We start from the raw sequence: 72089 nt of genomic DNA, 5'->3' as shown, positions 1-72089 counted from the left end.
GGGGAAGGAGACTTAAAATAAAATTTAACATAAGTCCAAATTTAATGGAATTTGTACTTCTGACCTTTAAAATATGAATCTAAAATTTGACTTATCAGACTAAGTTATTATTTCTTATTCTCCATAGGCCTGTCTACACAGTGGAGTCGGCTTTCTGACTGCTCTTTTAAAGGGTTCTCCAAGGTCAACAAAACCTGAGATTACAAATAAAAAATTAATTTAAGAAATCAAATAACATGAAGCACTGGGTCAGAAGAGTCTGCATCTCCCTGTAGTGGTCAGGTCTCTATGCAGGACAAATGGTATGCAGAGCGACTATCTCCCTTTAATATTAATTCAGGGGCATCTGTGAGTGTGTGCACTTCCAGACATGTGCACATGCACCCGTGAATGAGCCTGCAGACACGTGTACATGCACACATGCATGAGGCTGCAGACATGTACACATGCACACATACATGAAACTGTATTGAGAAAGAGATTTCAATTTAGTGGAAAATTGTACTACACACACAAGGCACTCCATAAAATAAGACAGCATTCACAAATGGGTAAGAGTAAAAGAGGATTGTCATTCAGTAGAGGAGAATGGCGAAAACAGACTGCTACTGACTCTCTTTGCCAGTTTATCAGCATAAATGTGAAGCTAGCAGGGGTAGGGGCTGGGATCCCTCACCTCCATCACCAACTTTCCATCAAAACTTTATCGTCACTGGTCCACAAACTGCTTCTATCAGAAAAAAAAAAAAGTTTCAAAAGAAAACCTCACTGGAGACTTGATCCAGAACGACGGAAACCACTGCTGGGGTGTGACAGTCTTTCTCTGGAATGGAAGATCTGCTCCACCATCCTTTCTCACAGCATGGCCACCTGCTGGCACTTGTTTTCAGTTCAGCAGATGTCCAGATTCCTATTATGTGTCATTAGCAATGACAGCTAGGACGACAAGAGAATCCTGCCCCCTTTGAATCCGCTCAGGGCTTCCCTTGGCAGCATGTGAAGTAGGCGCAAGAACCCATGACGATCACATTTTGGTTTTCTCTAATGAGTGCATTGTTTAATGATCCTCACGTCAGTACATAATTGGAACCCAAATGAAAAATTATTCTTCTGAGAATTTTTCATCACTGTGAGTCACATCTAAGAAAACAGATTGAAAAGAGGTGTGAGTGAAGGATGGGGGAGAGTCAGCGACTGATGTCTTTGGGCCTCCCCAACACCTGAGGTCATCACAGCAACAGAAGACTGATAGGTCCTTGCAGGTCTCTAGCTGCCCTCAGCCCACACTGGGGCAAGCATTATCTAACACGGCACAGCTTTGGCCTCAGGTGCTATGCCAGGAGGCTTTCAGCGTCCTGACTCATAGACCAACCGTCATCTGTGGAACATTGAGTCAGCGACCGATTCTCGGCAAGCCTGGCTCAGAAGTGCCTAACATGACCTCAACAGTTCTGATCTTGTCCTTGCCTCTGTATTCAGATTTTCCTTGAATTCAACATTAGTGTTCTTTGTTGGTGTTGGTCTTGTTAAAGATTTAGGGCAGAGCTGAAAGAATGGCACACTGAGGGAAGTGTGTGCCTTGAAAGCATGGGGAACTTGGTTTGATTCCCAGAATCCACATAAATAAAGTCAAGAGAGAGGTGACAGGAAGCTGGGTGGGTGGTGCCAGGAGATTCCCAGTGCCCCTTGGCCAACCAGATGGGCCTGTCTGGGGATATCCGAGCTACATGAGAGACACTGTCTCAAGAAAAATAAATAAAATAAAAACACAAGGTGGACAGAGCCTGAATGACCATAGCTGAGGTTGGATCTGGCCTCTCTATGCACCCAGAGTCACATGATGAACATACAAAGATTCACGGGCAAGTTGGAGTGGCGGCTTCCCCCAAACACTGACTAAAATAATTGCTGTTCTAAGCTTTTGGTTACTTATCTGAATGGAAGGATAATAAAATAGTTTTCTAGTAATAAAATCCCAAATATAAGGTTCATATATGAGACAAAGCAGAAGGGGTTTTCCATGGCCTTTTCTTAGGCAATGGTGCTCTTTGGATGGTGGTGTGGGCTCAGCTTCAGGAAGGCCTCCTGCCTCAGGGATGGGAACTAGAATGTCACATTGTTCTGTCACCCACTTTCTCAACAAATCTATTCTGAGACACAAGGTCTTCACCTACCGCTGGAAGACATTCTACCTATCGTTCCTCATGGATAAGAAGATGTCCCCAAGTCACTTCAACAGAGGAAGAAATAAGTAGTAATACATGTAATTAAAATGCCAGTATTCTCTGTGATCCGATGTGCAAACCAATTTTGAAGTTATTTTACTTGATCAATGTTTTTTTAAGTAAATGTAAGAAAATAATATGAAGGAGCCTTCAAGGCCACACCCATTTCTGGGGAACTTTTGGCTGTTGCTAGCTGCTGGGAGAGGGAAAGCGGTTCCTCTTTACTAGTGTGGCCTCTGTTAAGTTACCCATGCCCCAATGAATGGCCCACATCCATGCACTTATGGGCAGCACTGATTGAACATACTGTGTTATTTAAAAGAAGGAGGAGGACGGAGAGGAGGAGGAGGCAGAAAAGGAGGAGGAAGAAGAGGAGGAGGAAGAAGAGATCATAAAGTTCTAATGAGGAAAAATCAGGGTGGGGAAGTATCCAGAATGAAGTTGAAAGGGGAAGACGGGGGAATCAGTTATGAACATATTTCATTTTATACTTGGATGAAGTTATCAAATAATAATATTTTGGAAAAATGTATCCCTATAGGCATCAGAATTAGGAGGCCAGAGAGGCTGCCTCCAGGCCTTATGGTATCCGTGTCATTTGGATTTGTCTGTCTTACACTGTAGAATCATAGTATGTCCAGCATCCTACTCCGTACACACTAACTCCTTCAGCAATGTGGCACTCTGGAGGGTAATGAGACGGACAAAGGAGCCATGATTCCTCCCACGAGAGCACCTTCCATCGCTCAGCTAATGTTCTACATTCTGCTAATGCGGATGACAACTGTGGAATTTCCCAGGGCCCAAGAAGGCAAAGGATATCATGAAACATCCCAATAGCCCCCATTCTCCTTTCCCGGTCGGCGCCTCTATCATTGTAGAAATAGCATCATTTTTTAACAGAATTATGACAAACACCACAATAGCCTCATTTTCCAGCAGCACTAAAGTACATTTTTAAGATGCATTTCATATCAAAGCCACTCTAATTTCCACCTTTTGGAGTCTTTATTCTCTTTCTCTCAAGCAGCAGTCTGCGTTTCTGAAAGCCACTGGGAGAGTAGAGGAATGCAGGCGGCATCTGCCAGGGAAAAGATGCCGCCTCGCAAGTCTTTAGTGATTCACAGGTTGTAAATGTACTTGATGGTGTAGTTGTGTGTTTATGCCATTAAAACGGCTAGCCATTTCCAACTTTCAAATGGTTAGTGGTGATAGTACTCCATCCGTAACACAGTCACACATGCCAACATCACGTTCCTTACCCACACACTTTTGGAGGGCAACGATTCCGATTTCTTTCCCAGCACTTTTCTCAGGAATCTGAGAGGTAAACACCATTTTGTTTATTTTGACCTCACCCCCTAAGCAATCTTAAATCAGTGTGTCCATCATGAATGGATATTTTCAGGCTGTTCGAAATTACCCTCAACTACTTCTTAACTAATGGGCATAAATACTTTACAAAACAAGTGGATGTGTAACGATTGCCCACATGATTTAGTCTGGCTGATGGCTATGAAGACAGCACCCCTTGTGGGTCTCCTTATGTCGAAATACCAACTACCCACAGCCCAAAGAATCATCAAGATTACAACATCTGTATGGCCAGTTTCTTCTTGAAAATATCTCGGGGCAGAAAAAAAATTAGGTGACCCTATTCAAGAGGTCATATGGGTAGATTTTACAGTGCCAGACAAGACTAATGCCTAGTTGACATTCAAGCCTAGAGGATTTTATTTTCACCTGTGATTAATGGACCTGGCATCCCTTCCCCCTGCTTTTTCTAAGCATATAGTTCAGGATTTATTGTTAAATACCACTGAGATCATAGGAAACCAAACTCCTGTGGATGAGAACGCTGCACCAGCAGCCCAAACCTCTCCAGGGAGTTCTGCATCACCTAAGGAAGTTCAAAGGGGTTCATGATCTTCCATTTACCACCACAACACCCGTAATGTGTGAAATCTTCGAGAGTAGAAAATGGACTGCATGAGCAAGCACTATGGTAGCTATGCTTGAGTAGTGAGACTTCAAATAAATTCTTAAAGAGCAATAGAACCGTGCGGGAATGAGATGAGGAAGACGATGACATCCCTCTCATTTCACAACTGAGTCATCTCCCATTAGCTCCATTTCCACCTAACACCCTGCCTTCAGAATCAAGAGACATCAGCGAGAAACTCAAAACCAGAGCACTTCTCTCTTTCACTGACGTAAGCCATGTCATATGGCTCATATCAAAAGACACACGTTCTGCTAATCCACTGCCACCAAGGCAATATTAGGGTCAAAAGCCCCTACTTCTTTCCCGTCATTAGGAAATCCTCTGGGCTGTGCACCTGAGGTACTGTTCATGTATTTCTAGAGAACATAAGGTACATACATCACAACAAAAGTATTGGTATTTGTGGCTAAGAGACCTGGGTATAAAACCCTCTTCTTTATGTCCTTGGGCAAGTTATTATAGCTGATCTCAGGACTTTCACACACAAAATTGGGGTACTTACAGCACATTCTTCACAGATTGTGGAAACAAAGAACAGCCCTTGTCAGTATTGTAATGCCTTACAGAAAACAATATTCTTCAAAAATATCAGGCACTATTTTTTTTACCTAGAAGCTGTTAATAAATACTTTTTAAAATAAAATTTGAAAATTCCTATTTGTAGTCTTCTTGGGGTCTAAATATGGATTCCTAAGATTGACCCCTGATACAAGCAATAAATCATTGTATAATAACAATAAAAAGGAAACCTGATGAGCTGATTAAAACTGTAGTTCTCACAGTGCTGTAGAAGAAAAAAAATGAAGCTATGCCCTGTAACATGAAGGGCTGGCTTATTTGGGTTTTCTGTTCTGCCCAGTTCCCCCAGCTGTTTAGTCCCAGAGAAAAATCAACAACACAGAGGACTCTATAAGTTATAATGCTGATTGGCCCATTAGGTCAGGCTACTTATTAACTAACTCTTACATCTTGATTAACCCATTTATCTGATCTATTTTTAGCCATGTGACTCAGTACCTTTTTCAATGGGGCAGCTCACATCCTGCTGCTTCGGTGGCCTGGGCAGGAATGGGAAGAATCAACTTCCTCCTCCCCAGAATTCTCCTGCTCTCCTTGCATCATTTCCACTTCCTGTCTAGTTTTCCCGCTTACGCCTTTTGCCTGGCAAATCAGCGTTTTTTAAAACATGATTGACAGAATACAGACAATTCTCCCGCACCAATGCCCAAAAGTCTCACCAACATGACTGTCTAAACGTGACCTGAACAGGAACAACACAAACAGGCATGCTAACATGGATGGAGAAAAGATCAAAATGTCTCAAACTTAGATCAAAAACTACAGGCAAATAAGGAGTGCTGAGAGTAGGAGAAACAGTCTTTCCCAAGGAAGAGCATAGCAATTGGTCCTCCGGTACTGGTCATCCCGAAAACATACACACAAGTAACAGTATAACACTGAGTAGGTTCTATTTAGAAATGCATATGACTATGGACACATAATCACGCAATAATAATTAATGAAAAAGAAGGCCATGAATTTGAAAGAGAGCACACAGGAGTACGTGGGAGGGTTTAGAGGGAAGAAAGAGAAGGAGGAAATGATGTAATTACAATCTCAAAAAAAAAATTTAAGAATGGAAAAGGAACATGACAGTGTCAACCTTTTTTGTTAATTATCTATGCTTTTTAGTCCGTGGATGACCTAGTACAGCTAAAATATTGGTTAATGGTGACAGCAAAGAAAATAATGAACCAAGACTTGAAGGTGCATCCAGGTGAGGCCATTATTTACAGCGGGAAATCAACTGTTGCTAAATGAACCCTCAAACATAAGCTCCAAGCATCACTCCCTGTGTGTGGTGACTGACGGACTCTGAGTTAGAAAAAGGAAGGGGAAAAGCGAGCATTCTTTTGCACGACAGTATGTATTCTCATTTACTAGTGTATGCTTCTGCGAGAGCACAGCCTCTGACTTGAAGCATCTAAGTGACTGGTTTTGAGATTAGCCCTGGAGGCAAGAGAAGAGCTCATGATTCCTGCCTGTCGCAAAAATTAGCTCCGTGGCCGGGAGCACATACAACCTACAACAGGCACACTGCGTTAGTCCTTCCCTTCTCTGCGCACAGAAAAGAGCGACCGGGATGGGAGATGTTAGCGGTTCGTAAATGAGGCTCTGATTCCTACTTAGAAGCAGACAGTAAGATATGAAACCAGCTCAATCTGAAAACACGCAGTAGTCATGCCCTTCTCCAGCGGGCGCTGTTTAAACAGTTCACTCCTGTTCTTTGACTGGGACGCATTTCAGACCTTAATTACGGTGTTCTGTGAGTCTGTGACAGACCGTACCTTTTTTCTACAGGCTTCTTGCCAGGGTAAAGCAGCGCCCCCCCCCCCAACACTACACTTAATTAGTGCTAGAGTAATTAACTCTTTTTATGTTTGATACCATTTTGCCATTAAATTTCGATTTTAGGTGGCTATCGGTGCTTCGGCTGCCTTTCCAGCGGTTCTTAGAATAAAGTTGTAGCAAGAGTTTTCTATTTCTGCGACAAAACTTTAGTTTCAAAAATACACAATACCTGAGGTGGATGGCTCCTTTGCCAGCATAAGGATAGAAATTCATTCTCCCCAATTCCCAAAATAGATGTGGCCGGAATGCGCCAGTAATCTCAGCCCTGGGGAGGCAGAGCCAGCAGGGTCTCTGGGGGTTTGCTGGCCAGCTTGTCTAGCCAAAAAGGTGGCCGAAAGACCCTGACTCAAAAAAAAAAAAAGATATAGAATGGTAGAGAAAGACTTTTGGCATTCACCTCTTGGTTCTATACTTGTATAGCCAATGTTGGGGAGAGGGGATGTTACTCTAACTGTGGCACCATGGCAATGCCTTAATCTGCTGCTATTTCAGCCAGCACTTGCAACTCGGTAGTTGTAGTTACCGACCTGCTTCCCCGGCAGAGGCTTGGCCGCTCAGGCTGCAGCCTGGTAGGAATTCTGTTTCCGCAGACAATGGCTCTGTCACTGCCACTAAAGGCAGCTTTAACTAAATCTCTATCGTTCTACCTATAAACGAGGTTGGAGTAAAAACCTGCTAGCTCAGAGAGGCTGGGTCTCAACTAGCTAACCTTCTCTCCTTGCCAAAATACCCAGGCTTCCGCTTTGCCAGACCAAATAAAAGCTGTGGCACTCCAAATCCCTCTAGGCTACTTCCCGTGTCTCTCTATCTCTCCTGGATGCCCTCGGATGCTCTATGATTATTACTTCCTGTCTACTAGTTGCAAAGGCAGTCTCCTGACCCAAGGTTAATTTTTATTGAATTAATGCAAATGCAAACCCGGGGTTCATAGTGTGATCCTCCAACAAGGAGGTCATGAACACAGGTACCCACACCAAAAATACTATAAATAAAAATATTGCACGTTAAGAAGCACAAAAGAGCTTATAGGAACACTCATTTGCACAGCAGCGGCAGGAGCAGAGGAGACCCACTGAGACACATGCAACAAACCATTCATCTCTAACCTTTGAGTTTCCGTTTCCCAAAATGCACAATGGGAAAGGATTTTCATAAAGGAGCGGGTAGCTGCAATTGTGCCTGGCATAGACCAGGCGCTCAATAATTGTGAGGCCGTTTTTCCAGTCTTCCATATTTGCCGCCATAAAAACAGGATCCTCTGTATTTTAATTCAAGACTGTCGAAGCGCACAGAACAGCTGTCAGGTCTGTCAAGCTTCCAAACCTGTAGCACCCCACCACCATTCTGCTCCTTGGAGAGTGTCCTTCTGGGTGACACTGTCTGCGCATAGATCTAAGAGGATGAGATGACAGACCTGACTTGAAACGTGGAGGCCTGGGATATGAAAGGTTACACTGAGTGATACTGAACGCTAGCAATGGCTGAGGAAAAGAACTCACTCTTCATTAGCAAAACCCCAATAAAACTTGATCATATTAGGCTCACCATGACACAGAATAATTCAACCAGTGGCTCCTTTTAAGATAAAATATAAAGTTTCTTTGTGAAAGTAATTTAGAGAAAGGAGAGAAAAACTCTTCTAGCTAAGTGTTGTTATATTGCACGCTGACTTAAAAAAAAAACTGGAGATTTTTCTAAAGGGATAGGTGCCTTTGTTTTTAAAAATAAAATCAAACAATTAGTAAAAGACAATTAAAAATGTTTAAAATTCACCCCTCTCAAAAAAAAACTCAGCATCCCAAAATAGCACCAGGCATCATTGTTTAGGGTTTCTCTGTCCTCATGTTTATAGTGGTGGTCTTCTCCGTGGATTATATGAATAAAAGTAGAAACAAAAGAAGGGGGGAAATCATTTGATATCAGACATTCCTTTATCAAACGCACACTAGTTTTAAAAATATCTATAAAGTAAATTAAAAGTATTGTGGGAAATGTCAAAACTAAGTCTTGATTTTAGATAGAACCTATCCAAGTCTGCTCTACTCAGGTATGAACTAGTGAACTTCACTATCCTTCCATCTCAGACACTTCGCTGTCTTATTGTCTTACTGTTAATGTTTGCAACAATTACATTCTACTGAGACCTGGTTCAAGTTTCAGTTCCATATTTAAAAGAATGGAATGTTCCTAAGTGGGCCAGAAGTTGGTGAATGGTGTCTTTCTCCACCGTATGTATTGAGATGTAGTATTATTTTCTTCTATTCAAATTGTCTTACTTCATTTCTTGACTGAATAGATGAGATCATCCAGTTAAATTCTGCTTGTTTTTATAAGTTCTTTGTCCTGTTAGGCTTCAAGATCATCCTGCACTCATGAAAATTCTTGGGTCAAATGATCTTCTAGAACGTAACGTAACTGGTATATTTTTCTAATGCCGAGTTTGGAGAGGAGAATCTAATGCCAACTTAATATTTTTCCCCATTGTGTATGCTTGAGTTTTGTTTCACTACCCATTTATTTGTTTAGCTTCCAAGCTCAGTGACTTCACTAGGGTGCATACTGGTATTGACGTCTAACAATCTGAGTGATCAATAATATAAGTTCAATTGATGCTCAGGCTCACATCTTTAGATTGATTTAAAAGATTTTTCTATTTCATTTCTGTATGACTATTTCTGCAGTATGCATTAATATTTAGAATCTACTACAAAGCCAAGAGAATGTGCTAAAATACATCACAGCTGTCCATGATAACGGGAATGGGAACCAAAGAAAGTGAACTTTAGAAATCTAATAACTGGAGCTGGAGAATTGGCTTCATGAATAAACCTCTTGCCACACAAGAAGGAGGATGGCAGCTTGGATCCCCAGAACCTACATACATGCCAGGCAGACATGGAGAGCTTCCCCTGAACCCAGTCTCCTATAGAGACTGAGATGGGGGAATCCCTACAGCAAGATGTTTATCTAGACAGGTTGAGTTGTTATAATGTTCCAGGTTCAGTCAACAATCTGGCCTCAATGCGTATGGTAGAGGAAGACAATATTCATGAGCCTCTGGAAACTCACACACATACTTGAATACACAGGTGCACCCACATACATACATACATACATACACATTATACACACACACACACATATGCAAAATAAACACTCTAATATTAGACAAAGCAGATTTTAAAGGACTATCATAAATAAAAAAATTTTGCAATATTAATTGAAAAATAAACTAGTTTTATATATGTAATTATATAATCACATACTGAATAATTTTGTATGCTTGATATTTATGTGCTTTTAACATAATTACAAAATTAACAGAATTAATAGAACTAGGAAGGTCTATGATCATTGTAAGGGGTCTTAATACATCTTTTCAATATCTAACTCAACAAGCAGATATTTAAATATCATAGACATTTTTTTTTGCTCCTTTGTCAAAAATCAGAGGTTTGTAGGTCTGTGGATTGATTTTCAGGTCTTCTATTTGGTTCCATTAGTCCTCCTGTCTGTTTTTATGCCAATAACCATGATACACCACAGCTGCCAATGATAACAGGTTGTTTTCAGTCCCGTGGCTTTGTAGAAGTGTTTGAAATCAGGGACTGTGATGCCTTAGAGTTCTTGTTTTGAAAAGAAAAAAGGGGGGGAGTATTGTGGAACAATGATCTTGTACCTGTAAGATTTGTCACTTGTATGGGTTTAATAAAATGCTGATTGGACAGTAGTCAGGCAGGAGGTATAGATAGGATGATCAGAATAGAAGAATTCTGGGAAGAGACAAGAATCATGGGTTAATTCAATATGTTAGAGTAAGTTAATAAGAAGCCTGAACTACAAGGCCAACCAGTTTATAATTAATGTAGGCCTCTGTGTGTTTCATTGGGACTGAAGAACTGCGGGACCAAACAGGACAGAAACCTCTGTCAACAAATAGAAAGCACATTCAACAAATGATACTGGTATAACTGGATATCAACATGTAGAAGTATGAAAATAGATCCATATCTATCATCATGCACAAAATTCAAGTCAAAATGGATCAAAGACATCAACATAAAAGCAGCCACACACTAAAACTCTTAGAAGAAAAAGTGGGAAGTACACTTGAACACATTGGCACAGGAGACCACTTCCTAAATATAACCCCAGTAGCACAGACACTGAGAGAAATAATTAATAAATGGGACCTTCTAAAACTAAGAAGCTTCTGTAAAGCAAAGTACATGGACAACAAGACAAAATGGCAGCCAACAGAATGGGAAAAGATCTTCACCAACCCCACATCAGACAGAAGGCTGATCTCCAAAATATACAAAGAACTCAAGAAATTGGTCATCAAAAGAACAAAGAAGACAGTAAAAAAATGGGGTACAGACCTAAACAGAGAACTCTCAACAGAGAAATCTAAAATGGCTGAAAGACACTTAAGGAAATACTCAACATCCTTAGCCATCAGAGAAACACAAATCAAAATAACTCTGAGATTCCATCTTTTACCTGTAAGAATGGCCAAAATCAAAAACACTGATGACAACTAATGCTTGAGAGGATGTGGAATAAAAGGAACACTCCTCCATTGCTGGTGGGAGTGTAAACTGGTACAGCTGCTTTGGATACTAGTATGATGATTTCTCAGAAAATTAGGAAACAACCTTCCTCAAGACCCAGCAATACCACTTTTGGGTATATACCCAAAGGATGCTCAATCATACCACAAGGACATGTGCTCAACTATGTTCACAGCAGCATTATTTATCATAACCAGAACCTTGAAACAACATAAACAGTGTCTCAACGAAACAGTGGATACAGAAAATGTGGTACATTTGCACAATGGAGTATTACACAGCGGGGGGAAATATAATGACATCTTGAAATTTGCGGACAAATGGATGACTCTAGAAAACATCATATTGAGTGAGGTAACCCAGATCCAGAAAGATAAACATAATATGTACTCACTCTTAAGTGACTTTAAGACATAAAACAAAGAAAAACAAAGTTGACAGTATGCTTAGCTAAATGCATCTTGGAAGCTAGAGAGATGGTTCAGAAGATTAGAGCATTTGCTATGCTTGCAGAGGGTCAACATTCAGTTCCCATCATCCACATGGCAGTTCATAGCCATCAGCAATTCTATATCAGGAATTCAACACCCTACCCTATTGTTATCTCTGTGGCCATGAGGCATGCATATAGGACACACATATATATATATACAGGTAAACTCTCAAACAAATTTTTAAAAATTAAATTTAAAGCAGAACTCAACACATGCCACAAGGTTGAGTGTTCTCTCCCTAGTATTGTTCTAGAGATCAGTTTATAGAAGATAACTAGCAAACCTCAAATAATCGGAGACTAAGCTGTATCAAGGCTCCATAAGTGAAAAAAGCTGCATAGGAAGCCAGATGCCTTAATCCTCATGAGACAAATATGTAAAAATGCATGAAGGTAGCCAAAAGCATCGCTTATGGGATATATTTAGTCTGAAAGATGAATAAATATCATTGATATTGTTGAAGGATGGCTAATTAAGTATAAATAAATCAGAAGGAATCTGAATTTAAAGGTAAGACTAGGAATTAATGAACGAGAAAATGAACAAATAGCAGAGAAAATCAGGAAAGGCCAAAGTTTATTCTTCTAAAAAAATGTTGAAGTTGATAAAGTTCTAATGAGAATCATCAACCTAAAAAAGAAGACAAAATTGCCAAACGCGGGGATGTAAAAGGCATAACCACAGGTACCCTATTTTTAAAAGAAAATATTACTTATACCTTCAATAAAATTAATTTGAAAATTTAGAGCACCTTCAAAAATGTAGTGTGACAAAGGTAATGAAAAAATGGAACCCTACGTGGTAGTGCATATCTCTTAGACCTATAATCTCATCCTGAAGATACTGAGGTTGAACAATTTCCTGGATTACATAAGAAGACCTGGAGGAAGGAGGACGTGAGGGAAAAGTGGAAGAGAGAGAAAGAGGGGAGCAATGAGAATTTGACAAACACCATCTATTAATTAAATTGAATTATTTAACTGAGCATACCCTATCAAGTCCAAAGGGCTTTACTGGTGAATTTTATCAACATTTAAGGAACACAGAACAATAATCTTTTGCTTAGCCTGAGAGAGTCGAAAGGGAGAGCATATCCCAAAATGATTTATAATTAGACAGGAAATCGTGTTTACCAAACCCAATACAGATGCTGTATGAATGGTTTCTGTGTGTGTGTGTGTGTGTGTGTGTGTGTGTGTGTGTGTGTGTGTGAGAGAGAGAGAGAGAGAGAGAGAGAGAGAGAGAGAGAGAATGAGAGGCAGAGAGAGGTGAGGGGGAACAAATGGGAAAGGCACTAGGCATCTCCTAATTTCTCAGACCCACTGAGGTGTCTCTCTAGCCCCTGACCGCAGCTGTTTAACCACCACAAACTGGACATAGCCCAAAAGACTGTGTGAAACTGAATGAGAGTAAGGGATCAATGGTACTGTATTCACAAAGCAAAAATGTTACATATCAATAAAGATCATCAAAGTCTGGGTAGTTTGCTACCCAGAGATGACAGGGATGTCTCTCCAATGCCTAACAGGAAGTGCGTGAAAGCTTTGGGCTTCTATTTCCATTTCTACAATGTTCCAAAGCCAAGAAGACTGTTACAATAGAAACCACAACCACAAGATTATAAATTGGCAGAGGATTTGAATGAGGTTGTGGTGGGCCTGGTAACAGTCTGGTAAGTTATGCTTAGAATCTTTACAATTCCCATAAGTTTGTCAATAAACCCACCAAAGTAGTGTGTGTTCCTGGTGCTTAACTCCCAAGAATGTAATGGAAACTGATCCTTGATTAAGGAGGCCCCTCTGCTCCTTCAAATCGCTTGCAGTGGACAGACACTTCCTGTCAGAGAAGCCAAATATCAAAAGGCAAGAGGTTAAAATGACTTAAAATTTAGCCATTCTTGCATCAAATGAAAATGTTACAGACTCCAGAGACTGTTCTTATATTTAGACTTTTCCAGTGACCTAAAGGTAGCCATTTGAAATTAGTTAAATAACATTATATTCAACCTTTCGAAATGAAGGCTTTTGCCTTTTTATGAAATACTGGCATTTTCAGCATCAAGAAGGTACACAACCTTCTTGACATGGTGATTCTCCAATGAAATCATTTCTTTTCTCTGTTAAAATAATATGCTTACCAACAGTCCAGTCACAACCTGCAAAGACCCGCAGTGAGATGGGCCCGGAGGGAAGAGAGGCAGAAGGGTCAAGCTGCAATCCAAAACCCAAGAGCATCTAAGTGAGAATCCCTACAGAAGCCCAACTAGATCACTTCTGGTTTGCTAGTTTGCGTTTCAGTCTGTGTTGACAGCACCACAAATGAGTATTGATGGCAGTAACAGTAAATAATTGATGGACAACGTGAAGGTCTGTGGAGTAGAAGGGTCCCTATATGAAGGTTTCCAATGAAAAGCAGAGACTTTGAACTGGAATCCCCTTGATTTAAATCCCAATGAGTTTTGTGCCTTGTCAAGTTTTGTTTCATAGTACTAGGGTAGGACTCAGGGCCTTTCAGATGATAGGTAAGTGTTCAACCACTGAGCTGCAACCTGGGCTGTGATGGGCATGCTCACTCTTGGGTTAACTAAAGGGATCACATAGGAAGCACATCCCTGCACCCATCTGTGAGTGTTCCCAGGCAGCTTTAGCTGAGGAATTAAAATGCAGTACCCTGCCATGAGCCTGGTCCTAGGCTGAATAAATGGGGGAGGGGAAGGAAAGTCAACTGAGCACCAGCCCTCATTTTTCTATATGTCAATCATACCTGTGGACACAATGTGACTAGCTGTGTGACCCTCCTGTGTGACCCACCTTCCCTGTTATGACAGCTGGTACCCTCAAATTGTGAGTCAAAGCAAATGTTCTCCTCTTATATTTTGTCCCCCTTTCGCTTTCTTTTAAATTTTGAGACAGATTCTCACTAAGTTATCCTCTTGCTTTCGCCTCCGAAGAATCTAGGACGACTGGTCTGGGCTACCAAGAATGTGAGTTTGGTTATATCATGCATAGTTCAGCAACAGTAAGCACCCAGAGTGAGGTTATGAGAAGACTGACCGAAGTCCACGCAAGCTGATCCATGATGCATAAGCAATGAGATGACAAGAAGCCTAGATTGCATCATGTGACCTTGGAAAATGACAGCCCTTAGTACATATGGTGGTTTAAATAAGAATGGTCCACACAGACTTATAGATTCAAATACTTGGTCACTAAGGAAAAGGCTTAGGAGGTGTGAGCCTGTTGGAGTAGGTGTGGCTTTCTTTGAGGAAGTGACTCACTGGGGTGAGCTTTGGGGTTTCGTAAGCTCAAGCCAGGACCAGCGTTTCTCTCTTCCAGTTGCCTGATGATCCAGTTGTAGAACTCTTAACTATTTCTCCAGTACCATGTCTACCTGCATGTCATCATGATAAGAATGGACTAAATCTCTGAAGTTATAAACAAGCCCCAATTAAATGCTTTTCTTTATAAGAGTTACTATGGTGTCTTTTCAAAGATACCATAGCAATAGAACACCAATTAAAACATATAGTAGTCTCCCTTGATTTGTACAACAATCTGTCTGGTCAGGAGCAATGAATGAGTTTCCTGAACAAAACACCCATCCCATAACAGGCACTTGGTAATTCTTGCATAATCAGTAAATATGGTCATAAATGGACAAATAAATCAAGGCATAAAGCAGAAACCATTGTCCCGGTCATACGACAAAAATAAGGATTGGGTTTACCTAAGGTCCCATAGCGACTAATTAGAAGAACTGTGTTGCAAACATAGTTTTTGTAAGCTCAGAGCTCGCTCCTCAATTCCAGCAGCACTTGTGACAATATTTACTTGACTTGACCTGGATGTGGGCATTTTATCTTCCTTTTGTGTGTGTGATTTGTTCTGTTAGAAAGTGTCCAGATTCACTCAGCTTGGGAAGAAACCTGGTAAACAAATTTCATGTACATGCTGAAAGAACGTGACATTTTAAATATTCCCAAAGTGTGATATGGTAATATCAAAATAGAATATTTGGTCATTTAACTAAGGTTTGGAGAGTTTCTGGAAAGTTCATGCACCTTACCTTTTCTGATGACAATGTGTTCATTGTGACCAGTATGCTATAAAACCCACATGGATGTCTACAGAATCGGAAAATTTCCAGATACAATATGTACAGAATTGAAATCCATCTTGAAAGAGGGGGAAACAAATGAGCTTTTGAGTGTGAAGAAGTTTAAACATCGAGAATCCTGCTAGTGGAAAGACATGCTAGGAACAGATCCAGCAATAGTGAGGACAGGAACAGCAGTATTAAAGCAGACTCGGGTGGTGCTGCTGCTCTCCGGGACTGTGGTAGGAAAAGCCTGGCTACAGGAACCCAGGAAGCAAGGCTGTGCTTCCCTGCACATGACCCAGCAGCCACTGACAGAGCTGCCTCCCTTTCTGTAACTGGAGCACAAATGGACCCAGAAGCCCAGAAGGAGAGAAAACATTTCAATTAGTTATAAACTGCACACTGAGTGAAGTTTCTAGAAATAGGCTAGCCGAGTGAAAAACAGCCCTAGCCTAAAGGACAAGCTCTATAAAATGGTTCAGAGTGGAAGCTCTGCTGCTGGTCCGTATATGCTGGCTGTTTATATCTTTAGTTTTATTATTGACAAGACTTTTCCTCAATTACACTTAAATATTGGTTTCTAATATGTATACAGAGAATCAATTTATTTTTTTCATACTTATGTCCAATAATCAATGCTCTATCAGGTGGGGCCAACCTGCAGTCTTCAGGCTACATTATCCCAGGGTAACTGGATGTAATCAATCCATAAGTGCAAATGACAGCATCATACAGCAATGCCCAAAGATTGGACATCCCTGCTTCTAAATGTTCCCTCCTACTGATGTTGGGACCTGCCTAGGGTTCCAAACCTTTTCTTCTTTAGCCACGGAGATATCCTTTCCTGTCTGCAGTTGAGGTGTCTTCTGCTGAGCTTCCAGCTCTTGGCACAGGCTCTTGGCTTATTTAGAGCTCCCTTCTTCCATCTTCTCTCCTCTGGTATCTGTAGACAGGTCTTGAGTTAATGTCTTAACTTCTGCAACAGCTTCTCCACTTTGATTCTCTGCCGTTATGATCCCCACTGGTAAAATCAATCTAAGTGCCTCGACTACTGTTTCCAAGGCAGCCGTTTGTTAGTAACGATGCTCTGGCATTGAAGCTGCCATGAAATAAGATGACCTTTCACACACACACACCCCCCACTCCCTGAACAGACTGTAGGTTCCGTGAGGCAAGAGGATTGGCTTCTCTCATTCTATGGTGGTTATTATTCCTACCTATCATCTATTCCAGTCTTCTATAGCACACAGGTTTTGAGGGTTAATTTTTAATGGCCAACCTCTCAGAGATTAAAGAAACACTGATTAATGAGATGCACATGTGGGCATGTCTGTGTGAGCATTTCCAGAGAGGTCTCTCAGAAGAGAAAACCCACCCTGAATCAGTAACCGAGACTGAATCAAAGGTAAAAGGAAAGAGCCAACCCAGTGCCAGCGTCTCCTTCATCTCCGTAGATCTTACTGGAACGTGAAAAAGTTCCTGTGGCCACAGCTAGGGGACGCTCACACAGTCAATCCTTCCCAGTTATAATGGACTCTTCTGAACCATAAGTCAGAATAAACCTTTCTTTTCTTGAGCTGATGTTTGTCAGATATTTGGTTAACAGTAATGAGAAAAGTAACTATGTGTACCTAAGGTACCTCAAAACTACTTGTCAAACGGGGAGCCAATGAATATGTTAAATGCAAGTTTCTCAAAATGGCTTATGGAGCAAAATATGGAATTTTACCCTTTTAACTTCTCTGGTTTCTTATCTTGCCACGGTGTTTGTAACTATCTACTCACCTGACATTATGAATCAATTTCCCATCCTGAAAACATCATTCTCTCTTTGTCTGTAAGAATTGGTATATGTTAACATTTTTGGTTTGAAAAATTTTCTCCAATTGTGTTTTTCCAGAAAAACAAATGCTTATCACACAAGTTCTATTTTATATGTTTCCATGTCTTCAACTTTTCTTACCTGAAATTGATTAGGTACTCCTCCCAAATATGCTTGCTTGCAGGGAGACCCTTCATATCCTATTAGATGTATTTCTTTCTAGAGTTCTGGTCCTAGTCAGTATATGTTTGCAGATGATAAACTCTCAGGAGCATGGACCACATCTGCTCATTTTATTGTTATATTTTTTTACAAAATAGACATTGGATAAATATTTGAATGAAGCAAGCATTTAAAATATAATGAAAAACACAAACTACAAAGTGTGCATTAATCTTTAAGGAAATGTCATCATTCTGATTCTGGTTGGATCCTCCTTTTCCTTCCCCACATTTTGCTGAAACCATCCACAGTAACTCTTCTGAATTCTATGCTGTCAAAAACTTGAAGACTTGTTTTCTTTCCTCGAAGACTTTAATTTCAAGTTCCATTGTTCAAGCCAATCAAAGTTCACACTTGAATTTTCTCGTCTTCAGTAATATATCTGTAGAACCCTGGCTCATGCTCTCCCCCATATCTCGTATCCAGATCCATAAAGTGCTAAACATGGACCTTGCCCTCCTACCTTTCTTCTTCTGCCTACAAATGGAATGTGCACCTTAACATCACCGCATCCCTTTCTGCTGAATCCACCTGATCTGCATCTTTCAGGAATGAATGTGCTCAAATACTCAATGGGCTCTTCAGATCCCATATTACCAGGATGAAGAGAGCATCACCACATTGAACATGGCTTGCTGTGTCAGTGTTGAGTTTCACACCTTGACTATAGACACTAAATAGCTTCATGTCTGTTATGGATAGATACTGCGCACCTTCCGGAAATAAGCCATAGGGAAAGTATAATCAGAGCAATCAGCCACCGTTCTGGGGCAGCTCACCAGCTGCTCGCTGACAACAGGCCAGCTGTCTCAGCTCTGACTCTGAGAACTCATACATCCCTGTGACTCCGCTGATATCTCTACTGGTTCTCATTAATAAAGGCATCTGACATTCAGACAAATTCACTGCCTTTCCCCTCTTCTTAGAATCACAGTGAACCCACATTCCCTAGACCCAAGTTTACCAAGGAGTAAGTAACTCCAAAGAAACTAAATCCCATCAAATATTCCCTCCCTGCTGTGGTCCCATATCCACCAGGAAATCTAGATCCTGAATTCAGATAATACCAAATTCTATTGTCTACCTAGGAATGGTAGAGATGTCTACTATTACCATATAATTGCCTATGATACCATGTCATTTCCTATGTGACTTATAAGCCTTTCTTTTGGCTGTGGAAAACAATTTTCACTGTTAAAATTTCTCTGTTGAGCATCTAGAAATGGGTTCTTTTTTCAAAATAACACACTAAATGGTATGCCTTGAAATCTGTAAAACAATCAATAAATAAATATTTTATAGAAAATAAGATTTTAATAACAAACTTTAAATGCTGGTGCAAAATAACTGTAATTCACTGTTATTGAATCGATGACTCCTTCTGGAAACCCCACTGTTTATTCAGCATACCAACTCTATATTTTATTTTTTCCACATAAAATTGTCAAAGAAAAATAATTTTAGCTCACGTTTTAACTTAGAAAAGTTCCCACTAAAATCAAAATCTTAAAATAGAAGTCACTAGATTAAGGGAAGGGGAGGATTTAAAGGTAAGTTGGAAAGCCCCTACTTTAAAAATTCACTATATTTTACAGAAGAGAAATAAAAAGTGCTTAGAGGTAAACCAGAAGACCCAATTTTTTGTTGTTGTTGTTGTTGTTTTGACAGGGTTTCTCTGTAGCTTTGGAGCATTTTCTAGAACTAACTTTTGTAGACCAGGCTGGACTAGAACTCACAGAGATCTGCCTGCCTCTGCCTCCTGAGTGCTTAAATGCATGCACCACCACCGTCCTGGTTCTTCTTTTTTTTTTTTTTTTGACTTTTTATTAATTCCTCGTGAATTTCACATTATGTTCCCCAATTCCACTCAAAAAGAAAAAAAAACAAGCATTTTTCAGATCTGAAGTTCAAACAAATACCAAAAGAAAAACTCTTTAAAAAACAAAACAAAAAACACGGTTTTGGGGGAATTTTAGAATCAGCCCAGGTGTGGCTTTCCTGCATGCATTAAATCTAATCACACGTAAGTTTTTAAGGCTCTCCTGTAGGCAATTTGTTCTCCTGAAGCAATTTAACAATCTTTAAAGCATCATCCTTTAAAAGGAAGCTACACCTTTTTTTTAAAAAAAAAAGATTAAAACCATAAAGAACAAATATGGAGATGGATCAGTCAGTAAAATACTTGCAAGCATAAAAATCTGAGTTCCATCCTCAGATACCAGCTGTGTTGTTGCAGACTGGTAGTCCCTGGGCTGGTAAGATGGGGTTCACGGGCCAGCCTGCTTGATGAGTTCCATGCTAGTGAGAGATCACCTAAAAAAAAATAATGGACAGCGTCAAGAAAACAAGACCTTACATTCATGCATACATATCCATATACTTAGGTACACACACACACACACACACACACACTAATGAAAACTGCTGTGGTATTAAGCCAATAGCCCTCCAGCTCACAGCCGCTACTAAGACTGTGTAATGTCAAGATTAGCTAAGTTGTGTTCGCTGAAATTAACATCATTGAAGTGCATCCCTCTCTTTATACCACATGCAAACACCTCAAAATCATCAAAGGGTTGGTCATCTCAATCACCCATATAAGGTGGAAAGTCTCTTCAATCATCTCACCAAAACTAAGCCGAGAGCTTCCAGAGCACTCAAGCCTTCGGTGCTTTGCTTACTCCCCAGGCCTTTCTGTCTCACCTCTCCCTGAACTACTCCCAAGGAGCTCCTTGGGTTGGCTGTGGCATGGTAGCCCTCTTTAATCTCTGACAGCAGAAGTTACCCCAAGTCTAAGAACTGCAGGAATCAAGGGGCTATGAGGACAAAGAGGATGAGAGACCCTAATTCCTGCCTCTCATCTCTCTCACCTGTCTTTAGGTCAGGCTATACACTACTATTCTCATTTGTGGTACTAGGGATCAAATCCAGGACCTAGTACATACTAGACTAGTGCTCTACCAACTAAGCTACATTACCACGTCAAAGGTGTCTTTAAAAAAAAAAAAACCAGGGTCTCTAGTTCAGGTTAGTTTTCAGTTCCTTACATAGTCAAGAAGGACCTTGAACTTCTAATCCTCCTGGTGTGCTCACAAGTGTCAAGATCGCAGGTCTGTGCTACCGGACTTGTTTTGTGCGGTGTAGAATATTGAACCCTGAGTTTCATGCATTCTAGGAAAATACTCCATCAATTGAGTCACAACTCTGACCCTACAGAGCCATTATTATGTGTCAAAAGGTGTCACTCACTTTATTATACTACTTGTGTTGGCTTGAATAAGAAAGCCCCTCCCCTAGGTCATATGTTTGAATGCTTGGTCACCAGAGAGTGGCAATAGTTGAAAGGATTAGAAGAATTAGGAGATATAGCCTTGTTGGAGAAAGTATGTCACTGGGGGTGGGCTTTGAGATTTCAAAAGCTCATGCCAGGCCTAGGTGTCTTGCCTGACCTGCAGATGAGGATGTGGCTCTCAGCTACATCTCCAGCATCTCACCTGCATCCCCTGCATGATGAAAATGGACTAAGCCTCTGAAACTGTAAGGCCCCAGCCAAATGCTTTCTTTTATGGGTTGCCATGGCCATGGTGTCTCTTCCCAGCAATAGAACAGAGACTGCGACACTACTAAATGAATCTCCCTCAAGTCCTGCATGACAGCCAAGACATGACACCGCTTCCTAATTAACAAGAACAAAGTTGCAGAAAGTTGTTGCCTGCCTGAGTTCATGAGGCTGAGCTGACAGTGGCCTCGCTTTGGTTTCCCACATAGGACATGCAGCTCTTGATTTACAAAGATATTTATATTCTCAGAAAATTCAAACACTATGAAATAGCATGTCATTCTTTAAAGTGTCATACCTTCAGGATGTTTACATACACCTTCTCTCCAAACATCTGCAACAGCTGCTTTTAGGCAACAGGACAATGAATTATCTTTTCCTTTGAGAAATCCCAGACGATTTAGAGGAACAGACAAGTCTCAGGCTACAAAGATTTGTAAGAAAAGATGCAAGATTATGAATGAGGCCATGTGGTTCCTTCTTTTTGCCTATATACTAGCTTGTGTGCACACAACCACACAACTAGACATAAACACATGTGCACACACAAACACACACACACAAACAAACAAACACACACATACACACTCAAGACTAGGAAAAGCTGATTTTTCAGCTTCTTGAAGAAAGGGAGGGTCAACTCCAAAGACGGTAGTATGTGGAAAAAGATAGAGAAGAGGGGAAAAGGGAAGGCATTGCAACTAGGAGGGTTTTTTTTTTTTTTTGTAACAGCTCAGGGGTTTCCCCAAAAATCAATGGCAGCCCCACCCACAAAGCCACAGTCTTGGGGAAAGAGGCAGTGCTGTGGTCACTGTAGCCCCTATTAACCGCAGAGTGGCCTCTGTAATTAGAAATGAGGACTTTGGGTTTTGAACCTGGTTCTACCATGGGCTATCCTATGCTGTCATAGAAAAGAGGAATCAACTCCATTCTGCGAGTCAATCAGTGCTCCCTAGGCTAGCAATGCTTCTTAAAAATGAGTTCAAAATGTCTTCTGTGAATCTCAGTGGGTCACTGTGGAGAGTATGGAGGTTCCCAAGACATAAGCCTACCAAAGAGTCAAACTCTCGTAGATATACATACAAAAGAAAGCCAGTGCACAGGGGAGACACCTCTATGCCAATTATTGTAGTAGTGCTCTCGAGACCTAGAATATCTAGCCATTCAGCCAGAAGAAAAATGGGAAAATGTTATTTGCAGCAAAAATGGATGAAACCAGAGGACACCGTGTTAAGTGAAACAAGCCAGGCACAGAAAAGTAAGAGCAACATATTCTCTCTCACATATGAAAACTGAGAAAATTAAAAATAAATAAGTAAATCTGAAAATAAAATTGTGATTACTAGGTGCTGGAAAATGTTCACAGTAGGGGCATAGAAGGAGGTCAAATAGAAGAATAATAATTGGACATGATCCATACTCAATGTAGGAATGCTTGGAAATACATTATTAATACGTAAAATTACTATATTCACTAAAAATAAACGAATGTGAAAAAAGCCATCAGGAAAGTGATCTCTAAACCATGTGACCATAATTTACATATTGTTATGTATTTATTGGTTTCCCAACTTAACTAGCTTCCAGAAATGTAGCATTCACCTGAAACCTACAAATTGTGTTTAAAAACCTGACGTCTCAAGTGCCAAGCTTATACTGACGGTATTAATTGTTTTTCTGTTTCTGTAACAAAATGCCATGATCAAAAGCAACTGATTGAAGAAAGAGTTTCTTTTGGCTGATGATTCCAGAGAGCTAGAGTTCATAATGATGGGGATACCATGGCAAGAATGGGATCAGGAGCGAGAAACTGAGAACTCCCATTCCAAACTCATCCTTCAACTTGTGGAGATGGAGTTAAGTTAGAAGCTCTCAAAGCCTGCCCCAGTGACGTGCTTTCTCCAGGAAAGCTTTATGTCTTAAAAGTCCCCTAATCTTCCCAAACATTACTATCATTTGTGAATCAAGTATTCAATATGTGTGTAGGCTGGGCAACATTTCTTGTTTCAGCCATCGCAGTAACCAGTTTACTCTGCTTTGGGAGAAGGGATTGCTCAGAATGTGGTGAAACTAAGATCGTCTTGGGCAAAACAGAAAAGCTGGTCAGCCTATCAATACCACTTCTATTTAATAGCTAACTTGGGCTCCTTCTATGTGTACCGACCAAATACATTTCTCACTCAATAATGTTGTGGAAGAGGACTAGGGAACCCATTGGTTATAGTCAGAAATAATCCAACTTATCAAATAAGAAGAAATGGAGGAGAGGTGCCAGGGGACCCCTCAGAAGGAACATTTATTACTGGTGCACTCCCACACGGAGAGGAGAGTCCTGTCATGGGGACTGATCGATGTAGTGACATGCCCTTAGCTTGGATATATGACCACAGTACACAGCTTCAACCTTCTCCTCTAAAAGGAAAATACGATAATAAATTACAGAAAAGTTGAGAGTATATATCATTCCAAGGCACCGCTTGAAATACACCTGCTTTGTGTACAGCGAACATGGCAAAGGCAAATTAAATAAATGTCAGAAACAACTGTGCACATGTTCATTCCTTCAGCAAGAGATACCCAGGGTGGGGAAGAGGGCTGCTCCATACAAGGCCCTGTGGAACCCTAGGGAAACAGGGAGATGTGACAGACTCAGTTCATGTCTGTTAGGCGTCTTACCTGAATCCTTTACTGTGTTCATAATGTCTATTCCCCAGTTTGGAGTTATGCTAACCTATGTGGGCTTGTCCTCCAGGGCATAGAAATCCTCAATAATTCAATCACCTCATTTACCATTGCTCCCTCAAGAAGAAACCATAGTCAAAGAATTTTTTCTATAGTGTTCAGCTTTTAGTATTCCTTCTTGAGAGGCGGCGTAACTTAGGTATCGGGTGGTAGGGACATGTATTAAAGACAAACGGAAGTAGAAGCCCCAAAATGATGACACTCATCGTTTAAGCCATTGCCCGATGCTTCCTGTATTGAATCAGTACAGAGACCGGTTTCCTTCCTAATTCATTAGCATTACCTTAGCCCTGAGCCTTTATGGCTTTCTTCTACACCTGGAGTCTCAACTGGCCTCTTGGAATCGAGGCAGAGCAATGCCTGAGACCCAGCCCCACGGATCAGGAGAGCACGGCCTGTCTGCCATCTGCCATCACCTTCCCTACCGCGGGACTCAGGCGCCACTCCATTGTCTTGGCTGATGACACCTGACATGAGAGATGTCTGCTTCAAGTGGCAGAGGGGTGGCAGTAAAGAGAGAGGCCTGTTTAAGCTGGGGCCTGTCTGCTCCGGTAAAGCTCGGTTTTTATCAGCCAGCTGCAAGCGGTTCATTTCGACGAGCGCAGTGGCGGTCCGTCCCTTTAGAGCCCCTTGTCAGAGCAGCCTTCGGGGGGCCTCGGCATGCCAGGCTTGATACGAGTCAAACCTGGTGTGAACAAGGATTAACCTCTAAGACGATGTGAGATTCTCTTTAGGTGGATTCCAAGCAGAGGCAGTAGAAACTATCAACTCGATTAAACAAGGTAAACTTCCCTGGGTTGCTCTGCGACATACATCTTATTTGCATTCCCTCGGCACTTTGAATAAACATCACCATTGACCTGAGCAGCTCTCGCTGAGCGAGCCCAGAGCCCATGGTGCAAGGAGGAATAATTCCAGCGCCGTCCTGGCAAAACTGGACAGCCTGTCAGAAACACGCAAACGGGCTTCTTGAAATCTGCATGTCTGTGTGATGGTATGAAATATTCATACCTCAGATTAAAATATTTTATTGAATTAATATTGATCTACTATTAATTTTTAAATAGATCCATATTTCATGAGGCCCGCACAATGGGCCTACCAATTGGGCCTGCGTGAGTGAAACCAATTACACAAATTGTTAAGGAAGCAAGCTGGAAAGCTACTCCGAACGCCTGAGGAGAGACAAAAAGAAGCTAAAGAGGCAGCTTCATGTTGAAATCAACAACGTCTATACAGTGACTGAACAAAATAATACATCACCCTGCCCATCTTCCCACAGCCTTGTCTCTTTGGTGCAGCTCAATGGAGCATCCTTGGACCATTTTATTTATTTATTTCTAAAACTCTCTGTTCTCTGGTTGGCCTCCCATTTGGGAAAACTTCACTTCGGTGACGTTTCTCCCCCTGAAAATTGCAAAGAATCCTGTCCCTCCAAGAGGCAGCTATAATAATAGTAACTGTAGCGTCGTGAAGCTTTCGGAAGAGTGCCCGCTCAGACCTCCCAACATTGGGCCAGGCCTTGTCGGGGGAGATGCAAGAGCTGAAAACAAAGGACACCGTTTGCTGTGCTCAGTTGGAACACAAAGCAATGACCAGAAGGAAGCCCCCTACCACCCCCTAACCCCCCTCCAACCCTGAGTGTTTCTGAAGGAGTCCTACTTCAGTCTGAGCCCAGGGAGCTGACTCCCAGTACAATCTCACCGCGCTCTTTGGTCCTCTCAGTGCGCATCCCACAACCACACCCGCATATGTCCCTTTGTTTTGGTTTGGGTTTTTTGCCTGAAAACTCCACAGCCATCATTTCATTGAGTTCTCTTTGGGTAGGAAGGCACTTTACAGTTTACACAAGGCATTCTTACCTCCTAGACAACAGACCCAGCTCATCTTTATTCATATCCTATTTTATATCTCATTCATAGTTTCCTTTTCTCATTCAACCCTTCTAAATCAGGCCACCCCCACTCCGTTTATTACAGGCGGTTGTCCTTTCTTCTTCCTCTTTTTTCTTTCTTTGTTTCTTTTCTTTTGCACAAAACAACTCTACGTACAGTAAAAGGACAAACGAGGATTATTCTTCGCTTTGTGATAAAGGGTTTCACTGTGAGCAAGGAGATTTTAAAAGGCCTGGGAGAGCTGTGTGAGATGCTAGGCTGCCTTCGAATAGCCACATGGGGCCACGATGATGCCCAGGGTCTTCTAATTAGATAAAGCCATTGTTTAGATTCAGACAATACCTGTTTACAGTTCAATAAACAACTTGTCACAGTTGCTTGCTCAAAGCAGACCTAGATGCCAATGCAAACAGTTAGTACAGAGGTACTGAAATAAATTGGTCTCCTGAGTAAATAAATTGAACAGCATTGTGAAGCTGCCTCATCAGTACTGGGGAAGATAATCATTTATAAAGGTTTAAAATGGTGTTTCATAAATATTGACATTTAGAGAAATGTCTTTCCCCCACCTAATGACTACTCTCCCTTTTCCTATTTCCAAAAGCCACTAAAAAAAAAAAGAAAGAAAGAAAAATCATAATAAAATGAAAAAAGAGGATAAAGTATTTCTGTAGTCATCCCATTGAAGTTTTGAAATGTTTTGTACCTAATATTTAATAAACTTCCTCAAAATGTATGTGCTATGGGATATAAATGACGGAGAAGTGTGATGGTGGCCTTCAGGCATTTTCCACTCTGACAGTGTGGAATAGATGTGCACACAAAGGAACCACAGTGGGAAGGTCATCCTGCTGGATATTCTGGGTATGTGTCTGTTTCTCGTTGGTGCCTGATGAACCAATAAAAGGAGAGAGCAGAGATGTGCTCTCTCACCTGGGAGATGAGTCAAGGGCGGCAGGAAGAAGTGAGCTGATGTTGTCTGGTGGCCCCTTTCATGGGGATTATGGTCAACACAGAGGCTTGCTTCCCTTTTCCCAAAGACCTTTGGGGCAAAAATGTTATAGAGAGTTATAGTCAAACAACTAGGAATGGGGATTTGGGAAGATATTGTTATATGGACAAGTTGGGAATCGAGGGCTCTGGGGTATGTATAAACACCAGGAAGAATGGTAAGAATCCCAGCTCCTAAGACATTACAAAGGGAGACGTGAGCTTTCATTCCCCGCCACAATCAACTTTTGTGATATGTAATGCACTCTTATTCAGTAGGAGCAAGAAGGGGATTGACCCCAAGGCACTGGGCCAACAGAGCCCTCATTACTTAGGGAGTGAAGACCTGGAAGCTAAAGTTGGATGTATTTCCTAAATATCAAAAACTTGTCCCCACATTTTTCTTTTTGTTTCACCCCACGGAATCTATATGAGGAGCTTGTCCCCCAGATGGTTAGAAGGGATTTCCCCATTACATTCATCCCTGTTACATCCCCCGTCACACTCATCCATGGCAGCCCTGACCTTCTAAGAACTCCACCTTGCTAGCTCATTATTAAAAGCTTACCGCATTCTGCCACGGTGAATAACATTGATATTCCTTTAGCATGAAATTCTTAAAACTTGGACCTGGAGTTTATTTCCACTGAAGCCTCTTTTGTGAACCAAGAAAACAAAATTGGCGAGCAGTCAGTCCTATTATAAACCCCAGTGATCCCCTCTCAAGATGAATATTTAACGTCGGCCCTGGTAACTCAGGCTGCCAGCATCCCGGGCGCTTCACAACCCCACCTGCGTTGCATTTTCAGCTGGAGTGCACAAGTGGACCGTAAGATCGCTTTGGCTGGTGTTTATGTTGTGGTCACAGGCCTGAGAGCACATAATGCTAGGATTACTGCTGACCAGCCCTCCGCGGAAAGCTGAGCTCAGTGCTGTCTCTATAACATGTTAGCTTTCCAGGCTACTCTAGACAAAATTGGCAGTGGATGTAGTTTTTCACCTCTATTCCCAGCTTCCCTGTTCTGAGACAAAGTCTCATTTACTCCATACCTCTCCAAAGAGCTCAGCAATTTCTGCTGATCCCTGTCAGGGCATTTTCTAAGGAAGGCGCTGCGAGAGGGGGGTGGGGGCGGGGGGAATGGGGATGGGATGGGGTGGGATGGGGATGGGATGGGGTGGGGATGGGATGGGGTGGGATGAGGTGGGATGGGATGGGATGGGGTGGGATGGGATGGGGTGGGGTGGGGATGGGATGGGGTGGGATGAGGTGGGATGGGATGGGATGGGGTGGGGATGGGATGGGGTGGGATGAGGTGGGATGGGATGGGATGAGGTGGGATGGGATGGGATGGGGTGGGATGGGATGGGGTAGGGTGGGGATGGAATGGGATGGGGTGGGGATGGGATGGGATGGGGTGTGATGGGATGGGGTGGGGATGGGATGGGATGGGATGGGGTGTGATGGGGATGGGATGGGGTGGGATGGGGTGGGATGGGGTGGGATGGGGTGGAGATGGGATGAGATGGGATGGGATGGGGTGGGATGGGATGGGATTGAGTGGGGTTGGGGTGGGGATGGGATGGGATAGGATGGGATGGGGTGGGGTGGGATAGGATGGGATGGGGTGGGGATGGGGTGGGATGGGATGGGATGGGGTGTGATGGGATGGGGTGGGGTGGGATAGGATGGGATGGGGTGGGGATGGGATGGGATGGGGTGGGGTGGGATGGGATGGGGTGGGGTCGGATGGGATGAGGTGGGGTGGGATGGGATGGGATGGGATGAGGTGGGATGGGATGGGGAGTGATGGGATGGGGTGGGGATGGGGATGGGATGGGGTGGGGTGGGATGGGATGGGGTGGGGTGGGATGGGATGAGGTGGGGTCGGGTGGGATGGGGTGGGATGGGATGGGGTGGGGATGGGGTGGGGATGGGATGGGATGGGATGGGATGGGATGGGGGTGGGATGGGATGGGATGGGATGGGATGGGATGGGATGGGATGGGGTGGGATGGGATGGGATGGGGTGGGGATGGGGATGGGATGGGATGGGATGGGGAAGTCCTTTTCTTCCTTTGCTAGTTCCATCTCTTCCAGACTGAGTAAGCTTGCTCAAGCCATGGCATCTCCTCAGCTCATACTCCTTCTTGGTAAAGGATAACAAAATGATTTCCTTTCCAAGGAGAATGCACATGTAACAATTTCAAAATAAAGTGTGTTGGTGTATAAAGGGAAATTCAGGTACCAATTCTATGAGTAATTCTTTCCTACATTGGACATGGATTGAATTTGGCACACAGTGCAGTGATAAATGAGGCCTCCATCCTTACAGGGACGGTTAGTTTTTTAAAAATTATGGAATTAGGTTAATACTAACGTCACTGAATTAGAACCATTAAAGAGGCTTTAACAGTATGGTATAAGTACAGGGGGTGGAAGCTGTTGTTCTGGAGGTAATTCATTAAAACGTAATGAGAAGAAAATTAAGCCCTAGCACTTCATAAAACTGGAAATAGATACATTTGAACGGGCATCAAAATCTGAAGCTCAAGGAACGAAAACCTGTAACTTCAGTTTTAACCAGTGGAAACGGAAAAGGACAAAGCCCATAAAGATCTCACCAGGTCTTCCCTAGGCCGTCCATGCTCCGTGCAGACGATGATCTCAGCCAAAGCATTCTGGTTCTTTACCCATGAAAGCCACAGCTTAGCCACACCTTAACTTATTTTGTGTTGCTCTCCTTTCATGAAACCGAGTTTTTATATCTTGATTTACGCCTACTAACTGCAAGGTCCAATGGTGGGTAGTAGGCCTCTGCTGATCTCAATGTTTGGGACATCCTTCCATGAAGGCATTTGAGTAGTCTTTGCCTTGACACACCCTAAAGTGCTCACAGTCCTCAAACCTTAGACATGCATAAACACCACTGAACGAGCTTCCCCGTGCCGGTGAGCTTAACTACCCCGTGCTCAGGCTGATGAACACCACATTCGAGTCTCAGACCAATCCACAAAGTCAATTCCTGAGTAAACTTCACACCCAAGACCACGAATCTGCTCTACTTCCTGCTTTTTGGTCTCCATAGGAGACATGGAAGTCCTAGGTAAGAGCTGGTGAGACACTTAGGGTCCTTGTTCTTCCTCCTCGTGGCTTTTGATCTAAATTGGAAGGATCATGACTTGTTCCTTGAGGTTCTGATTTTGACAGTTTGAAAGTCCAGATTCCCTGTTAAGTGCTAGGGCTAAATACTCGACCTGGGTACATTGTAATAATAACGTCTATTCCTTTACTCAAGTCGGAAAACAAAGAAAGCCATTTTAATCCTCACTTTATCTTAACTCCCTCGGTCTCCCAGACCCATTCACTAAAGCCTGTCCTTGTCATTTCTGGTTCTTATTCCTGCCTCCCCTGTCCCCTTTTATGGCTGAGTTCAGTCAGCAGCAGCATCCGTCCAGACGCGGAAGTAACCACCTAACTGTCTCTCGGGCTCTAATCTCACTTTCTCTTATTCATTCTCCTAGTGGCACCAGAGTGACAATGATCTTTAAAAGCCAAGAGAGCTCAAGTAACTCTCCCTCTTAAAAACCCTTCAAATGATTTCTATAGTTTATGGGGAAAAAAGGAGCAAAAGTCTTCAAGTGACAAGGAAGTCTCTACATTATCTGGCCTAGCAGTTGTCCTGACCTTCAAATTCTTACAGATCCTTGGCTTTTCCTTGAGGTTTCCTCTCTCCCCGCCTCTGCTCTTATATCTTATATTCCTGTCTCCACTCCCCACCTGCCTGCCCTAAAATAAATCCTCTCACTTACCAAGACTCTTTCCCAGCAGCCCCTTTCTCTACAGATCTCGTATCTCAACAGACTCGAGAGGAACTACCGATGGATGCCTTCCTTGATGCCTTCCACATCCCATACACTTTTCAGGAATCTCTAAAGCATGCTTCCTTTCTTCTGGGAAGAAATTCCTCAAAAGACAAAGTCCAAAATAATTGAATACATGTACTCAGAGCAAAGCGCTGTATTGGCATACATAGGACATTCGATCATTGTCGGATGAGTTGAATGCAAACCATTCCAGAAAACAGAATTACATGTATGAGTGATATACAGTTTCTGGACCGGAGCAAGCACTCAGTATATATTCCGTAAATGAAAGAATAAACAAAGTCCACCCTTCGCCAGCAAACTAGAGACTTGGTCACTATTCTTTATGTCCTTTTTTGCTACCTTTTTTCCTCTAATGTAAGTGTCACAGCAGGCGGCATGTATTTTTCTTCTGTCAAATGCTGGCACAGATACCAAGCAGCTTCACTGTCAAATGTTTTGCTTCTGCAAGTTCGTTGAGGGCTTTGTTCTCTGCATAAACTGGAAATACTTGTATAGACACAGAACTAACAGTGGTTTCTTTTTTCCACTCAACTTCTGAACCTCAGAGGAGCCAAGGCAAAGGGAAAATTCGACTAACCTTGAGGGAAAATATCATATGAAATCTATAGCTATGATGTTTGGCTTGCTGTGATCTGCACAATGTTCAGAGTTAAACATTAAAGCACAAAATGGGCACAGTTTCTGGGGGTAAGATGAGCTGTCAAATATTTTCTACTGCTGCCACTATTGCACTAAGATTTCTATTAGACAATGATAACCTCTGACCTGTCAGACTCTACAAGAATCCGTTTAAAATGCAAATCTGTTGAAGTAGAAGTTGGTGCCTGGCCTATATTCATGATCAATAAGGGCAGGGTGGAGGTTTACGAGTGTGATTGGTTTTGATTATTCAGGGCTAGGATATGTTACCATACATTACCATATGTTGAGTGTATAACCTAATGATGCAGCTCAGAGGGAACCCCATACAGACATCATCATCACAGAGTTAGAGCTGAAGATAGTTTATGGTCACCTAATTTAGCTGCTACATTACATTTAAAAGCTCCATTTTAATGTATATCTATACATTTAGCCAATATTCACAAAATACTAAGTGTAAAACATTTCTCACGGAACTTACACACACAAACAAAATAAAAGTTAAAAGCCAAAGCCTCATTCAATGTGGTGATGTATGACTTTAATCCCTCAGGAGGCAAAGGGAGGTGGATCTCTGTCAGTTTGAAACCAGTCAGGTCTATATAGTGAGTTTCAGGTAGGCCGTGACTACATAGTGAGATCCTGTCTCAAGTAGGTGTGTGAGTGTGTGTGTGTGTGTGTGTGTGTGTGTGTGTGTGTGTGAACACACCCTAGACTTCACATATCTCATATGATGTTAGGGAATGATGAGCTCTCAGGAACACATAAGTAAAATGTATTTTCTGCTTGACTGCTTGGATGTGTCAAATGTTTGATCAGAATTATGAATAAAAGCATAATCAGGAAGGAAAATAAGAATATGCTCATGGGTGGAAGCAATTAGAATATCAGAGTTTAGAGAAGTCTTCACTGAGAAGGTTAAATGGAAAGGAGGCTTAAAAGAGGAGAAATAGCAAAGTATGCAACCATCTGAATAAGGGCAGTGTCCTAGGCAGAGTGAAAAGAAAGAGAGATGGTCAAGAATTTGATTCCTGTCAAGAAAAAGAGCAGTGACGGCGTACATTTAGTTCCATGGAAGCAAAGAAAAGAAGTAAGAAATAGGCTTCAGAGGGGTGTTGAGAGCCCAGGTCATCAAGCACATGGCTTTTGTGAAGATGTGGTGTCACTATGAATAATCGAAGGCTTGGAGCACAAGACTAGCACACTCTCATTCATTCATGGAGTGTAGGCTGTGGAGGATACCCTGATGGGGAGAAAGACTGAAGCAGAGAAACCTGGCAGTTATTACAATAGCCAAGGGAAAAGGGATGGTGGTATGAACTTGGGCAGCAGTGATGGAGTCAGTGCCATACAGCCAGAGTCTAGATGGATGTCAGTTATGTAAGGCAAGATAATTTGCTAATTATCTTGCTATATTTATTATGCAAAGTAAGAACAAGGCAATAACTGAAGGTTTGTGAGGCATGAACTAAGGTATGACGTTTTCAACAACTGATGAAGAAGGCTGAGGCAAGAGCAAGTTTGGGAGGATGAAGATGACCCGAAGGTCTGCTGTGGGTGCATGAAGTGTGCACCTGTTAGCCATCCAAAAGGAGGGAGTTAGCCAGCTGGTTTGCTATGCAGAAAAGAATTAGACACTTAGGGAAGTCATGCACTATGTCAAGTTATGCAGTCACCTTCAATGTGGGACACTAAATCCCATCTGAGAATGAAGGAAGAACGTCCGTAAAAGGGAAAGTAAGACAGAGGCAGAGACAGGTTCTACCTGCCTCATAACTGCACCTGAAAATGAGAGGCAGATCAGATGGAAGCTCACAGCAAAAAGGGACTTGAGAAATCTGTTAGTTTCTTATACTTGCCTTTTCCCTTAAATTCTTGACTGTCTCTACTAAATTTATTTCAGCATTTGACATTCTTTAAAGGGGTGCAAAGTGAAATTGTAGAGAGAGAGCATGGGTGCAACTAACATGTTGGGGACCTATTTGAACAGCTCTGCCCTCAGGGCCTAAAAGCCTTCCCTGGGTACCAAATCACAGGTCATCTCAGAGTTCCTACAGATCGCTCTCAGAATTCACACTGGGAACAGAATCTATCTAGGATAGTCAAAAGAGCTGAGATGGGAAGGATGGTTTGCAGAGGTAGTGAGAAGAGCCTGCCTATTTGAAACTCTTTGATCAAAGAATGTCCAGAAAAACATGAGGTTCTGGACCATTCATGTGAAGTCAGCATTCTTTGACATTCATCTAAAGAGCGTCCAACTCACAACTTCCCCAAGGCTGAAAACTTTAATGAAGATGCTTGATCTAGCCATTCATTCTGTAGCAGGCTTTATTGAACAACTTTATTGAACAAACCTGTGTATGCCCAGGTTTGCCAAGAGAACAGACGGTAAGGTCAACCACAATCAATGACTTGATGGAGACCTTTGGGTATCCAAGCTGAACACACCCCCTTACCCAAATAATAACTTAGTCACTGGGATGATATATAGATCATGAGGAGCTGAAGAGTTGGCTGAACATTTAAGAGCGCTGCCTATTTTTCCAGAGCTTCAATTCCTAGCATCCATGGTGGCTAGCAATCACCTGTAACTCCAGTTCTAGAGCATCTGACTCCCTCTTCTGACCACTGCAGGCACCAGACACGCACATGGTGTATAGATGTATATGAAGCAAAAAAAAAAACCACATAAAATAAAGTTTAAAAAGAAAGACACAATGATCACAAGTGACTTCAAATTTTCAAGCTTCCATCACATTAAAGCCCACTGACCACAAATCTGTAAGTTGAGAGCAAAAAGTGTCCATATAAATATATATATGGACTTTATATGTCCATACATATAAAGTACCAGCCACTCATAAGAAAAGGTAAGGCAGGGATCTGAAAAGGTATGATGTCCTTAATGCTCTATGTGGAGGACTGAGAAGAGTGATTTCAGAAGAGTTGTCTACAAGAAAATCCGAAGACAAAATTGGTGTGACAGTCACTGCCCTGCTGTCTCTCAACACCAAATCAACCCATCTGCACTGTGTTGCTTGGCACTACTTTCTCAGTATTCCCTAGCCAGAGAGATTCCTGTTAGTTTCTGTCAATGAGGGAGAATGGTGTGAAATTGGAAGGCAAGGAGGAGGGAAGACACACTCCTTTTCTATTTACAGCTCTTGTAAGTTTCTTTCCAGCAGCAGAGCGCAGTTATAACACCAGCGATGCACACCCTCCAGTAGGCTATGCTCCTTCAGGGACAGAGGATGAACAGAGACATGCCAATTCCACAGACCACCAGACTCACGCCATGCCTCCTTCAAAGGTCTGAATGCCAGCCAAATGGTAGCTCCCCACGGGAGCACAATGCGTAGCACTCAAATATCAAAGCACCAACCTCATAGGTCAATTCCCTCACCTCTGAGGGAGAACAGATCTGTTGATTACTTCAACCCCAATTTTGGCAGCTTTTGACAGGTACTGTGTGTCTTGGAATTAGTTCTCCTTTCAGCCTTTCAGCCCTACTCTGTGATGGTTTTTCTATATACCACAAACTTTTCTCTGTAAAAGCTGGATGCAATTCATCTCTCATTGAATGATGAGTGTGATCGAATCATAAAAAGCATCATTGACAGTATCTCCTTCTGCTCACTCATTTAGGTCATTCTCTGGGAATGGCCATTGCTGTGGTGTGAGGACACTCAAACAGCCCTGTGGAGATGTCTGTTCAGCAAGAAACCGAAATCTTTGACCAACTGCAGGCAAGAAGCCAAAGCCTCCTGCCAATGGTTATGTGAGTGGGCCATCTTGGAAGCAGTTTATCCACTATCAGCCAAGCCTTTGGGTGACTCCAAGCCTGTCCAGTAAACTGACAAAAGGATCATGAGAAGGTACGCCTGAATTCATGAACATGAGGAACTATGAGATAATATGTAATATGTTTGTTGGATTGAGTCACTACATTTGAAGGTAACTGAGATCTACCACATCAGCTAGGCAAAGTGGCCAGCTCCTTACATCAGTGCTATCCCCAGGACTATCTATTATAGCCATTGCTGGATCTTGATTGATAGAGTGCAAAAAATCGAAGGGTCCCTGAAGATAGGATTCTGCACTGGGGTTACCCTTGTTAACTTTAAACATAGCCCTCCTTTGCTTACCAGTGGAAGATGGGATAGTCACATCTATGAAGTGGGAGGTGATGTATGCTGTGACTATATTTTATTGCCATTGGCTAATAAAGAAGTTGTTTTCAGCCAATGGCTCAACAAAGTAAAGACAGACTGGAAGATGTATATATGGAGAGAGAGAGAGAGAGAGAGAGAGAGAGAGAGAGAGAGAGAGAGAGAGAGAGAGGAGGAAGATACTGGAACTTTACCCAGTAAGCCACAGCCATGTGGCAATACACAGATTAATAGAAATAGGATATAAGAGCAAGCTAGCAACATGCTTAAGATGTTGGCCAAACAGTAATGCAAATAATATAGTTTCTGTGTGATTGTTTTGGGGCTGAGCAGCTGGGAAGGAATTAGCAGCCTCCTCCAACACAACTATATAAAATAATTAAGCAGGTGTGTTGGTGCATGCTTATAGTCCCAGCACAGGGCAGGTAGTGCAATGTCACTCGTAGGGGACCAGAGAGAAATATATAAGAGGCATCACTACAAAAACAGAAATGATCAATAGTATTGTGGTAAGATAAATCATTACCTGTGGCTACACAGGATGGATTATCTATTGAATGAAAGTCTTTGCATGACAAAGTGGTTGATGGTTAATTCAATATTTATCACCCTAATTAGTACAATAATGAGTAGGCACGGAAACCAGGGATCAGCCTCTCCTAAAATCAGGACACCAAGCATCAGAATGTATTGCTGGCAGTCAGAAAACAAACTCTTATTCCTCAGAGTCACAGTAGATATGACTGAAAATTAAATCCAAGCTGTAAGTGTATGAGTCATATAAGATGAGCCTATTTTTTTCTCCTTATTTTTTTTAATTTAAATAACATGTTTTTCATTTATTTTACATACCAAATTTCTCCTCCTTCCTCTTCTCCATTACCTTCCTCTTTCTCATCTTCTTTTCTCCCCATTTGCTCCGCCTCCATCTCCATTCAGAAAAAGGCAGGCCTCCCATGGGCTTGCTCAGAGCAAGGCACATCCAGTCCAGACAGGAACAAGCTCCTCCCTCTTCTGTCCAGACTGGGCAAGGTAATCCAGCATGGGGAACAGGTTACCAAAAGCCAGCTAAGCTCCAGGGAGAGGTCTTACTCCCACTGTTAGAAGCCTTACTAAGAAACCAAGCCACACAACTGCCACACACATGTAGAGAGCCTAGGTCAGTTCCATGCAGGTCCCCTAACTGTTGGTCTGCTGTTCTACGGGTTTTCCCATCTTGATGGCCCTGAATGAGCCAAGTACAGCGTGAAAGTTCAGATGTAGATGTCGCTCAGAAGTACTAGATAACTCCTGACACTTTAAAAGAATGTATTTGTGGACTTGGACAAGGATGAGTATTTCTAATCTAATATCCCTAAGCCTTAATCACAAGCAGATGCCATCGCTGCATTCTGAGGAGAATGGTTTTCCCTTGCATGAGTACCTGGTGATAACTTGATGAAAACCTACCACCTTTCAAATGGATGCCTATTCCCCTACCATCTGGCACTATCTCAAGACCTATTACCAGCACCAGATCTCCGCATGCTCCAGGAAAGTGAAAGTCACATCGCTTTTGGAAAAAGAAAGCTCATGTGCCCAAGAACAGCCAGACTTTGAAAATGCACACTGGCACAAAATTGAGTAATAGATGTGAGAATGGGACTAAGGGTATCATACCCTGAAGGACCATATGTAACATTAGAGCAAATCAAATGCACTGCTGTAGTCAAGTAACTGTAGAAAACTCTATCCCACTGACTGTTTTCTGAAATATGGACCCAAAATTCATCTGGTTTGATCAGGGTGAGATGGAAAAGTTTCCTTGGCCTAAAACTGAAGAAGGAACAATCGTTGGAAAACAGGAATGTTGGAGAAAGCATAACTCTCTCCAGCTGCCGTATTCAACAAGAGAACCAAGATCACACCCCTTTCACCAGAGAATTTGGATATGTGGTGAGTGGGAAATCACCTCCCAAAAAAGCTCCGAGTTCAGTGACTATCTTTTGTAACCAGCAGGTGATAACACAAATGAGTTTCCTGGTTTTAGAAAGGATGGTGGATTTCTGAAATACTCAGGGCCAAACAGTAGGATTTTAACCACTATAATCAATGAATAATGACCAACCAATCAGGGTTGACCCAAAGGTATCTTAAGTCATGACTAATAGATCACAACATTTTGATAATATAAACCAGCACACTATGTATGTATGTATGTATGGATGGATGGATGGATGCATTTATGTGCCATAATGAGCAGATTTGGCTCATAGCATTGGCAAAGTACCTCTTTTACCTGGGCTTTCTCTAAAAAAGTTTACAAGCAAGTTATTGTTCCCTTTGCAGACGGTTCATTTTCTCTTGCCAAAATCATATTCTGGACTATTTCTCTAAGACGTCCACAAGAGTGGGTCTAACTTAATCCCCATTTTCAACCTATGTAAAAGGCAGAAGTATCATGAGTTGTTACAAAGCTAATCAGGGGGCCGTTTTGCCTGTAGTCCCTGCTGTAGGTGCAGTGTTTCCAATGAGAGGCTGAGGTGTAGCTATGGTCTGGCACATACCTTCATTTTATTTCTATATCACAAATCTCAGGACAAGTGCTTATTGTCACCATACAGAGAGAGCGGAGTACCTTCACAGGCAATGCTAACTCTTCCATTGTCTGGCAAAATCTTATCCAAAGAGGTGCTGACCACTGTGACATTTCACAGAACACTCTGATGTCAGTTACATTGACGAAATCATGCTTAATGGACCTTATGAGCAATAACTGGCAGAAACTTTACATATTGTAGTAATGTGCCAGCCAGGAAGTGAGGAATAATGGCCGCAGTTTTTCATAGACTGTCTTTTATGTATTCTTGAAAGAAATGATCTGAGGTCACTCCAATGACTTAAGCTCCTGTACTACCAAACCCTTAGCCTATTTGAAGTCCTTTAGCAAAATACTTTATTCTGAGTGATTTAAAATAGTAGAAGTTAATTTCTAACAGTTTCAAGGCTGCAAAGTCCAAGTTCAGGATATAGGTAGAATCAGTATCTTAATAACTATCACATTAATATTTAATTCCAACATGAATTTGGGGAGGAGATAAATATTAAAAGCACGTCAAAATCTGTGTGTCACAGAGCTTCAAAGCTTTGGTATCTTCTATGTACAGAGAATGTAACTAAATCCTTCCTAATCTCAGACATTGGTTTATATACGACAACTCAGAGACCTAGGCTGCACATCGTTCACCCTCATAATGTAATGCACAAGGTAGGAAAGGCTGACTTGAAATACAGTAAGTTATGAGGGTGAGGATTGCATCATCTCAGTGGGTCAAAGTTGAAGAAATAAGGCCCTTCTGCAATCACCACTCCATCACACTAGCTAGCATTAATTGCTCGGTTGCATATCATCCAGCAGGGGTCCTGTAGTCATGAAGGCCAAGGAGGTGATCCTCAGTGAGGAATCATCCATTCCAGGCACACCGGCCTCCTGCTGTACTTCACACGTCTTCTTCTTCCTGAGGTTTTTCACATTTATTTTATCTTTGACCTCAGATATCATCTCCCCAGATAACCACAGGGCCTTGCGTTCTTTTCTTTTGAGTCTTGACTTTGATTCATTTTTTTTTCATAGAAGCCTTCTCCCATTCCCTTACCTAAAACTCAGTTCCTTTCTTGTTTAATTTGTTTCCTTGAGCCCACATTGCTGTTTAGCATAATGTAAGTTCTACATTTCTCTTTTCATTATGCATCTCCCTCACTGGACTATAAGCACCATAAGGGGAGGAGTGGGTTCCTAACAACTGTATCTCCAGCCCTTAGAATAGTGCCTGGCTTATAGCCAGATTCCCAGTAAATACTATTTAATAAATAAACAGATATGCAATCATGTTTTTTTTTAAAAAAAAAACATGAGAATAAAACTGTAAGGGACACGTTACACATCTTTTAAGCTTTCTCCCTTTCTTCCCAAACCCAGGCAACAATCTTATCTAGATCTTGAATAGATTCTATTTTATGATTTCATTCCAAAAATACCCAGCTGTTTGGGGAGGATGGGGAGAGACAGACAGCTCTGATAAATTATAAATGCCCTAGGAAATTTCAAAAATTCTATTCCCTGCATTCTTCATAATACATTATACTTTGACATTTATAAAAATGAAAAACAAATAGAAATTAATCTCATCTTTAAAATATGAATCCTATAAATCTTATTGAACTATATTTTATCACACATTTTCAAAGTATGTATAATACTTAACTTTGAATTCATTACTCCTTTGCAACTTAAGATTTTTGAATTAATAGATGTTTACTTTTTATAACCGTTAATATTTCTACCCCCAACACATTTGCTAATCCTGTACTATTCTGTTCTCTCCTGTAATATTCAGTTTTCAACCTTCTTCCAAGAGCCAGTTTCTTAAAGCAGATTAGGAAATGAAAGCATGCTGTTGGGATTGTAACACTGGCTGGGAAAGTTGGATCTCATAAGTGATGCAAATGACTAAAGTCTACATAATTTCAATAAACATAGATGCTGGATCTAAAATTGTAGCATGTTCCTGTTAAAAGGTCTGTGTGGACAGATTGAAGGAGAGTCTACAATTTCCACAAGGAAGTTCACACACAAGCCCCATCTAGAGTGGACTCTGGGGGAAAGGTACATCAAAAAAACTATTTAAAAGCACTGTAGATACAGAAAATTTATAGGAGAATGAGAAAGAAAATGCCAGAAAGCAATAATCTAATCAGGTCTCCAAAAGCAATTTGAGGAATAAACAGTATGTCTATATAGAGTCAAGGACAAACTTTTCTCCTTAGCAGTTTCAAGGTTGTGTTAGCTCAATCACTATGGCTCATGACGAAGCACACATAATACAGATGAAGAGAGAAGACCATATTTATTATTTGCTAACTATTCCACTTTGAACCAGGTCCACTCACATCCCTTCCCTTTCAACTGCACACACTTTTGCTTTATTGTTTGCACACAGGTATGAGAATATCTACATAAAAGTAAGGCAGATGTTTATAATTTGAGAAATCACTGCTTAAAGTTTAAACTTGTGATACATCCTTTTTTCTTCCAGATTTGAAGGTCTCACTTTACAGACCATACTGCCTAACGTGATATATTTTATTTATTAAATTACTTTTAGCTGTCAACTCTCAAAAAATGTAGGCTCAAAAAGGTCAGAGATTCTGTTGTTGAAGTTGTTTTATACACTTATATAACCTCAGCATTGAAAGTAGTGCCTGGCACACAGAAAGCACTTAATAAATATTTATAGAATGAATGACACTGTCAAAATAACTTCCTAAGTGAATAAACACATACAGTACAGTTAATTCATTATGCTGTGTATGTATATAAAAACTGAGCCTCATAGAGTTTGTCCTAAAAGTCTGGTTTAGATCAATATTCTCTTGAAAGATAAAATATAAAAATAAAAATTCATATAATTCTTGGATTTGAGAAATTTATACTTTGGTTAAGGAATCAAAACTAAACACAAAATGCTTTTTTAATAAATAAATGTAAAATAAATCATCAAATCATTACACAGACTGTCCATAGACAGATTCAATGGGAAGAAAAACAGAGAAAAGCTATGCGACCTTCATAGAGAGCTTCTTAAGGAAGATAGATTCTGAAGCAGAAGAGTAGAACATTCAGCATGAAAAAAGCAACAGCCAAAGAATATACAAGCTTTCAAAATCATCACTTATAGAAAGACATAGTGAGAAAAGCTTAAAGGGAAATAAACTTGAGGGGCATCCATGGATCTGTGCTGCAGACATTAAGGGATGTTAATGAGGCACACTGGGTTTCCGATGCAGGATCCATGCAGTGACTGATGCCCCAGAAAACATTCATGGGGTGTTTACTGTGTGCTAGAAATTATGTTAGGTACTGAATAATAGAAAATCAATAAAGTGAAGTCTCTGTCCCCATAAAGGTTACAATCTAGTGGGAGAGAGGAAAATACAGCAATAAATACAGCTTCTTATGTGGCTATCAATATTTGGCAGACATGCAATATGACAACTCCAGCAAAGTTGCTTAGAAGATCATATAGTGGTGCGGGAGAATTGTCTGTATTCTGTCAATCATATTTTAAATAAATGCTGATTGACCAGGCAGAAAGTATAGGCGGGAAAACCAGACAGGAAATAGAGGTGGAGCAAAGAGAACAGGAATATTCTGGGAAGCAGGAAGCTCCCTCCACCACTCCTACCCAGATCACCAAAGAAGCAACATGTGAGCTGACAGCTAAAAAGGTACCAAGCCATATGGCTAACATAGATCAAATAATGGGTTAAGATAAGTCATAAGAACTAATAAGTAGCCTGAAAAAAGCAACAGCCAAAGAATATACAAGCTTTCAAAATCATCACTTATAGAAAGACATAGTGAGAAAAGCTTAAAGGGAAATAAACTTGAGGGGCATCCATGGATCTGTGTCAATCAGCTTTACAACTTATAGAGATCTCTGTGTGATTGATTTTCTCTGGGACTTGCCGGTTGTGGGGTACTGGGCGGGAACAGATACCCCAACAAGCCGACCCTCATGTTACAATATAGTCATAGAAAGCCTTCTGGTGTAGAAGCCTATGAGTTGAAATTTTGGTGACCATATCTGGAAAGTTACAAATAATAGCCAAAATATTTCAGTTAATACCTTGATATGAGCACAGAAAGATGTGAGAAAAGGAACTGCTGAAATCAAGGGGCAGAAAAAGCCACATCTTAGAGGGTGTATTTTACAGAAAGGTAGGATGCGGTCTGCCCTTCAGACATCCATGACACATAAGCACAGCAAGATTGAGTATCCAACACTGTTTTAAATAAACAAAAGTCAAGAGAGAATTCCTGTTGACAAAGACTGCTTGTTTGTTCCTGGACGCTTAGACCCAAAATAATCACATAGAAACTATATTATTTGCAATATTGTTTGACCAATAGCTTAAGAATAGTTCGGACTAACTCTTACATCCTAAACTATTTCTATTAATTAACATTTCTATTAATTTATGTATTTATTGTCATGTGGCTTACTGGCAAAGTTCTAATGCATCTGCCTCCTGTGCACCGCTACATGGCTTCTCTCTGACTCTGTCTTCTTTCTCCCAGCATACAGTTTAGCTTTCCTGCCGAGCTATATTCTGCTAAGCCACTGGCCAAAACAGCTTTATTCATTAACCAATGGCAATAAAACATATTCATAGCATACATCACCTCCCCTTTTCTGTCTAAATAAAAAGGAAGGTTTTAACTTTAACATAACAAAATTACATATAACAAAACAGTTATCAAGCAAGAATTACAGTTACAATATTTATATCTACTTCATCTTTTATCATAACTAAGTAAAACTATAACTATCTATTCTCCAACTCCATCAAAGACCCTAGAATATAATATCTAAGTTAACAGGAAGTGCATTGTAAGCAACTTCTAAAACTCTAGAATTGACAGAGACACTTGCTGCCTTCCAAAGTTCTTCTGTAACATTGGGGCATTCAATATTCAGCCTACAGGCCCATAGTATCCAGCATACTTTCCATGAAGCTGGAAATTTGAAGATCTCTTATGCCTAGTACTGTTGTTCTCTTCTGTATACTGCAAGATGTCTGGCAGTTATTTCACGAAGTAGGAACTGCGAAGGACTGTCTCACATTCTTTAGACAGCTTCAGCAGTCATTTTTTTTTTGTGGGTCCTGCAAATCCAGTCAAACAGTTTAGGAAAGAGCAGTTTCTTGCCCAAATGGCTAACAAACTCCATAAGGAGCCTCTTTAATGCTCATAATCCTCTTAAAGTAATTGGTGCTGCCAGGAACAGATGTGTCTCATGTCATAAACAGTCCTAAGTTATTAAGACATTCTAAAAACCATATTATAAAGGTCTCTGAAATATTTGAAGAATACCTATCTAACTGAAATATATCTCTATATAGTTAGAAACCTAACTAACATGACTAGAAGCTTGGCTATTATAGATGATTATCTATTAACCTTTATTTCTTAATTATACATTACATTTTTAAATAAGCTGCACAAATACAATACCTTAAGCAAGAGCATAAATGCACATATAACAAAATTGATCTAAAATTTGTATCAATAAACCAAGATCCATACCAATGCAAAGTATTCATTTCTATAGCAAATCTCCCTTTAAATATAAACAAACATTTATAGACAATCATTTAGGGAATTTGGGTGTCGTTCTCTCCAAATTGCTTTTTGCTTTTTGTTGGGCAAAGTAATTTTTGGGAGTGTTCAGAGAGACCTTTCAGGGAGACTTGGTCCATTAAATCACATTAATCTGGAAGGAATCCACAGGTTCTCATAAAACCTGCTTGCCATAAGCCCATCCAGAAAAACAAATTGTGGCTATCAAGAAACTGCTCTAAACTTTGTTATTTTTGTGTCTAGAATTCCTTTTCATACGCTCTCAGGTTTTACAAGGATTTAGCTGGCAACACATTGGTGCAGCATTCTGTGTTTTTATCTGAGTTTTTTGACTGAAGAAAAACATTTGATTCTGGGGACTGCTAAGCTAAACCAACAAATAGACTTTAAAGGTATCTTGACTTCAAAATTTGGGTCTAAGCATATGATGCTTTGGAAAAGAGATTCTTCTTTTGTTTGCACAGAGGATGAGAACCTGTGGATTCCTTCCATACTAGTGTTAGGAAGAAAGCTATACAAAGGAAATTAGATTCAGAGTTTTTGTTCTGAAAAGAAATAAGAGGGGGGAAGTATTGTGGGACAATGGTTTTGTACCCTGTAAAGATTTGTCCCTTACACTGGTTTAATAAAATGCTACTTGGCCTGAAGCCAGGCAGGAAATATAGGCAGGGAGACATGAACAGGAGAATTCTGGGGAGAGGAAAGGCTCAGTCTGCAGTTGTCACCCAGATGCAGAGGATGAAAGACGAGAATGCCTCAATGATAAAAGCTACCAAACCATGTAGCTAACACAGACAAGAATTATGAGTTAGTGTAAGATGTAAGATTTAGTTATAGAGAAGATAAATAAGAAGGTGAAATTAAAGAAAATCATAGAGTTATCCTCCTGAATATTAGAAGTAGACAAGATTTCCAGGTAAAACTTGGGTGCATGGGTGTGGGGGGTGGGGGTGGATGTAAGGGGAGATGGGTAGAGAGAGGGGAGAAGGGGAGGATTGGGGAAAGCTTGGGGAAATGGAATGGGTAGGACGGAGGAAGGGCGGATATGGGAGCAGGGAAGTAAATATCTTAATTAAGGGAGTCATTTTAGGGTTTGCTAGGGACTTGTCTCTAGAGGGATTCCCAGGTCCAAGGAGAGGTCCCCAGGTTGTTCCTTGAGCAGCAGAGGAGAGGGTGCCTGAACTGGCCTTGTCCCATAGCCACACTGATGAATATCTTGCATATCACCATAGAACCTTCATCTGGCAATAGATGGAGATAGAGACAGAGACCCACATTGGAGCACTGGACTCAGCTCCCAAGGTCCAAATGAGGAGCAGAAGGAGGGAGAACATGAAGGAAGTCAGGATCACAAGGGGTGCGTCCACTGACTGAGACAGTGGGACTGATCTAATGGGAGCTCACCAAGGCCAGCTGGATTGGGAGTGTTGGAGCATGTGATCAAAATGGACACTCTGAACAGGGCTGGCAATGGAGGCTGACTGAGAAGCCAAGGACAATGGCACTGGATTTTTATTCTACTGCGTGGACTGACTTTGTGGGAGCCTGGTCTGTTTGGATGCTCACCTTTATAGACCTGGATGGAGGGGGGGGAACTTGGACTTCCCATGGGGCAGGGAACCCTGACTGCTCTTAAGGTTAGAGAGAGAGGGGGAGGTGGGAAGGGGGATGGAAAAGGGAGGCGAGGAGGAGGTGGAAATTTTTAATAAATAAAAATAAATAAATAAATAATAAAAATAGAAAGCCTGAGCTGCTAGGCCAACCAGCTTACAATTAATGTAGATCTCTGTGTGTTTCTTTGGGACTGAACAACTGCAGGACCAGGGAGGACAAAAAATTTTATCAACAAATTCCAACTTTCATAGAAGAAAAAACTGACACATTCCCCAAATTTTATTGAAAATCATAATCTCACAGATTCAAGAAACACAATAAAAGCATTAAGAAAATTACACCAAGACATACCAAATTACTGAAAATTAGCTATAAAGACACAATCATAAGTGAACTTGAGAAAAGACCTGCTGTCTACATTGAAAGGAAATGAAGGACAGATCGTTTTTCTTTAGACGCATGTGATCTAGAAGGAAGTCTAGTGATGCAGTACTACAAAAAAAGAAAATTGATTTTTTATTTCATTGAAGGAACAGCACAACCATCTCAGAAGGTGCCAGAAAATGCTGGACAAAATCCTCTCCCCATTTATGAGAGGAACTATGAGCACTGTACAGACAGAAAGGAATGTTTATTATCTGATATAAGGTATCAAAAAAATATTACTGCCCTGCCTACTACAAAAGACTCAAGTAATGTCCCCTTCTTCAGAGATAAGAGAATTCTGACCATATTTTTGTACTTGGAGTTTTACTTATCTTCTAAATGTCCAAGATAGTATTTTTTTAAAAAATAAAAAAGTATTTAAAATTAAAACTACGTTATGCAAATATGACTACAACTTACTACCCATATAGAAAATTCTAACAAATAGAATAAGTTAGTAGGTATAATATATTCACAGGATACAAAGCTAATGTGAAAAAATATCTGTTTTCTGCCTTCCAGCAGTGATCATAAAGATTGAAGGGGAGAATATCCATAGCTTTAAAATATGGAGTACCCGGGGAATGATTTAACAAAGTATGTACATGAAAATTGCAAGACCTTGAGATGACAATAGTGTCTGCCTCCCTTATTCTAGCTCTTAGAGACAGTTACCATGAGTTTTCATATAGCAGGATGTTGTTTATTGACTTGTCATTTATTATTTTATTATGTTCAATACTTCACTGAGTATTTAAAGCTTAGATCTTTATTATGAAAGGATGTTGAATTTTTTAAAATTTATTATTTATTTTAGGCATTTATTTAGATGATCATATGGGTTGGTCCTTTAGTAGGGTTTTTGTATTATTGGTTAGTATATCTTGAACCATCCTTTTATTCCTTGGATGAATTTCACTTTATCATGGTAAATAATCTTTTTAATGTACTGTTGCATTCTGTTTGATAGCATTTTATTGAGGATTTTCTCACGTGTGTTCAAATAATAAATATAAATTTTTAATTTTTAAATATAAAATTTTAAAGAAAAATTTTATAAATTAGAGGTTCAATCAAAGATTAGTACATTAAAAATTATCAAGATCACTAGACACAAGAATATAAGTTAAAATCATGTCATGGAAGTAAATATCTACGAAATGTCATAGTTTAAAGTGTTGGCAATATAAAGAGTTCCCTGGAATTTTCATATATTGTTGATGAGAATGTAAAATAGTTAGTACTCTACTGATCTTCGGAGCTATCACATTTTTCCCCAATATCTGAATAACCTAAACAAATGCTTCATTTGACAGTTATCCATGAAGTTAAAGAGCACACATTATAATCCCTAGATAACGTCCAAGATAAATAAAAACCTGTGTTCACACAGATGCATGTGTCAACGTTAATAGCAGCTTATTTGCAATAATATGAACTAGAAACAGTTCTACTACCCATTACCCTCACCAATCTTTGGTATATTCACTTAAACCATTCTTTCCCTCAATAAACGGAAAAGGAAAACAACCCTGTGGTACTTGCAATAAAATGAGTGAATCTCAGAAACATTGTGCTAAGTGCAAAAAGTCAGGCCAGAGACTACTCATTATTTATATATTTCTAAATTTATGTAAAATTCTAAGGAAAAATAATTTGAACTGTGTATGGGCACAAAATATTGGAAGATGTGAGGGCAACGTCAAAATAGAACTGGGGAGCTTCTGGAATGACCAAAACTGCGGCAATGTCATGGTTGTAGTGATAGATACACAACCATAAGCATTTGTCAGTATAAATTTTATGTATATAAACTGGTGAATTTTATTTATTATTTTTTATAATATTTAGAAATATTCCTGTGATATTTCAGTACATGTACACAATTATCAAAGTGATCTACATATTGTCACATCAAACATTAAGCATTGATTTGTGTCTCTCCTAAAACACTCACTGCATTGTTGTTAACCATAGCCATCTTCCTGTGCTGTATAGAATAACTAGGTTGCTCCTTCCATCCAACTCTACCCCTGACCAGCTAAGATCTCTCTTCATTTCTTACCCCACACTCTTCCCAGTCTCCCAACAACTGCTTTTCTACTATCTGTCTCCTATGAGAATATTTTGCATAACTTTCACTATAAAAATGTAACTCATATATGTTGATTATAAGGACTACTAACAAGAAGGCCTATTATCAACCCCAAAATAGGTCTGACATTTAATAAAGAAGAAATAAGTAAACAAATGAATGACTGAGGAATGAGTAAATGTATGCCAAATATCTCAAACTCTCATAACAGAATGCTTCACAAACAGTGTGTTTGCCTTAAGTTCTGAAATTACATGTATAATAGTAGTAGTAAGATCCTTGGAGTCTTACTGCAGCACCCTGCTTTCTGGCTGGCGGGCTTTATACAGTACTTTATAAAACATTTTACTTCCTAGAACTCTTTCTTGGATTTGGCTTCTAGCCAGGCAAAAAAAACAGAAAAAGAAAGAAAATGATAATGAAAGAAGGAAACCCTTGCAAGGTTTTGTCACAAATTTTGATATTCTTGTTACTACTCACAAGGGCTGCAATTCCATTCCACTGATTGGTCATTCTCAGATCACACTCTCCAAGAGTTTCTATCATTATGTTTTTCTTGCAATTTCAGATCCATGTCTGGATGACCTGAGAATAAGGTTGGGTGCCACAGTGAACCACTTCATCTATAATTCAATTTTTAATAACCCCAAATTGAGTCTTTTATCTATTGCCTCCTCAAAAAACTAATTTTGGTTGTCAACAAAGCCTGAGCCAGCAACATAGATTCAGAAGTTAGCCTTTATTTTGTTTTGCACTTCTAAAAACGATTTAAAGCCTCTTTTCTTCATAAGAGCACTATATAGGTTGCACACACACCCATCAATCAGAATTTCCAGGACCAGTGAATTGGCTCCAGTAAACGGGCCTGATGACCTGAGCTCCAGCCATCGGACCCATGGTGGAAGGAGAGAGTTGACTCTTGAGTGTTGTCCCCGACCTCCACTGGCACATTGGGGTCCATGTTTAGCAGCAGACGTGCATACACCATACACACACAAAGCTTACAATCACAAACAAGCGCGCACACAAACACACACGCTTTTTTTTCCAAAGAAAGAAAGATTGCAATGAGGAGTTTAACTTAGCTCTATCACAGTTTGCATTGTGAGGATGAGGTGCACACGTGTGACAATTGGCTTCTTTCAGTCATTTTCACCCAGAAAGTATTAATGAAGTGCTGAGAGGCTGAGAAGACCAAGCTTACTTACTTACTTCCTATCCTGACAACCTCCCCAGAAGCTATGACTAACCTCAACTCAACTCAGTTTTCCAGGAAGAATAAGATATGTTTCCTGCAGTCACTCACCGAACTGTGACCTATAGTCAGGCAGAGGTAGATAGGAAATGGTTATAGAAACTGAAATATTTGCTACTAGAAAATATTCTTTCTTGTTTAAATAAAAAGAATAGGAAACTTGCCACAGATCTAAAAGGCCCACTCCATAAACCCATATATATATATGGTTGTCACAAAGCATGTACTCGAGGTGCCTTACATTACAGAAAGATGGCATCAGCCAGACATAAGTGCTGACACTCCCTCACGGGAGTCATTCAGTCATTAATGTAACCTCTGGAAGATTTACCCAGAGAATGATGAGACCTGACCTCCAAAGCATATAAGCCTAAATTTAGCAACTAGCCCGTACACTTTATATCTGCCTGAATTTCAGCAGACATTTGAATATTTTGAGTTGTTCAGTAGACAGCCAATTAAAATCTTGTTGAAATAAATATAAGGTGTGCTACAAAAATGTCATCCCTCTGTGGCTGATCAGGTGGTTACAATTTGCATATCGTGTCCCGTTCAGTCATTATATTTTTCAAAGAAACTCGATGAGCAACTGCTGGAAGTTTAGATTCCCAGAAACCTAAGGAGAAGCAGATGTTTTTCTTTCAAATATTTTAGAAAGACATGTGATATTTTGATCTACTGGCTGATATTAAAACAGAGGAAGACTGAATAGCCAAGTACAAGACAAAGTTTGAAAAGAAAAAAAAAACTTTACTGGAAAGAGCCAGGTCACATTGCAAACAAAGAATTGTTGGTTTTCTGTATGGACAATATTGATGCCAGCTTGAATATTTGCCAAAATGGCATCTCGAAGCACCATTTTCAGTGATTATGAGTAAGACTAATTGATACAGTACAAATCCAGGCTGTACCGGATTCCATATTCTAGAAACGGTTGCTCCTCACCACACCTGCAACTCCATTTCACCACTCCATCTGCCTATGCAAGCTTGCATCACATGTTTCTTCTGCAACTTAGATCCACGTCGGGACAACCTGGGAATAAAGTGACATGCCACAATGAGCCGCTTCATATATACTTCAATCTTAATAACCCCAAATTGAGGGCTTTAGCTACTGTCTCCTCAAAACTCTAATTTTGGTTGTCAACAAAGCTTGAGCCAGCAACACAGATTCAGAAATCAGCCTTTGTTTTGTTGTTTAGTAATAAGTTCATTTGCATCTTACATTTTCAGCTAATTGTTAATGCTTTCTTAGATAATTTTTTATAACTTCATTGCAAAAATAAATTCTTATTAAGTTTTTTATAACTTCATTGCTAAATAAATTCTTATTATGTCTTGAAAATAGCTGCTAGTGAAGTATTTTCAAGGTCATGGGCTTGATCCTATCACTTCTAACAAACAAACAAAAAGTTCCTTAGTTATTTCAGAAGAATTATCCCTATGCAGAGATGTTTAGTAAATGACAAAGAGAGGACTATTTTTTTTGTTTTTGCTTTTTTTGTTTTGTTTTGTCTTGTTTTGAGGGTAAAACGGTATTTCGCATAGTATTTCATAGTGGGAGAAGATGTCTTAAGACTATAACACTATTGGTTTCAAAATGGCCAGTTGGGTTTACTTGCGTTCAATAACCATTTCAAGTATAGACACTTTACTTGAGATTGAACCTATGGACTTGTATGTGCTAATGAAGTGTTCTCCCACTGATCCCCATTCCTGGCCATTTTTAAAAAGTTATTTGTACTTTGATATAAGTTCCTCTCTAGTGGTCCAAGATGACCTTAACCTTCCTTTCCTCTCATTGCCACCTTCCAAGGGACTTGATTGGATTTAAATTATTTGTGTGTGATATATATGCATGTGTGCTGTGGGTGTGTGTACCAATCCATACATGTGTGTAGAAGCTAGTGTCTTGCTCACCTTATGCCCTTGACAGATAGCCTCCCAGTGAATCCAGAGCTAACTGTTTTTAGGCTAGACTGCCTGGCCAGCAAGCCTCTGGGGACTACCTGCCTTTCCGACACACCCTTGCACCTCTCTCTCACTTTCCCCATGGCCAACTTCCCTTTCCCCGTTCCTAGGTCTCTTTACCCTTTGCACACTCCAGCATACTGGGGGTTAAAGCATTTATGATCATCCCAGTCTTTTACCTGGATGCTGAGGATCCAAACTCAGGTCCTCTGTTCGCACAGCGAGCACTTTGACCCACTAAGTCATCCCCAGCCTCTTAATCACTTTTCTGTCCAACAGGTGCATGAACGCTTTTACTACAGCAATCTCCTTGCTTCACTGTGGAGCCATACTGTTCTCTTGAAACTTGCCATTCAGTTTATTCCAGTAATTTCTTCCATCAATTAATTAGCTCAAGTATAAAACTATACTTTAAAGGAAATCATGAAATTGCATTTAAATGTTTTACACATTAAATCTCTCACTACCCTTTTTATAACTTATTTTTAAGAGAAAGAACTGATAAATGAAAAAAATGAAGATTTTTATGAATGAAATAATTTATAGATCATGGCAAATTCAGTGCCCTGATTGTATAGAATTTACTCATATATCCCTCATCTCAGGAAAGAGTAATATTGCTGCTTAGAGCCACTGGTTAAAAAGAAAACTAATAGACGGAAACCATTTATCAGTGAGCCTCTACAGACCGCTGCTTTCCTTGTGTTGTTCCAGCTCTGCACCTCACACCCAGCAAACTGGACCAACAGCTGTTTTTACTGATGTGTGAGCCTGTTACGTGGAGGTGGGGAAAGGTGATGATTCTAGTCTGCTTTTAGTCTCCAGACATCTTTATATCCCAAAGAATTATTTCCTAAGATGCAATTTATAATTTCCAAACCGCTCTGCTGTTTGTTACAATCCAGCCGTCAACTCAGTTGCGGATGTCTGCATTTGAGCTGACTACATGCAATTAACACTGAAAAATAATGAGAGTGGCTTTCATGTGGGTGTGTATGGATGTGTGCTACACTCGAATGCAGCTATTGGAGGATGACGGCGCTGACCTGGGAAAGACATACACAAGGGGAAACGAGGCTGGCTACTTGTGACCGCCCTCTAAAAGGAGCTTTTATTTTTTTTATTTTCATTCATTTTTAATTGTGTTTGTGCACGCACATGTGCTCATGTGTGTGTCTGTGTGCACATGTGCATGTACGTGTGTGTGTGTGTGTCTGTGTGTGTGTGTGTGTGCGCGCCACATATGCAGTTGTGCATGCGCATGACATATGGACAGGTTCACATGCCATGGCACGTCCGTGGAGGCCAGAGGACAACTTTCAGGAACACCAGTGCTCTCCTTCCACCAAAGTTTCCAGGGACTGAGCTCTGGTCATCAAGCTTATACAGCATATGTTCTTTTGTCTGCTGAGCCCATTTTACGCATCCCCTTTGGCTCATGATAAAGAACAGTTCTTTCTGTGGACTAGAGTTGCTGAGGTCAACCGGATGAACTCCTGTTCACTACCGGAAGTGCTCCTGTACACTGAGTGTCTGATCACTGGCTAGCATAAGACTCCAAGGACCTGTCTCTTCTGGGACCATTAAGTAATTGATTTCGAGTTACTGGGAGAAGTGCAGAGAACAGCTCTCCAATGAGTAGAGACGTTGGTGTGGAGAGAGTTAAACCTAAACTTGAAGCACCAATACTCTCTACCTGCTTCACTTCAATAAATAACATTAAACCCTATAATAAGCTTCCTGGCTCCAGTACCTCATCTGTGGTAGGCAAATAATGATCCCCTCATTTAAGAGGTTGTTGTTAAAGCTAAAGGGGACACACAAAGTCATATACTGCCGTGCCAAGTCTACAGATGGTTCCCAACGAGAGATAACATGTACTGTTGTGGTATTTAGTTATGGAAGAACTGGAACCCTAGACACATTTCCCAAACAAGGAACTAGGACCTATTAAAACACAAATAACAACAAGATACAGGTTGGTTATGAAAACTATAATGCAGAACTGGACACTAGGACAAATTCCAGAAAGATATGAAGAATTTTGATATATACGCTGAATACACACCCTGGAGAGAATTGAGTTCTGTTAGCTGGACCCAGCAATAGAAGGTCCATACAAGTCAGAAACAGTAAACAAACTGATGGGAGAATCAGAGATCCAAAAAAAAGTAGGCCAGGATACTTCAAAACCAAAATTGATGACTCAATGTTTTCTAGCATTTTTGCATATCCAGTCAAGTGAAGGAAAGAACTATAAAGCAAATAAGCCTGAAAGACCAGAATTTTGCCATCTGGTTGGGGCTACAAGAAGCCAACATGTTCATGCAATCAACAGATAGCTATTAAAATACCTCCTAAGCAGGTTAGGAGGCCCCGGCAGCATACAAAAGACAGGAAACAGTTACCAGTGAGAAAGTGGTACTCAGACATAAGTGACTTTCTAGGAATGTAAATGAGCTTGAAGTGGATGCTTCCCAAATCAAGCTTCCAACGAAAGCAGCACCTAGAGAACTCCCTAATTTCATCTTTAATTTTAGCAACAATTAGAACTCAGATGTGTTTGTGTGATGGGGGAAGGATGCATTTGCTAGGCAAGTCCTGTCCAGCCCAAGAGGTCAGACTTCGGAAGCAGAAACACTGTGATAGTAACTATTGTTCTCAAGTCCTGAGGTCCTGATATTTCCTTAAGCAATAAGAAATGAGTATAGGGGCTCAGTATGTGAGATTATATTGATAGGAAAACAGAATCAAGATATACAAAGCCCAGAATGATCACTGAAGATGGCTGAAGAGAAACAGGAATCATTTTCTTAAAATTCCAACTTTGAATGGCATAGGTATGAAGAACGAGAGGTCCCTCTTGGTTTGCAATCAGAACAGGTAACAGAGAAAAGCCTACGAAACAGCTAAGCCAAGGCTCTCGCCTCCACCATCACATACAAGATAGTTGGAAGCAGTAGTTTTTCCCTGTCATTAACAACATGTGGTTTTATCTAGAAGAGTCACGAAAAACAAAGATGTCAGAGACTGAGGTACCTCAGGACCTCCACGAGAGTCTCAAAACAATAAGAAGAAAAGGCCACTTCTCCCAGACATATGGTGACCCTGAAAGTTATCATCCAAGTCAGAAAGTCCAAAAAGCAATCGATAAATGGAAGAAAAAAAGAATAAGGTGAGATAATATCCTTGCCCTGAGACGCACACAGTCACGATTTTTTCTCATGCTAGTTGAGTGTCAAGCGTAAAGAATAAAGTCCCGTACTTAGAAATGCTCTGCTCTAATGCCAGCATACAAACACAAACAGAAGGTCTGAAATCTGGCTACTAAAGTTTGGGTAAGATTTCCTTAAACATGAGTTTAAAGTTCTTAAAACAATTAGACAAATCCATGGAAATCTGAGGGGGGAAAATCATTTGAAGCCTGGGTTTCTATAACCAGTTAATTGTCAATCAAGTAAAAGAATAAAATCAAGACATTTTTTGACAAGCAAGAAATTTGAAAACTTCCCTCCCAGTTATATCTATAAAAAAAAACCTTGCATATGTACTTCTGTAAAAATATGCCACAAAGAAAGCATATGTCTCTCCTGTCAGTGACAAAAAAGAAAACAGTTAGAAATTCAAAAAAAAAGCCAAATGCTTCATCACAGAGCCACTCAAGTATGAATAAAATTATAATGTAGCATGATTTTGAGTTATTGGCTGACTTTAAAAGATGCCAGTTTTCCTTGACGCTTGAAGCATTCATCATTAAATGTCATATATTTAATGACATGAGATTCCATTTTCCTCCCGGGGAGTACCCACCAAGCCTCTTAGCTTTTCAGTGATAATTGCACACAGCAATAAACTTCGAGTTTCTCCTTAAAGGGATTCAGCTTTTTCGAATCGACTTATATACAGCACTCGAAGATCTAATTAGAATCATAAGTCAAACGACAAAAGTTTCTCCGTCTTAATAATATGAAAATTCATACAGAAGTCCAAGATACTGGAGTGGGAAATAGAACTGGCTAAAGCAAGGTCAAAAAATAATTTTTTTGTTAAGCATTCTTTGAGTTACTGATTTAAAGGTCCTCAATGGCCTCTTCCTTCACAACGGATGAGGATAACAAAAAATAGGTGCAAAGCAACACGAAGCCTTGCTGTTGGTCTTTCACTACATTGAGGACTATAAATATCATCTCAGAAATCATTTTCTCCACCTACAAAGCACCCATCCACTCCCAGAGTATTCCTGTGGCCTCACTATCTTTTCCTTTCCTCCTAGTTCTTTAGGGAACAGTCACACGTCATTTTAAATCCTGAGGCTTCGTGATCGTCTTCCTTTGTACAACTAAGTTTGCACTGAGCTTCCATATTGGTGTCTCACATATATACTAAGCATAATTTTCCCATAAGATGAAAGAAAATACACCCTTGAATCCAGCTAGCAAAGTGAAACAATCAATTCATTGGCATATCTGTTTTTCCTTAGAATTTGTAACAGATAAACCTTAAACTCTCATCCTAACATACACAGATTTAGCTCTTGTTCAGTGACTGGTAAAGGGCTACTTCAATGCCAGTCAAAGTTCACAGAGAAAAGCTAACAGCAACACAAACAAAAAAGCTTTAATATATAGCTCTCAGATAGCCTTAGACATAGACAGTCAGGCAGTAGATGACATAAGAGAATGAAAGGTTGTGTAAGGTATTAGGGCATGCATCATGTCATGCATGCAAAAGTCCTTGGCCAGAATATGGTCATAGGTTCACACATAATTGCAAAAGAATCTGAAAATATTCAGTATTATCTAATTAAATACCCAGATGGAAGAGAGAAATGAACTTGGCAAACAGATGGCCAGGCTGTCACAAAGAATATTGTTTTAAGTGTTTTTTAAAAGGTGGATGGTGGTGTGGCACACGCCTTTAATCCCAGCACTTGGGAGGCAGAGGCAGGTGGATCTCTGAATTCAAAGCCAGTCTGGTGTACAGAGTGAGTTTCAGGGCACCCAGGACTACACAGAGAAAACCTGTCTCGAAAACCCAAAATAATACAAATCATAAATAGTGTTTTTAAAAATGCAAAACACTTGCGCTATGGTTAACTACTGACTCAGCTTTGTCTCATCATTTGGCTTACATGCATCTGAAGGGTGGGAATCGTTGCTTAAACATCAGTGCTGTCTTAGCACCTTCACTTGCACAAATAGGTGTTTGAGAAAATCTCGAACGAATTAATTTTCTTGATTACATTCTAGTAGCAAGACAAATTAATGCAGCCACCAGGGTGAAAAATAATTTCCTTCCTCAATGGAAAGATCAAGCCAAGTATTTTGAACCGATTATATTTTTATTAAAATAACTATAATACAATGAACTCATAATTGGTTATTCCAAATAATAGCTGAGCTAGTGGATTTCAATATTTGTTTTATTATTGAATGCACAAGCAATGGAAGAGACTGCAAAACGTGCACATTCTCTCATTTTCCTTGAGAGAACAAAAACATGCAGAAAATGTTTAATGATACAGCGAATTTGGTAATTTTCTAATTTGCTACAAAAGCAGCAGCATTTATCAGGTGGTGTTTACATGTGTACGCTGCAACAAGCCATTAAAGTAATGGCCCTAACTCTCATAAATCAACTGAACAAATATGTCCTCCAATGCAGCAATGGCTACAGAGGTACCTCAAGCTCCAGGACACAGATTCCAAGGAAAGGATGAAGAAGAGAGAGAAGCTGATGTAGACAGACTTCACATATAAAAGAAAAAAACATCACTGAGGCTGAAGAACACCACTTGTAAACCGCAAACGTAAATAACGGTAGAAATAAAGACGAATAGATCCCAAGAGGCATGCTCTGCCGTTTGCTGATTATGAGTCTTTACATGGTATTGACTAAACACCAACAAATAACACCCAAAATACTCTGACTATGTGAGAAAGTATAAGATATAAAGATTAGTTGGTAAATACATGAAACAAACACCCTTTATCAAACAGTGATTCTTTAGACGTGGCTAGCGTGAAGATATCAAGAGTGAGAGCCAGAAATGGACTGCTCAAAACTGTGACAGTTAGGATGACAGCTGGCAGTAAGGACAAACTGTGTCATGAGCTAAGAGGCTATGATAGTGTTCAGGACAAGGTGTGAAGGACAGGAGGCAAGAAACTGGGGCAATTGCTGGGGATTGTGAATATGTCCCTCAACACATGAGATGAAGTTATGTTAGTACAAAGCCATCACAGTATGAAAATAACTCCAGTCAAAATTCATTGAACGTTGAGGAAATGGCTCGGTGTGTAAAATACTTGCCATAAACTGGGGACCTAAGTTCAAATCCCCAGAATCCACATAAATCCTGGCAGAGTAACATGTACACGTAATACAAGTGTTCCTATGGTGAGAAGTGAGGTAAAGACCAGAGACTCCTCAGAAGTTTCCAGTAAGTTAATGAATGCTGTGGCCAAACAAGTGTCCTCTGATCTTTATATGTGGGCAGTAGCATGCTCAGCAAGTATCCTTCCCCACCTCCCTCCCTCTCAGTCTCTGTCCCTCCTTCCCTCTCCCTTCCTCTTCTCCCTCTCCCTTCCTTCCCTCTCCCCTTCTTCTATCTCTTTCTTTCCCTCTCTCTCCCTCCCTCTCTCTATCTCTGTCTGTCTCTCTTTGTCTCTCTCTCCCTCTCTCGCTCTCTATCTCTGTCTCTCTCTTCTCTGTCTCTCTCTCTCTATCTCTGTCTCTCTCTTCTCTGTCTCTGTCTCTGTCTCTGTCTCTCTCTCTCTCTCTCTCTCTCTCTCTCTCTCTCACACACACACACACACACACATACACACACACACTGCCTTTTAAAATCCTGAACATCATAGTTTAGCAACACAGTAAAGCAGAGAGTATTCACTCTTCAGCCTCATGTTCTCCTTTTTGAATGGCTGTCTGGAAAGTTTAGCTCACCACTCCCCAATATCAGGAGAGAGCAATGGATTGCATTTCACAGAACCTGACAAAACACCCAAATTCAAAATTGATCAGAATATCAGCAAAGAGGTCAAGACCATGATGGGTTCACCCACTGAAACAGTTTACCTGGGCTAATGGAAGCTCACCAACTCCAGCCAGACAGGGAAGGAAACAGCAAAGAACCAAACTAGACCCTCTGAATGTGAGTAACAGTTGCAGGGCTGGGGCAGGCTGTGGGGTCACTAGCAATGGCACCCAGATTTATCCCTACTGTTTGTACTGGCTTTTGGGAATTCATTCTCTTTGGATGGATACCTTGGTCAGCCTAGATATAGTAGGGAGGGCCTTGTGCCTTACCCTCTCTGAGGAGTGGATTGGGGTCGGGGGGGGGGAGAAGGTGGAAGGAATGGGAGGAGGGGAGGGAGTGGGAACTGGGATTGGTATGTAAAATGAAAAAAGATAGTTTGTTTTGTAAAATAAATAAATAAAACAAAAACTAAAATTGATCAGAGTGACAGCAAATTTGTATGACTTTTTCATCATCACAAATGTGAAGCATCCTAAATGCATTAATATAAATCAAGGAAGAGCTGCCCGTGTGTCTATCCCTGACAGACAAGAGAGACAGCAAGACGGATTGAGAGACTGACACTGGGCAAGGAAAAGCCACGAAGATTCCAAGGATCAGGACTCAAACGATAAACACCACACCAAGACATTGCAGTTAGGTGCTCTGAGACGCAAAACTGGGTTTTCTTTCATGGGGGAGTGCTGGGTGGGAATGATTTGTAAACCCGAGGGGATTAGGAAGGCATGGGAGAGAAAACAGACCTCAAAGGACACAGCTTAAAGGAAAGAAGCTCCCTGAGGAAAAGCTAAGAAAGTGCTGCAGATTTTGCTGATGGTGGACTGAGGTGTTCTGAGTGAAGGACCTTTTGAGTGCAGCATATGCGCCTTCAGTAAAAGATGCTCTAGGACACCGTCCGTGGTCGAGCCAAGCATTCAGCAGCCACACAAGAACTAAGGCAATTGTAAGAGGCATTGTTCTTTCTTTCATACTCTGAAGAACACAGGAACCTGTACACTCAAGTTTTTAAGCCCAGAAAAGAACTATTTCAAGAGCCAATCATGACACACACACACACACTCACACACACACACACACACACAAAATCTCATTTGCCAATTTTTGTTCTATAGTTGAGAAATTCTTCATTTAAAAAAAAATCAAAGCCTGAAGTCCCAGGAGTGGTGAGGTCACCGAATTTTGAGAGCTGAAGAGGTAAGCAGTTGGCTGGATGACTAGACCAGGCCACAGGATGCTCAGGAGTTTGAAGTGAAATCTGTTACACCCTGAACTATTATGAAGAACAGCAACAACAAAATACCAGATTTGAGAGCAGAAGAGGGACAAGAAGAAAATTATCCAACCCATTACACTTTTTAAAGATCTACTCTCATATCTGTTTACATTTATCTGTGCATGTGCACGTGGGCAGGTAGGTGCCTACAGAGACAGGAGGAGGCATCGGGTCCTCTGGATCCTCTTAGCTGAAGCTAGAGGGGCTTAGAACTGCCCAACATGGGTGTTAGGAGCTCAGTCTTGGCTCCCTGGAAGAACAAACCTTTTGGCCACAGAGTTAATTCTCCAGCAACCTCCCATTACATTTCTTTCCCCCCCCCAAAAAAAAATCTCTAGGTGACCATTTTTCTACAAGTTTGGCATTTAAACACCCATATAAATCAATTATACTTTATAAAAACAATCCTAGAAAATTATCTTCAAGAGAAACTTAATGGCAATACCATGGCTATGGGGACTTTTGTGACCTGATAGTTACGTACACTGATTTAGAATTATGACTTTTAGGTTTTATAACAACAATCTAAGGTAAGAAATGAGGTTTACATTTTAACTTAGTATATAGTCACTTTACTAAAAATGAGCACTACCTGCAGAAAATAAAATTTTGAGACAAATCAGTTGTTCTTAGAATGCAGAATGCTTTCAGCATTTTTAGTTCTATTTTTTATGTTAAATGCATATCAAAACTTAGTAAACTGATTTCATAATCCATTTATGGGTCACAAATAGCAGTTTGGAAAACACTCACTTCTGAAGGGCAATACAAAATTACTCTATTTGATTTTACTATTAAGGATAGAATTTTAGTTCTCTGAAAAAAAAGCAACTATCAAAATCTTTAAGAAAATAATAACCAGGATAAGATTTTAAAAATTATAGTTATCATAGTAGCTAACGTGTAACGCGTGCTGGCTACTGAACTGAATTGACTGAGTCCTCTGCATCACTTAGCCATCACAGCCATTCTATGGGTTAAGTGCTTTTCCAGGACGCATTCCTCACTTTACAAAGAATGGGATTATGTGTTTTCATCTTATTAATATACTATATTGCCTGCCCAGTACCAGTCTTTGTGATTGCAGTTTGTTGGGTCCTCGGGGACCCTGCGGGGGACAAGACATGATAAACACCTTTGGGGACTTCCATTCACACCATCCTTATCCTTCCACACATATGTCACCTTCCGCAGTACCAGACATTTTCATGTGCATTACCGCAGCAGCTCAACTTCGTCAGGGAGTGCGGGATAAACTTCAAGAAACTTGCACAATAGCCGACAGCACTCCCATGCTTTCATCTGTTTCTATTTTCTGTCCTCTGCTATCTGATGGCTTCTGTCGCCTCGAAACGCTGCTGCCAGTCATCTAATTTAACATTGTTAGTGGCAGCCAGAGAAACTTTGCGAGATAGCCATTTCATCAATTATCTCCAGCTGGGAGGATTTAGTGCTTCTTAAATAGGGCCACAATATCAAGTTCATCTACACTATTAGTGAGGTCTTTATCACTGCCAAGTTCAGAGAGGGCTAAGGCACTGAAAGTGGTTTTTGCCTTTGCATATGGGGAACGGCTCGTTTCCTTGTCTTTTTAGAGCTGGGGGTTTCATCTCTAAGAGAACAACCACTCAAAATCAGGTCTAGGCAGAACTACGGAATGAATATTCTGTAGGTCAAGCTAGGAGTTAGTCAGCGTTTGCTGATTCCTCCTATGTTCAAAGCCCTGCGCTGGAATACAGTTCTATATGAACCTTCAAAGGGATTGGAAGTCTTAAGTGATTGTCAGTGCTGTTCATCAAAGACTTCCACTCCTGCCAGGTGCACACAAATGTCACGTGGCTCCACCCCTGGGAGTTAGGTGTGGCAAAATGACTCCTTTCACGGATGAGCAGAGGCACTTCCAGGTAGAGTTTGAAGATCCAGTAGGGGAAGTGCTGAACTCTCTCACTCTCTCTCTTCCAGTAGCGCTGATTAGCAATGATCCAAACAGTGGCTGTCTTCTCGCTTAGGTTTCAAAGTAAGGCAAAGTACTCTAACTAACCCACAACACCATATACGATAAAAGCGATTTTAAAAGATTTTCTAACAGGTTTGGAGAATATTAGAAGTCCATCCGCCAGGGTACAACTAACACTTGACAAAATTGAGATCATAAAACATCTTTTAAAGCATACCATCTCCCAAAAAGCAAAGAAACAACATGCTGTGAGAAATTTTTAAGTCTACAAGCAGAAGACAAAGAAACACTAAGTAAATGAGAAGTCATAATGGGGCTGCTATGGGTAAGGATTTCTACTTGGGTTTGGGCATACAGGCCACCTGAGAGGGAAGTGAATGGGTGAAGGATGTGGAAAGTTGCGGAGAAGAAAATAAATATCACATTTGGATGTTTTGGTGCTGCAAGGATCAAAAACTGAAATATTAGAAAGGGGGGAAAAAGGCAAATGGTGGAATAGAAAACCCAGGAAAATAAGGAGTTTAGGTTTTACACTAATTCATTCATTTTCCACCCAGGCATTCATCTGTGTGCTCTGCACCTGCAGTCTATTGGAAGATCTGCCAAGGGGATACTTGCAACTCACAGATGAATCGATTGTGATCATTAGTTTTGAAATCCTTGTTTCACGAGTTTCCTAGAAAGAAAATAATCTCAAGGCACTATGTTAGACATGTGCGCCCCCGGAAGTATGAAGCCAGAAAGGAATTCCTCTGCGTGTGCGGAGGGGTGTGAGTGAGGGGAAACAAGAGGAACCGTTAGGTTCTAAACTGGAACACAGCAGCAGGGCAGGTTCTTCGAGAAGGTCTTGATCGCGCGCAGGAGGAAAGGGAAGACACTTCAGCCTGGAGAAGCATGTGTGTTTGTCTCAGTTCGAAGCTAGTGTTTATTTACCAAACAGGCACTGCCTGCCAGGCACAGCTCGTGAACAACAGACAAGAGCACCTTCATCATTTCACAGTCTAGCTGGGGAAACATGAAGAAGTTAATTTTAGACAAGTGGTTACAGTAAACCGTGATTGGTGTCTGACAGAGAAAAGCGGAGTGCATGGCACCGCATGGCAAGGGCACCTGGCACCGCATGGCAAGAGCACCTGGCACAGTCAGGGATGGAAAGAGAGATTACTAGAGCAGACTACGAGCCTAAGTTGAGACGTAAAAGTGAAATAGGAGATAGCCCGGTGAAGAGGAAGGAAAAGATGGAAGCTGAGTAATCCATACAAAGACTAGAACTAAAATAGGAAGAGGGGGAGCATAGGGTGATAGAAAAGTTGGAAGATGTGGGGGATGGCTGAACTTTTGAAGAGGGGAGCCAAAGATTGACAAAGAGGACCGTGAAGCTAGAGAAATGGCAGGAGCCAGCTCCAGATGTCTAAATTTTCCCCTGTGATGTATGAACAGCCTTTGAACAGTAAAAGAGCAAAGCACAATAAACTAAGAAGGGCAGCACCTGACAAATAGGGGGATGGAAAAGAAGCAGGAATATAGGGAGACCCAGAAATAAGCTTTTATGGGAGAAAAATGGTGGTAGGTTCTCAGGCTGTCAATCATAGGGACTGGAAGTCTCTAGTGCAACTGAGACATAGCCTGGATAACACTGTGCTCTTTCTTTGGGGCTCTGTACAAATAGGAAGAGAGTTGAGGGCCACTGTGGAGCCTTTGGCTTACGGAGTAGGCAAATAGACACTTAGGTATGCTGTGCAGAGGGGTTCGCAGAATTCACAGAACCACTGTGAATTTTAAAAAGGCCCTAACATGAAGGAAGCCAACTGTACTCGACACAGTGATGGAGGTGTGAATGGAATTTGGTTTAAACTGAGCTTTGCAAATGCCCTTCTCCATCAGTGCTGTGGCAGCCAATCAAAGGGAAGAACCTGCCAGATTCGGAAGGCATCAATGTGATCTAATTTCTCATAGAAGGGCAGCTCTGGAGAGACTGTAATTGGAGAATTGGGAAAAGAAGTAACTAACCATGAGATACGTTGTCCCTGTTGACCAAGAGCAAAGTAATAAGAACATGAACTAAAGCAACCCCAGTGGGGCTCAAGAAGTCAGAATACAGAAAAGGGGGTAAAGCTCGATATATTTTGATGAGATGAGAGAAAGGCAATAAGGATGACTCTGATGTTCTGCCTAGGAGACTGGAAGGGGGTAGTTCTGTTATTACAGGAATACTCTTTGAGATGAAGAGTAACTTTGGGGGAAACAGGCCAGATTTGGCCTGAATGACAAATGCGTGGAACCTAGAACAGGGTTTCTCAACCTGTTGGTTGGGGCCCTTTGGTGAGTCAAACAACCCTTTCTTAAGCATCACCTAAGACCACCGAAAAACACAGATATTTACATTATGATTTATAACAGTAACAAAGTTACAGTTGTGAAACTGCAATGAAAATAATTTTGTGGTGGGGGGGTCACCACAATATGAGGAACTGTATTAAAGGGCCACAGCATTTGGAACATTTAGAATCACTGACCTAGAATGTTCTACACAAGGTGAGTTGGAACTAGACATGAGGAGTTTAGGAGAAAGAAGATAAGTCATGTGTAAAGTGAAGATATGGTCTCAGGTACTGGAGATATGGCCATAGTCATAGTCTAGAAACACTAGAGCCTAATCAGGGGGACCACCGATCTATCTAGAACAAAGGCAAGAACAGGATAAAATCTTGTTATGTTTATGGAGAGAGGTAGAAACGGTTAAGGTAGAAACCCCTTAGCTTCTGAAGCAGAGACTCACTGAGAGAGAGTCCAGGATGTTCCATGTCCATCTGAGAACTGAAAAGGAAGAAGCTTGTGACTGGGAGAGAAACTTGGAAACTCTATCAGCAGATCAGCATCATCCTGCAATGATCAACAACAGCATTGATCACCAATGACACTTAATATGGGCATGAGCGAGGTCAGACTTGGGAGTAATCAAGAGCACACAAGCAGCCAACTTCTTTTTTTCTTGACAATATTTTTTCCCATGAGTTGAATGGTGCTTTGGCTGAAATTATACACACACACACACACACACACACACACACACACACACACTGGATAAAAAGTGACTGCCTTGTCACTAGTAGAGTCAAGAAGTAGCAGTAACTATTATTAGTCAGGCAAATGGGCCAGAAAGAATAGGGAAAGAACTTAAGAGTAAATTTGGCTGTTTGACTACTCAGCTGAGAAGCTGTCATGAGGCATCAATATAAAGGGGCCTGCAGCAGTGTTCGGCTCCAACAAGGTCAGTAAAAAATGGCAAGAACCCCAGCAAAAAGACCCCGCCTGTTCATGCAGAATGCTCAGTCCATAATTTGGAGGCTGGGGGATGGTTCTGATGGCTCCCTTTTAGTCCTGGCTAGCTTGTGGGTGATACGATGACATGTCGCCGCATACCAAGTGTCATCGTAAAATATTAGTTTTGAATTTACCAGGACACCTCATTAAAATGAAAAATACGCCGTAAACATTTCTAAAGAAACTGAGCCTCCATCTGGTAAACTCATAACTCAGGAAAAGCCATAAACAGAGAGATATTTGTCTGTATCTATAACCAGGTCCCCATCTAAGTTCTGAAGATCAAGATGAGTCATTTCCCTGTAAGCAGTAATCTCAAATATGCTATAATTACCATCCTTCCCGTGTCACCCGGGGAGCAAACAAAACATGTGAGTACCATTATGGGCTGTCAAACACTCATCAATGATTTCTTCTCACACTGGTGATGACCATTCTGTATTTCTTTTCTTTTTCTTTTTTTTTTCTTTATACAATAATAGACCTGCCAACCGGATCTGAAAGGAGCAGAAAAGCCAGAAAGCGGGAGCACTGGGCTCATCATTAGCTGCATTGCCACAATTCAGGGAAAACCCAGAAGCTTGTTTGTATTTTAATTGGCTCGCTAACATATTTGAAAACAACATTTCTAATGAGATTTTTCTGCCACATTCAGAAATAATGAGAGAGAACAATTATACTCCCGAGTACTTTAATATTTGATATTGAGAACTTAGAAAACTATTTGTCTATTTAGCTCGAATAACTATCAGGACCTAAGATTTGCCCTGGCAAAGGTGGCTGTAGACTGAGGCACGTACTACTGGGCTCACAGGATGGAGGAGAGGAAGTGATGCTTGCTTGGGCCATTAGATAAATCAAATCCACAGACTAGTTGGTTAAGCCCAAATGTATTGTCCTATTGCTTAGGAATCTAGATGTTCAAAATTAAGGTGTCCACAGGATAGGTTCTTTCTGAGGGTGGCAAAGAGATTCTTCCAAATTCTCTCCTTGTTTTGTGGAAGAAAGTATGTCTCCCTATCTTTACTTACTCCATGTGGATGTCATGGGGTTCAGATTTCTCCCTTTTATACAATATGAGTTATGTTAGATTAGTTTCCCCTAGTTTTAACTTGATCATCTTTGTAAAGAACATATATCCATAACCAGGGAGATGACTCGGTGGGCATTTCATGCTGTGCAAGCATGAAAACTTGAGTTCAAATCCCTAAAACTCTCATAAAGTCTGGCATGGTATGCTACTTCTGTAAGGACAGTGATTGGATGGGAGACAGAGACGAGGAAAATCCCCCAGAAGCCCAACTAGCCTGGAATACACAGTGGCTAACAGCAACAAGACCAAGTCTCACACAAGGTGAAAGGTGAGGGCCAACACTTGAGGTTGTCCTCTGTCACAAACACATAGGGCATATACACAGACACATACATGCACACACATGTACATACCATATGCTTGCACAAATACACACAGACAGCATACATATGCACGAGGTTAAAATATTTAACAAAACTTATTTCCAAATAAAGTCACATCATATGATATTGAGAAGTAGGATTTTAAGTTATTTTGGGGGGAAACGATAATTAAATCCATGAAAATGATTACAATAATCTTTTTGAGAAAGTAAATAAATAGTTTCGGGTCAGTCCCACATATTTGTTATTAGCTGTTAACAGCCTCAGGTAAAAAATAAAGCAGAATCCAACCAGAGATATACTACCACAAGATAAAAAAAGAAAAAAAGAAAAAAGACAGATAAGACATTAAGTATGTTGCTTAGAGCTCACCACGACACAAGTAGACTCCAGAAGCTCACTTCCCATCCAGTTCTCTAGGGGTAAACGGAACAAGAGCAATTTTCCTCTGGAAACATCCATTCCGGCTGTAATCAGCTGCCCAGGGAAGTGTCCAAGTGTCCATGGGCTTATCCATCCTGGATCATCTATGACCATTACAATTCATACTGTTTCACATTCCAAAAGTGTGAGACCTGCACATTTATCCCCTCAATGGCACATACTGCTCTTCCAAAGGACCTGAATTTAGTTCTCAGCACCCATGTCACACACACACACACACACAGAGAGAGAGAGAGAGAGAGAGAGAGAGAGAGAGAGAGAGAGAAGAGAAGAGACAGAAACACGGAGACACAGAGACACACACAATTGCAAAAGGAAATATTAAAAAATTTAGTCTATTCTGTCATCTATAAGGTAGTTGCCAAATAGTAAATTTAATTATCAACAAATTTCCCTTAATGTTTTGAAACATCCATATATCTTGCACCATCCATTAATTTCTACACACGTAATTGTTACAAATTCGAGATCTTCCAACCAAGAGAGATGTGGATGTAAGGAAAAGGAAAATATAGAATCCTTATTTCTCAAGGATGGAGTGTAGGTTGAATAAGGAGAAATAGAAACAGTAAGTGGAAAATCAGATCAAATTATGTGACTTGATGTTCCAACTACTTAATCTGTGCAATGCCTTAGTTCTGCGAGAAGAAAAACCTCTGGCATCACTAAATGGGGACACAGACTTCTACACACTGCCTCGTAAATATTGATGTCACTATTTTGAATATTCTTTGTTGTTGAAAACCTCTTTCATTGAGACAAGTAGAAATTTAGTTGCAGAGAATTGTTTCCAACATAATTTGGGACTCATTGTTTTATTCCAGCAAAGATAGAATCTAGTATTTTAATCCATTTTACAATCCATGGAAAATGCATGATTTCCTCTATCAAAAAAAGACAAATCAGAAACAAAACGAGAACCAAATAAATTAGAGGCAAAAATCTCATAATCATAAAATAAATGTAAACTTTAGTTCTTTTCAACCATTGTTGGGTTGGGGCTGGAGAAGTAACTCAGTGGTTGAGGGCCCTTGCTGCCCTTCCAGGAAATCCGAGTTTGGTTCCCAGCACCCCGGTCAGGCTCCTCACAGCAGCCTGCAATTCCAGCTTCAGGGAATTGATGCCCTCTTCTGGCAATTGCAGGCACCTGCATACACATGGCATATACTCACATAGACATACACACACAGACATTTTTAAAAATAAATCATTTTTTAAAAAAAAAAATCATTGTTGACTATAAGTAAAATTCAAATCCATGGATTAGGCCTGTATTTTTCAGGTTACCTATTTCAAGTTGTAAAATCTCATATATATATATATATATATATATCTTAAGAGTCTGAATTGAGTAGCAAGTCTCCTGTTATCTCAGAACTTAGTTGCGGCTTCTATCTTTGTTTTGAAATGTGTTCTGCTGACAACCTCTCTAGCAAGATACAGAAATAAGCTGGGAACTGAATGCACACGGCATGCATAGGACTAGGGACCTGAACAGGAAGTCCTGAAACACGCCCAAGATGGAGGATGGGGTAGAGGAAACACGTAAGCAGCAGACCTGGTTCTGCAGAGACACGGAAGGAGATGCCCATTTCCCTTTCTCTGTATTCAGACATTGCTTTGAAGTTTTCAGCCCATCTGGGCTCCACGGAGGCACTGGAGAGTCCTGGAAGGTTAAGCCTGAGGCTGATTAAAGGGGTTGGACGGAGAAAGAAACGAACAGATTGCAAACTTGGACTGGAAGGGAGCACTATTTTTAAAAGGTTTCCGAGTAATGGGACCAATTAATACATGAAAATAGAACTTCAGCTGCTTTTCGTTCTCACCATGAACAGAAGAAGAGAAAACAGGTGGAGCTAAATATGAGGGCTCCACTGGCAACAGTTCAGAAGTCAGGAGTGTGTGTACTGCAGTGGGTTCTGATCATGCACCTGATACTGCAGCCTGGAAAGTAGGCCAGTGTGGCACTTCTGTTTCCCCCTGGTGATTGCTAGGATTCGTGAGTTGAATTACACCGAGGGGAGAGAGGGCCTCACGTGTTTGTTATAATTGTTTTTCAATCAAAAGAGGGAGCATTAGACAAATCTAAACAGGGAAGGATTAATTTGTCTTGGTTCAACATCTTAGACCCCAGAATTCTCTCTCTACGAACTGGCATTAGAAGCAAGCATGTTAAATGCAGAGGCCAGGCTCATACTGGCACTGAGGAAGCCACTGGGGGACCCTCAGGTGGGAAGCACACAAAACGTATGCACACTTCACAAATAATGATTCATTTCTCAAAATCTTTAGAACTGGGTAATCATGTTTATTTACTCTTAACTTCTAAGAAACTGTACTAATCAGACATATTGCTTGCTCATCCTAATAAATAACAGACATATTACATCTCACCTCTCTTATTCACTCATTAATAAACTAAATACTGGCTATTGACGCAGAGATTTTGAGCTAACAACCCTGTGTCCCTCGGTGCATGTGTGATTATGGTCAGACTGCTTAATGAACTGTAAAAATGATTAAGGAAGATGATATACATTTTCAGAAAACCTTAATTGATTTCAGAAAAGTTTTTATGTGCTTATTATAGAATCTATGGGTAGTGCTAAGGACCATAGCTCAGTGGTAGAGCATTTGCCTAGTAGGTGTGGGGCTATAAACTCAATGCCTAGCCCCTCAGAGAAAAAAAGTGGTAAGTAGCAGGAATCATATTATTATCTGTTTACCTAAAAGTGTATATTATATGTATAGGTGTGTGTGTGTGTGTGTGTGTGTGTGTGTGTGTGTGTGTGTGTAAAAATAACATTTAAGTTAAATTTTCCCATCTGAGCTGATTGTACCCCCCAGAAAAGCCACATATTATCTAACAAAAACCTCAACACCAAGTATGAGTATCTCCGTTTTGAGTTGTTGATCAGAATTGTTCAAAACACTCCAAAAACACTGTAGGCTCTTGGCCTTTGGTTGCTCCCCAGAGGTTGAAGGTAACTCCTTCTTGATGAAGACACTATATACTTCAGACACAGGGCCTAGATGATCCAAGCAGGATCTGACCTGAAAGCCTCCTCGAGCGAGCTTTCATAATACCGTAAGGCACCATGCAAACTCCCAAGTGAGGAAAGTCGTCACCAGTTCGACCCAACCACAGCTCCTATGAACTACAACAGTGATCAACATGGCATAATAACCCTTAGGGCACATGCTAGCATAAAAGGGGAACATCTCGTGAGGTGCTAACCCTAGCCAAAAAACTACGGGCAACTAAGGAATCCTAAGAGCAGAAGAGAGAGTCTTCCTCAGAGAAGAACACACCAACTGGTTAACCAATAACCTGTAAAAGTACATACAAGTCCCATTATACACACTGAACAGGTTTTATATATATGAAACAGGGGCCATGAATTTGAGAGAGAACAACAAAGAGATATATGAGAAGGGTTAAAGGGATAAACGTAGAAAATGGTGTAATTATGCTTTAATTTTTTTAAAAAATAGAAATTAACAAAAATAAAAGCTATAGGTAGGCACCAGTTCAACAAAAGTGTTGCCTTGCCTCTAAGTGATTATCTAAAAGAATATTACTTTGATGGATAATTAAAACTATATTAAAGCTTCATATTTGGGATTTAAAGAACAAAATATTATGAACCAATTCCGTTGTCCTTTATGCACAAATGCACATATGAGCACACACATACAATTCTCTCCTTTGTACAATTACATGAAAAGATCAAGTGAAGTATCTCTTAATATGATTAAGGAAAAATATGTATCATTACAAGTAATTTCTGTAGATTGAAGTTCTAAGTGTTAATATAGCTTGGGTCTTTACAAACAAACAGTCCTATTTCTTTCAGCTTTTCTGAGACATACTAACATGTGCAATATATGGATACATCCTTGATACCACCCATGACCTTAAGAGTAAACACATTGTCATCTCCAAAAGCATTCATGTGGGTCTTTGCTTTTTTTTGTTTTGTGGTTATTGTTATTTAATTTTTACTAAACTTATTTTTAGTTGATATATAAAAAAATTATTCACAGCTCCAAAGAAAAGGTCACACAACAAAGGGAGAGAAAAACTTGGGTGGTGATCTTTCATACACTTTAAATAAAGTGATTTCTTCTGATGATCACTTAAAATATATTTATGGAGCAGAGCCTAATTCACCAGAGTGTTTTCACCCAGGTCTTCTCACTCTAGAAGACTTGGATTTGTTGTCCACTTAGTGATGACTCCTTCATGCTGTTGAACACATACTCTTTTAATAATGAAAAAAAGTTTCTAAAAGGTTCAGAAACAATTGATGAAAAGGACTTTCAACACCTAGAATACACAAAGGATTGCTATAGCTAAAATGCTCAGGATTTTTACCAAAGAAAGAAAGGTAACACACCAGAAGTGAGAATAAGAATCATAACAAATAAGTTAGGAAAAGACATTCGATTGCTAAACTTTAGGAAACATAACCATGATGATGCCAACCTAAGAAACAAAACACAAAGAGATGACTGACAAGGTGAACTTCCTGATTAGTTACAAAGAATTCTTTGGTGGGTGTGCCAGTAATGAATAGACAAAGATCCAAAGTCTAGAACCCCAGCACAGTAGAGCCACTGTGGGAAATATCTGCTTACTGGAGGAATACGTTTGTCACCTTAAGATCCTGATAGTTGCTTCCCTTTAACCAACCACACACAAATCTGAAGAACTTTTTACTTGAGGCCAGCCTAAATATTCTGCTAAGGCTTCATGCTCCAGAAACCAGAAAGATGGTGTCATCTAACTTTGAACACCGGACCACTGTATTTTCTGTCCATAGCAACTAGAAGGAGAAAAAGAGCTCTCAGCACCCCAAAAACGTACTTAAGACTAGAACTGATGATGATCAAAGACCCTGAAGAGATCATCTTGGCCCCTGGATCTGACAGAACCTAAACTCCACTTGAAAATTTAACACCTGAACCAAGAGAGTAGACACAATGACATGTCCATTCTGTATTATTTATCTTTTTAAAAAATAGGAAAAGAATCCATGTCATAATTAATATTGGTTGTCAATTTGACAAGATTGAGAATTGTCTCATAGACAAACTTCTGGGTATTTTTGGGAGGGAGTTTCAGCTGCCTAATTGTAGGTAGCATTCATTATTCTGTGAGTCCAATTCAAGTTCCAGATTGAATAAAAAGATAAAGTGAAGTGACTAGAAAAGCTCCTCTCCCTCTGCTTCCTGATGGCAAACTCAATAAGACCAGCAGCCTCACACTCTCCCCCCACCCTTCCCCACCATGTGGCACTGGAACCTCAGATTATGAACCAAAACAAATCCTTCCTCAGGTCGCTTTG

The 72089-nt window shown here is 40.6% G+C and overlaps 2 long non-coding RNA genes across 2 annotated transcripts in view; both read right to left on the bottom strand.

The window, feature by feature from the left end:
* The window catches only part of LOC125414799 (uncharacterized), a 9882-nt gene extending 5903 nt beyond the window's left edge, over positions 1-3979 (bottom strand). Inside the window, exon 1 of the long non-coding RNA XR_014997619.2 lies at positions 677-3979. This is a non-coding gene — a long non-coding RNA (uncharacterized LOC125414799). The remainder of the gene's footprint in view (positions 1-676) is intronic.
* A 13923-nt stretch (positions 3980-17902) lies between these two features.
* LOC148119365 (uncharacterized) lies at positions 17903-50346 on the bottom strand. Its single transcript, XR_015735321.1, has 3 exons — positions 50221-50346; positions 21710-21835; positions 17903-20165 (listed from the first exon to the last, which is right to left on the bottom strand). It is a non-coding gene; the product is annotated as an uncharacterized LOC148119365 (long non-coding RNA).
* Positions 50347-72089: the final 21743 nt, after the last annotated feature.

Source organism: Myodes glareolus, chromosome 17, assembly GCF_982192425.1.
Source record: "Myodes glareolus chromosome 17, mMyoGla1.1, whole genome shotgun sequence".
Taxonomy (NCBI): Eukaryota; Metazoa; Chordata; class Mammalia; order Rodentia; family Cricetidae; genus Myodes; species Myodes glareolus.
Note: the sequence above shows the minus strand (reverse complement) of the source record. Positions and strands in the feature narration are given on the sequence as shown.